The 72,089-nt window shown below is 38.0% G+C and overlaps 1 protein-coding gene across 7 annotated transcripts; it reads right to left on the bottom strand.

Annotated features, from left to right (window-relative positions):
• Positions 1-30,925: 30,925 nt before the first annotated feature.
• On the bottom strand, positions 30,926-65,105 carry LOC310889955 (uncharacterized protein). 7 transcript variants are annotated; one of them, XM_083818255.1, is made up of 7 exons: positions 64,620-64,629; positions 54,617-54,713; positions 54,209-54,288; positions 37,158-37,259; positions 32,323-32,384; positions 31,603-31,893; positions 30,926-31,101 (listed from the first exon to the last, which is right to left on the bottom strand). In XM_083818255.1, the coding sequence occupies exons 4-7, from the start codon at positions 37,217-37,219 to the stop codon at positions 31,082-31,084; spliced, it is 435 nt and encodes a 144-aa protein (XP_083674381.1). In that variant the 5' UTR covers positions 37,220-37,259; positions 54,209-54,288; positions 54,617-54,713; positions 64,620-64,629; the 3' UTR covers positions 30,926-31,081. The 7 variants fall into 7 exon arrangements, with proteins under 7 accessions (XP_083674381.1, XP_083674378.1, XP_083674379.1 ...); XM_083818252.1 differs by lacking the exon at positions 54,209-54,288 and having other exon boundaries at positions 64,620-65,105; XM_083818253.1 differs by lacking the exons at positions 54,209-54,288; positions 64,620-64,629 and adding an exon at positions 64,730-65,105.
• Between the last annotated feature and the right edge of the window lie 6,984 nt (positions 65,106-72,089).

Below are 72,089 nucleotides of genomic sequence, written 5' to 3'. Positions count from 1 at the left end.
TTGCTCCCAGACAGATTATTTTTTTCCAGGTTTCAGCCTGCAGCAGATTTTTGTGGCAGATTCCTGAAAACACAAATTTCTAAGAGAAATGCTGACACAACCTTCATTCCTATACAGTAGTGTGAACTCGCCACTGTAATAATTAAGCAATTAGGCATGACAGAGAACGTGAGTTTCCTGAGTTAATCACACCCCTGGGGTATTACAAGTCATGATCCAGAGATAAGTGTTTCTAATCCCCCAAGGGTGTGATTATCTTATGATAACCGCACCCCCTGGAGGAGATTTATAAGTCACATAAAAATCTTCACTGTAAAGTAAAAAGTGCTTGTGTTGCAAGAGTAGGAAAAAGTCTGGATATAGACAGTGCTTTGTGTCTTCCACAAATTAATGAAGAACTGCAATGTACAGTGCCAATTCATAGAGTTACCCATCAATCTAAAACATTTTACTGAGGAGTATATATGAATAAATTACTGTTGTCTTTCTCCAACCCCTACTACAGCAAATACTGATTTGAAACTTTTGAGACAATCCCAAAACTAAAAATGTAATCTCCATTTGAGACTTTTATACCTCCAGGTTATAACAAGAAAGGTCTTCCCAAATGTTATTTCCAATTCCATTGCAAAATACATGCATTGCACAAGATAGCAAATTAAGTACTATTTGTGACATTTCTGAAACTCATGCTCAGGAGCTCTACTGAACTGCAGAAAGAAATAAATTCATTTTCATGAGTCTAAAAGTAAATAATGTAGTTACTTCAAGTCGTACAATTGTTAGATCTTAAAATAGCCTCATCTAGTGTGAGACCAAAGGAAGTTGGTTGTTCTTTGGTTTGGATTTCAATGACACTAGAAGTCCAGAAATGTTGATAAATGGGGAAATTAAAAATTATTTGCAGTTTTTAGGCATAGATATAGTGTAATAGCTACTAGGTTACCTCCTGGTTACTTCTCCACACAAATGGATATAGAGAAACATTAATTATGATTTGGGGACTTGTAGTTTTGCGTTGTTTCAGTATAGCTTTGGTACCTCATGTACTTTCTGACAACCTCAGAGTTTGGAAACTGGAATGGAGGGTAACTGTCCTTCTCGAAAGCATATGAAATTTTCTAGTTACCATACAGCTCCATGGGAAAACACAGAAAGAAGAAACTAGGATTCCTCTTAAATTTATTTGAATTCCAGCTAAAAAATAATAATACATACATTGAGTTGACAAGCTCTTTAACAAAGAAGACCAGTTTGTACTCAGTATATAATGATATTCCTTGTTGGTTGATTAATAACAGGATTTTGTTGGTGATCATAATCAGGATTCATTTTCTTTGTTATGATATATATTTAAACTACTTTATTAGTTCATGTGTCTCACTATAACTTCCCGTGGATTGCCTTGTAAAGCTTTTACAGAACTGTTTATCAATATCACTGCTAAGCAGAAAAAGAACAATTTAACTCAGAGTGATCACAAAATGAAACTCTTGATCATATTTCATTATAATTATAGTGTTAGACTTAAAGAGGCAATGCAAGGTGATGAAGTTTGTGGTCACAGGCAACATTTTCTTAGCAAAATAACAGATTCAATGCAAAGGAAGAGATTTTTTATTTTTTATTTTTATTTTTTATGAGATATAATTAAACAGAAATACATGGTAAAGTTCTGAAATGATGAAAATAATTCTAATGGAAAGCTTTTAGGAAATCATATAAAATGTTTTGTTCATTTCCAGGAGTTTACAAGTTACACCGAGAAATTCTCTAATCATCTTGTCATCATCTAATCATCTATATACATAGTTATATCACACCCATAGATTTCCCTCACTTCTCATTGTACATGTTGCCATAGTCTCTTTCTGATTCCCAGTGGAAATGGCATTCTTTCAAAATTCTTTTCTTTGTTTTGTTAAAGGTTGCCAGCCCCCTTCACATCCAGGGTTTACCTAAGTATTGTTAGATCTCTAAAATAAAACTGTTAGGATACATCGTTTCCTATCCATGCACTCAAATGAAGCTTTCAGGTAGATCTTCTGCACTTCTTAACCCTACTAGTACACTTACCTTTTTCTTCTATCCTCCTCTTTGCAAAGTAGTTGTGATTCTGGAAGATTTTAGTAAGTCAAAAGTAGGAAAATTAAGTTGCTTGTTGCTTCTAGTGTCTTTTAAATCAAATTTTATTGATCAGATTTGTACCCAAACTGACTATATATATATTTATTTGGAAATTATAGTGAGAAAACAACTTTGGCTGAGGGAAAATGTAAGAGAAAGATGTGGAAGAAATGTTGGAAACAGTAGAGAAAAAAAAAATAAAGATTTTGTTAAACAGTATGTTTTATTTAAGCCTTGGAAGCAGAAGCAGAAAGAGACCAGTAGCTGAAAGATAAATTTTACAATGCAGAATCATCATTCATTTTAGAAGCATTTTTTGCTTAAATTTCTGTATAACATGTCAGTTATCTAAATCCAGAAGAAAATAACAATAAAGGAAGATGTGCCTAGAAATCTTTTTCATATCTGTAAAATAAGAGCAGCTCTCACCATGTTGAAGAGATGGAACAAACTATCATTATTTTGAAAGCTTGCCAAAATGACCTCTCTGTGTTTAAAAATACAGAGTTTATTCAGTTCACATCTCTTCTCAAAGAGGAAAATGTTATTAAAGTTCAAGATCAGATCAAAACCAACCTTGCGTTGAGTTCACCACTCCCCATATTTTAATTCACTTGTGATGGACTTCATAAATAGACTCCAGACAAGCTTTATACAACTTGCAGTTAAGAGAAGTCAAACTGTTGGAAGCCATTATGGAGTTTAATCTCCTTTGTGAAGGGTGGATGCAGTTTTTATATAAAGGATTTTTTATTTATTTTTTTTAACATTTAAATCACTTAAAATATTTTCATTATTCATTACATGATATATTCATTACACTGCTATTCATCATAATGGCTTTAACAATAGAGAATGTTTTTATTTAAATAAACAAATGCTTTTAGAGCTACAAAAGAACATTGATATAACCATTAAACTCAGTTTTTAATCTACAGGTAAAACAATTCAGCCTTTTTAGTCCCTTTCTGAAAAGACCACCACAAACGTAATTGTCTGCCAGGGAATTTCAAATATTTTCAGCGTTGATATTGTTGTTTATTGGCACTTGACTAAAAGCAGACTTATTCTGCAAACTAAAAATCATAAACTATCTGTGGGAGCACTGACCAATCTGGGTAGCTTCCTACCAAAATAAATGATATACATGGTATGGTTTAACCTTGCAGGCAGCTTATACCACATGCTCACTCATTCATTCTCCCCAGGTGGGGTGGAATAGTGAATTGGAAAGGTAAAAGTGAGAGGACTCATGAGTTGAACTCATGGGCTGAGTTCTTTCAGACAGTTTACCATGTAAATGAAAAGCTACAAGCACAAGTAAAGCAAAACAAGAAATTCATTCACTGCTTCCCATTGGCAGTCAGGTCTTCCAGGAAAGCACAGCTCACCATGTGTAATGGTTTATTGGGAAGACAAGCACCATGATTTCCGATATTATTCCTTTCCCCTGCCCCTTCTCCTTCCCTGCCTCTCTTCTTTCCTCCCTCCCCTCTTCCTTACCCCAGCTTTTATTGCTGAGCAAAGTGCCATATGGTATGGGACATCCCTCTGGCCAGTTTGGGCCAGCTGTCCTTGTTCTGTCCCCTTTCAGCTCCTGGTGCACCCCTAGCCTCCTCACTGGCAGGGCGGCATGAGAAGCTGAAAAGTCGTTGGCTCTGTGTAAGATCTGTTCTGCAACAGCTAAAACATTGGTGTGCTAAAATCCAAAACTCAGCACTGTGTCTCAAAAAAAAAAAAAAAAAAAACTCAAAAAACTCCATCCCAGACAAAACCATGATAACACATCAGCTTATTATAGCACATACAGTACAGTATACAGTACTGTACTGACTTTAAATTTATGCATGAAAATTTGTAATTCTGGAAAAATAGCCAAATAATCCAGTAATGGATATAGGTCATGCAATACTACACTACACTGCAGTAACACTGTGCTGTGGTCTTCCGTTCAGCGTGAAGAGATTTGCCTGTTCAGAAGATTTATTCCAGTGCTTGTTAGCTCCTCTCCAAAGCAAAGCACCCCACAGGTAAACTGTAGTCTATTCTGTGGCTATATCTACCTAGCACTGCACTACAAACTGTAAGTATAGCATTAACCTAATTGAAGGTGATTAAATGTTGCAGATACTAACACAAATATCATGACAGTTTTGGGCATCACTTTAAGCTGCCTAGTATTCTTTAATGAGAATAGCTATTCCTGGAGTATCCAAGTGGATTCTAAAAAATGCACAAAATCACCCCTGCATGTTGCTAGTCTCCCATTTATCAAAACCAGGAAGAAAACCCTGACGCTGCTGAAGCCTTCTGAACTTCCATAAACTAAAACTTCGTATCATATGAATGAGATATAACTGTATCTGAACAAATATGCGTGTTTAAAACAATGTTGGTTATTTCAGAATCAATAATAAACACAAAATAATATTTCATATAATGTTATGAGTTATATTATGTGCCGAATAACGTTTGTAATTATTTACAACACAATAATAGGCTTCCAGGTAAGTTTTGCTTTTACCTATCCTCAGTAATATCCTCAGTAATTCTTTTGAATTACTTTGTTCTATCCTCTTTTGAATTACTTTTTTTTATCCTCTTTATTTCGTTCTTGCTCTCTTTCCCATTCTTTCCCTCTCTACTCTGCGCTGGTGCAGCCCCACCTCAAGTACTGTGTTCAGTTCTTGGCACCACAGTACAAAAAGGACATGAAAATATTGGAGAGTGTCCAGAGAAGGGCGACGAAGATGGTGAGGGGCCTAGAGGGGAAGGCGTATGAGGAGCGGCTGAGGTCACTGGGCCTGTTCAGCCTGGAGAAGAGGAGGCTAAGGGGAGACCTCATCACAGTCTACAACTTCCTTGCAAGTGGGAGTGGAGAGGCAGGCTCTGACCTATTCTCCTTAATCACCAGTGATAGGACCTGTGGGAATGGCATCAAGCTGAGGCAGGGTAGGTTTAGACTGGACATCAGGAAGACGTTCTGCACTGAGAGGGTAGTTGCACACTGGAACAGGCTCCCCAGTGAAGTAGTCACTGAACCAAGCCTGTATGAATTTAAGAAGTGTTTGCACTGTGCACTTAGTCACATGGTCTAAAATTTTGGGTAGACCTGTGTGGTGCCAGGAGTTGGACTCGATGATCTTTATGGGTCCCTTCCAACTCGGGATATTCTATGATTCTATGACTCACATCACATCTTATCTACATAAGTATTTGGATTCCAAGCCATCATTTTGCTTTAAGCTGTGTCATATCAAAATTTTACATTAAATCATGTTGCCACGTACAGAAAAATCAATGCCTTTCCAGATCAGATTCCCATAAAACACCTCTACAACCAAATCTGTCAAAGATTAATATTCACTTTCAGATTTTTTTTTTCCCCAGTAACTAAAATGGTGAATGGGTAAGACATTAGAAAGACATTAGAAAGACAGTATGCATTTGGTATATCATACCAAGGTGTTTTAAACTGCCTTACCTGGAACTTTCTAATTTACTCGCATCAATTTACATCAAAGCTTTCTTGGGCTGACATGATTATTGATCCTAAGATTGGGACAGACTCTGAAATGGAAACTCAGAACCAGTAGATTCAATAATTATTAGCACAATGTCACAAACAAAGGAAAAAAAAAAAAAGTGTTTGTTAGTGTCCTGGTTTCAGCTAGGATAGAGTTAATTTTCCTCCTAGTAGCTGGTAGAGTGATGTGTTTTGGATTTAGGATGAGAATAATGTTGGTATCACACAGATGTTTTAATTGTTGCAGAGCAGTGCTTACACTAAGCCAAGGACTTTTCAGCTTCTCGCTCTGTCCTGCCAGTGGGCAGGCTGGGGGTGCAGCAGAAGCTGGGAGGGAACAGACCCAAGACATCTGACCCAAACTGGCCAAAGGGGTATTCCATACCATCTGACGTCATGCTAAACAATATATAGGGGTGGCTGGCCAGGATGGGGGGACTGGTTGCTCAGGGATAGGCTGGGTATCGGTCAGCAGGTGGTGGGCATTTGAATGGTTCATCAGTTGTTTATACACATTATTGGTGGTAGTACTATTATCATAATTGTTATTATTTTCCTTTCTTTTCTTTCCTAATAAACTGTCTTTATCTCAACCCACAGGCTTCATTTTCCTGATTCTCTCCCTCATCCCGGGGGGGGGGGGGGGGGGGGGGGGGGGGGAGGGCGAGCGAACGGCTGTGTGGTTCTGAACTGCTGGCCAGGTTAAACCTCAACAGTTAGCTTTCTGTCACTGTTATGTTGCTGTTGTACCGTACATAGGTATTAAGTGCAGACCTAAATATTCATTATAGTCCTCTAAACACATTGTACTGTCAAGCTCTAAGAAACGTAGCAGTTTCTTGTTCAACAATTATGGAAGAAGAGGAGGGGAACCTATGGCCTAAGAACTGTTCCAAAAAATGTTTCAAGAAGGATGTGTGGATGTGTGGCTCTGTTTCTTATTGTATGCCCTTGAAAGTCAGTACAGGCACCAGAATCCGTAGGTCTTCCTGCAGCCAGATGAGGTCCAAGTAAAACAACAAAGTCCCTTTCTTTTGAGGATATTGTCTCATTCAACCTACTCTAATTAAATGAAGTTAATGGATTTCACAAGCTATTTTGTCTACTTTCTCTTTTTGGTCTCTCTTCCTTTCCCTCAGTATAAGACAGAAAGTGGGTGTGTGATTAATAGCCTTAATTAGGATTAACCAACTTTTTCTCCACTCCTAACTGCATGAGCATTGCTAATGAGATGCAATCAGAAAAATAAAATTAACCAAGTACTTTGTTTAGAATACTTTCTTCTTCACTTCTGGTCAAAACTGAAGTCTACTTTAAATTCAAGATAAACACTGAGGAACCACAACATCTGTCTCCTAAGTTCAATAGAAAAGACTGGACTGTCCAAATGGAGCTATCAAGAAAACTAGGGAGATCAACATCCAAGTAAGAAAAACAGAAGATAGGTCAGGGAAATACCATGAATAACACGCAAAGGTCAGTGGGAGAACAGAGAAGTAAAGATATGCCTGGAACAAAGAGAAGAAAAATAAAAAAATAAAATAAAAAAAAAAAAAAAGTGAAAGGATAGCAAACTAAGAGAAGGAAATAGAAGGCATACAAGAGTAGTGAAAAAAAAAAAGAGGAAGGAAAACTGTTTTATTAAAATTGTGTTACACAAGGGAGCTGACACAATACTGGCACTAGGTTCAAAAAAGGTGAAACCATTGACAAGTTTAAAATAATGAGCTTCTCACTTAGCTTTTGCAATAATTTCTCTCTAGAAACCCCTCTCTGGCTGCCACAGCAAGCCTGCTCTTTTCTGTTTCTACTTCTGCTCAACATATCAGTCACAAGACCTTATAAGACATTGTGAAAACTCCTATATCCTTGTACAATGTAACACAGGTTAAGGCAGGGATGTGCTATTAGCCAATGTCAACCCCAAGAAATGTGTTTAGACTGGACTAAAACAAGGTGAGGATCCTAATGCACGGCAAAAAGAGGCTGAGATCTGTTACCCTGTGTGTAGACAAAAGAGCTATGTGGGACAATAGGGCCAGTGGAGGGCAAAGCTTGCTGAAAGCAATTTTGAGCAACTCTTTAAGAAAGCAGGTTATGTTTTAATAACTGATTGTTCCTAAATGGACTGTTGTCCATCCAAACAGAAACATCACTGTGAAGTGAACAGTCTTTCCTCCACATCCTGGTCTTCAAGGCAGTGGGTAAGAAAAAGAATAGGGTTATAATTATAGTCCAATGTTATCCTTTACTCCTAGGGCTCTGAGGATGTCCAGTGTCATCTGAGGAGGCTTCAGTAAGCAAGTAAAAATAGCAAAAAAAGAATGTCAGTAATCTCTCAGTGATTATGGGGTCCCAGATTAAAACATCATGGACTCAACTGTGGCAGCAATGACTTGATTGCATTTGAGGCCAAAGTTTCTAATAACAAGACACTCGCAAGATATTGCTTAAGGAAATTGTAGTGTTTCAAAAGAAACCCTAACATAGGGAATAGAACATGAGTACTTTCATGACAGTCCTAAGTATAATTGATTCAGTACTGACAGAGGGATGAATAAATTATTCTTCTCAGTCCCTTCAAGGAGCTAGAAGCCTCTGCCCAGTCCCAAAGCTATGACATCATTGGCATAAGCAAAACCTGGTGGTAAGAGGCCTGTGACTGGTGTGTTGCAATGGATGGTTGCAGGCTCTTCAGTAGGGACAGGCAGGCCAGGCGAGGTGGGAGGGTGGTGCTCTGTGTAACAAAGGCACTGGACTGTATGGAGCTTAAAGTTGGCAACAATGTGGTTGAGAGTCTCTGGGTAAGGATCGACGAACAAGGAAATAAAGGGCATAGCTGAGATAAGTCCAGGAGATTCCTGAAGCACCTTAAAGATAGCTTCTTGGTACAGGTACTAAGGGAGCTGACAGGGAAGGGTGTCCTCCTAGACCTGTTGCTTGTAAACAGGAAGGGTCTTGTGGGTGAAGTTGTGATAGGTGGTCACCTTGGCCATAGTGAACATGAGGTAGTGGAGTTTGAAATCTTTGGCAATAGGAGGAAAATTGCCACCAAAACTTCAACCCTGGATATGGAGAGAGCAAATATTGGACTGCTCAGGGAACTTGTTAACAAGGTCCCCTGGGAAACTGCTTTTAAATTCATTGGGGTCCATCATTGATGATCGGTTTATATGTAACACCTCCTAAGAGCCCAGGAATGGGAAATTCCAGAATGTCCAGTAGTCAAGCAGGAGGGGCAAATTCTGGCCTGGCTGTGCAAGGATCTTCTTCAAGAGCATAAAAGGAAATTGTATGTGCTGGAAGCAAGCTCGGGAGACATGGGAGGACTACAAGAATGCTACTCACCTTTTTCGGGAGAGAATTTGTGTGGACAAGGCTCAATTAGAGTTGAAGCTGGCCAGTGGTTTGGGGGGACCAAGCTGGAGTGTTGTGACTGAAGGAACGATAAACTCCCAGTCAACCCTGAACTTGTGGGGGACTTGCTGCTCCACCTGGATGCATATAAGTCCATGGGGCCTCATGACTTTCATCCCAGGGTACTCAGAGAGCTGGCTGATGTCATCATGAGACCTCTCTCAATTATTTTTCAATTGTTTGTGAACCTGGAGAGGTCCCAGTTGCCTGGAGGCTGGTAAATGTGGTCCCAATTTTCAAGAAAAACAAGAAAGAAGATTGTGGCAATTACAGGCCTGTCAGTCTCACTTCGGTGCCTGGAAAAATTATGGAAAAGATTATTCTGGGAGGTACTGAAAAACACCTAAAGGACAATACAGTCATTGGTCAGAGCCAACATGGGTTTACTAGGGGAAGGTCATGTCTGACAAACTTGATTTCCTTTTATGACAAGATCACCCAGGTAGTTGACCAGCCAGTTGATGTAATCTTTCTGGATTTCAGTAACACTTTCAACAATTCTCTCTCAGTATTATTCTGGATAAAATGACCATAGGACTGTTAAATGAAAGCATAATGAGATGGGTGAAATAAGATGGTGTCTGATGTCTGATGGATCAGGCCATGAGGGTTCTTGTAAATGGGATTAGATCAGACTGGCAAACTGTCACTAGTGGGGTTCCCCAGGGGTCCATTTTAGGACCAGCCTTCTTCAATATTTTCATAAACAATTTGGATGTAGGATTTGAAGATTTTTTGAGCAACTTTGTGGATGATTGGGTGGAGCTGCTGATGCTGACTCCATCGAGGCTACTCAGGCCTTGCAGAGAGATCTGGACAAATTGGAGAGCTGGGCAATCACCAATAAGATGAAGGTTAACAAGAGCAAGTGTTGGATTCTGCACCTGGAAAGGGGAAACCCTGGTTATACATACAGACTGGGAGATGAGATGCTGGAGATCATCCCTGCAGAAAGGGGTCAGGGGTATTGGTCAGCAGCAAGCTGAACAATAGCCAGCAGCGTGCCTCAGCAGCCAGGAGGGCTAACTGTATCCCAGGATGCATCAAGAATGTAATTGCTAGCCAGTTGAAGGATAGAATTGTCCTGCTCTACTCTGCACTGGTACAGCCTCACCTCAAGTGCTGTGTGCAGCTCTGGGCACCACAGTATAAAAAGGATGTGAAACTATTTGAGAGTGTCCAAAGGAGGGCTACAAAGATGGTGAAGTGTCTGTAGGGGAAAACGTATGAGAAGCAGCTGAAGTCACTTGGATGGTTCAGCCTGGAGAAGAGGAGATTGAGGGGAGACCTCATCTCAGTCTACAGCTTCCTCATGAGGGGGAGCAGAGGGATAGAGGCTGATCTCTGCTCTCTGGGGACAGTGACAGGACCTGAGGAAGAGCCTTGAATGGCAGTGACAGAGGAGATTCAGGCTGAATATCAGGAAAATGTTCTTTCCAGGAGGGTGGTCGGGCACTGGAACAGACTCCCAGGGGAAGTGGTCATGGCATCAAGCCTGATGGAGTTCATATAAGTTCTTTGGGGACCCAGGAGTCGGGTCCCTTCCAGCTCAGGATATTCTATGATTTTATGACTCATCCAGCCTTTCTGTGTAAGACAAAAGATATAATGTTTACCTGCCTATGTTCCTTCCTCCCCTCAGTATTGCTTCAGGCACAGTTTATCACGCTTATTCTTGCTTTTGTTTTAGCCATAGTGGGGGACTGAGTTCATATGTGTTTTTCAGAACGTGCTTACCACATGGTGTCCTAGGAATCTAAGAAATAGTCTCCTTTTGAAGTTGAGTAGCTTTTTAAACTACTTTATTAGTTTATTATGTACTAGATTTATGAATTTATCTTCTAACTATTTTCCTTTAAGAGAAAGCTTCAGCTCTTGTCATTCTGACTTGTTTTTCCCCACTCCATCCCTTTGGTCATTGGTGCATGCAGCTTTTAATAACCCGCAATACTAGGTGACAATCTCTGTTAGTGAGTATCCAATTTTCTCCATCCTTCCTTCCTTGATGAAGGATGTAGTAGATTTTCCTTGAATAAAAAAGTATTATTCTCTCTCTCTCTCTCTCCCTCTCTCTTTTTTTTTCCCCTCTCTTGTAAATACAATGTGACAACCCTGTTGAGCATGGAATCTCAGCATTTATTTTAATTCATCTAATTTTAATGTACTCATATCTTCTGTATGATTTTAAATCCTTGACCTTTGCTATTTTAAGGTAATAAGATCTCATGGCCTTGTTTCTCTCTTTCAAGACCTTCTGCATTTTTTGCCTTAGAGAGGCAAGGTGAAAAGGAGACAGGGATATTCAAAGTATGAGAGTTATACACCACTGCTCTAGTAGTCTGGTCTGATCTGTTTCTGCAGATGTCTCTCCTTTTCACTTTCTGAGAAAAAGAGATGATGAAATGAAAGAGATGAGGAAAATAAATTCAAGATGAAAGGCACCGTTGAATATGAGAACTCCCTGACTACAGCACCCCTCTCACCTCCATTATTTGGAGTATGCACTGAATAATGAAGACAGTCCATAAAGACAATGGACATAAAGACAATGGACACAAACACAAAAAGAGATTATCTATAAGTGAATTGTGTTACCAATACTGAACAGCACAGAAACATGTATCACAGAGTTTCAGCCATGATGGTATGGGCTGAGGATGAAACATAATCCTTCACCTTTGTTTATGTTGGTTTAACCTGGTATTGAAATTGTGTTTTAATATAGGTTTTTGTTGTTGTTGTTCCTTGTATATAGTAAAAAAAAAAAAAAAAAAAAAAAAAAAAAAAAAAAAAGGAATAAAAGTAAAGTTGAAAGACATGATAAACTAGGTCACTGAGCATGGTAATTCCTGTAAATAAAGAAGACATGACACATGTTCAGAGATTACTATTATAAGCATACAGGGAAAAGGCAATACAGAAATATCTAGCTGCATGTTTTTGTGTTTGGAGATCAAAAACATCTTTTCCTTTCTCTGATTGAAAGACTCTTTCGTATCAGCTAGAATGACTGGATAGCACTAAAACAACCCTCTGGAGCAGATAATCTTGAACTATGTACAACAGATAAAAAGATAGCAAAATAGAGTTCTTAAAAATACTGTCGTGTTTTTAAACTACGTGTAATTTTTGTGAGATTTTTACTCCCCTTTGCTTTTCACTAACACCATAGCAGTGAAGCCAAGAGCCACAACCTTGAGTGCATTAGATGAAGACCTTTCTCCTATTTACAAAATGAATCTTCTGTTCACTCTTTCCTGCAAGCTGTGCATTTCCACTTTACTTACCTTAGAATGCCTCTTTCATTCAACTGTCTATTTTGGTTGCACACACATAAACATTACTGTCATAGAATCATAAAACCATAGAATTTCCTGTGTTGGAAGGGACCCACAAAGATCATCGAGATTAACTCCTGGCAGGACCTCCCTGAAATCAAACCACATGTTTATTGCTCACATATATGTTAATGCTTGCATTAACAAATACTAAGCAATAACTGGGGGATTTTTAACTGCACCTTTTTTTTTTTTTCCTTGCAATATATGTTCACTAAACATTTCATTTCTCTCTTTGTTTATAATTCCCCGAGAGTATTTTTAACCCATTATCTGAGTGCATAGTGCTTTTTTGGTCACAAAATAATTCCTTCCTAAAATAATTAATGGAAAAGAAAAAAACTGTGACTGTCATAACATAGACACCACAGAAGAAAATAAGACCTCCCACTTCAGTCCTGTAAAAGTGTGAAATTACTGTATGTATGTCTATTGAAATTTTCTAAGAGGCTAGATGTTCAGTCTTTACATGCATTATCCTGGTCCCTTTTAAACAAAAACTGTTGTATATATATATTATATATATTATTTTATATATTGTATATATAACAAAAATATTGTATTAACTGTTTCCTAGTATACACATGTACACAGTTCTCAGTTCTCACTTGTGCTTACTAACACAGTGGACAATTTTAACAACTTTTTGATCCTTCATATCACACCTTACAGAAAAACAGGGATAGGTTCACCTCCGTTGCTACATTTACGCTCCACCACACCTCCTCAGATGCTTACAAAGGGGAGTAGGTGGAATTTACACCAGCTCTCAGTTGATATAAAATCCACCTACAGAATGGGAATATATCAGTAAGAATTTTGGCTGGCTTATGATGGTTATGCACAAAACAGTCAGCAAAGCAAGGAATCTAACTTATACTCTAGCACTGATTCATTTAAATGGCAAATGCACGGTTCTGCCAGGTAAAATCAAAATAAAATGAATAATCAGTAAGTTTCCAGATGGTGGTAGCTCACATGATTCCTGAAGAGTTTCATGCAGCATTACTTAGAAACTGCAGTTTCCTTTTGGATATTGTGAAATCGATAGCTGACATTTTATATATATATAGATATATATATATGGAGAGAGAGAGAGAGAGAGAGAGAAGTGTGGAAGAAGAAACGTACTGGGTCAAGAGCATGAATGGGGTTATGATGAGATTTTTTTGAAAGCAGAGTAGACTGAAAGACTGACAAAATGAAATCAAGTTTATGAAGGGGAAGAGATAGGATAAGTAGGATAAAAGGGAGGGAAAAAGTAAAGAAAGAAAGACAGAAATCATAAATGCAGAAATGTGTTGAAAGCTCATAGCAATGAGTTTTAGTTCATATGATTAGTAAATAAAAAAAGTAAATTAAAAAAATAAAAATAAATCCAAGAGCAGGCAACATGGCCAGAGTGTGGTAAGAAAGACAAAGAAAGATTATTTTACTCATTGTATTTTGGCAGTATAGCATGGAAAGCAATAGATGAGAAACCTGGAGAGAAGCCATAAAAGTGAAACGGCAGAAAAGGAAAGGACATGTTACCAAAACAGCATGCCATAACCAACAGATTGACTTCCTGACCCTCTGAGTAGGGTAGGCAGGGAAGTGACCCTGGTATTGTGTACCAAGGACATGAAAGAATCATTCAAGTGAATACTTCCTTTATGTGAAAATTCCTCAGCTACACTCAACCCTAATATTACTTCTGTTGATGAAACTGAATTTAGAGAGATTGGTTAATTAAAAGTACTATAAGAAGAAAATCTTTAAACAGAAGAATACCAAAGAATGTATGTGAAAGTCAGAGAAATGACATTCTAATTAACTTGCTGCATGTCTTATTTGAGTTTTCTATTGTTCATTTAAATGCCCAGTCTTTTCTATACCTAGGGAGTAGGTCAGGACAGTATTCCCTTCTTAAAACTTCAAACAGAGTGAGAAATATCAGGTGAATGAAAAATGCATAGAAGTTTGACAATGGAAACATCTGATCCTAGAAGAAACAGTCTGAGATGTTTGGATATGGAGCTGTTCTTCTAGTCACTTTCCTGAACCTCTGCACATTACAACTTTCTCAATTGAGTTATACCGATGAATAATGAAATGAATATAAATTGCTACATATTCTTACAGGCTTAGAAAAATGGCTTCTAAGAAACATAAATATGCCTAATGAAAGACTGAAACTACAAATGTATTTGGAGATAGTATGTTGATTTTGGTTTGGGAAAACTGCTTATGCAGATACCTTAAGAGTAATACTGACTGACATAAATTACCAGTCACAGAATTTCGTTGTTGAGAGCCTCATCTGTTCTCAACAACCTCTTGGTAAAACAGTTCTCCACCACGTTCTGGAAGGCAAGTGGTTCAGAAATATATTATATTGCAAAGGTTGGCAAGCATTTTTCAGACCTTCAAGGTTTTCACCACTTCAAGCTGCTGACTCTTATACGAGTTCTTTACTGCTCTCGTGTACATTACTACTTTGGGGCAATGTTCATTTCCTCAGGAAGGTAAAGAAAGGTACTCTACAGATTCCAGGACAGTCATACATTCTTCAGGAAGCATCAAAAAGGAATTGTGAGCCTGCAGCCATATGATATGTTTTCTGCCCTACTCAAGCTTAATTGCAATATTTTTACAGAATGTGAAGATTTCTCTCTCTCTCTTTCTTTCTCTCTCCCCCTCTCCTGGGGGGGGGGGGGGGGAGGGGAGGTAGTGTTGTTTACATTAAAAGCTATTTCATCTTGTAAGTTGTTAATGTAAAGTAATTAAAATAGTATTTTTTGCCTGAACTTATTTATTTATTTAGGAACATGCTGTGAGAATAATAAACAACTCTAAGCCAAAGTTCGAAAAGTTTTTTTTTTTTCATTTTCCTACAACGAAGTAAAATAAAGTGTTTTTGTTGTTGTTGTTGTTGTTGTTTTTTCCAATTGCATTGATTAGTATGGTTTACAACCATGTGTTTTGATTAGAATAACTTTAGAAGAAAATGGAAAAGTGAAAGGTGGATTGGTACTTACTGGGAAACAATTGTTAGATGAGACAGTAGAGTACAAGTGCACATTCCTTTCCATATACAAGCTGAAGAATCATACAATCATTTAGGTTGCAAAAGACCTCCAAGACAACCTTTAACTCACCTCTTGAAATGGAAGCCGAAAACCCCAACACAATTTTCAGCAGGGAGTCATTCTCAGTGAAACTTCTTGTCTTGCATACAAAATCAAAGCAATTAGACAGATAGCTTTTCACTTGTCAGAGCTTTAAAATGAATTTGGATCTATAATTTGGATCTATAATCTTTACTTCTGCTTATATCCTCTTAATTGTGCTGAAAACAATGTGCTGGAAACAAATGTGTCCATGAAGTAATCATATAGACTACCAGATACCTGTTAATTTGTGATTAAAAAGTAAATTTTGATTTTAAATTATATAAACACTGAAACACTGGGTTTTGTTATGTTTGGGAAAGACTGAGAAGCAGGACATGAATGAAGGTGTTAAGTTCAACTATATTAAGGAAAGATCTCATTTAGCAACCATAAAGAGTGCACAGCAAGAAGTGAAAAAAGGACATGCAGTGGGAGGTGTGTTTTAGAAAATACCATTTGAAAAGTACTGTAAAGAGCTCTAAGGCGATACAGGTCTGCCATTTAGACAGATTAGTTGATCCGTTTAACCGTTGTTTAGAGACTTAGAAAGACATTGTTCTGAATCTGTTTTGGCCAGTGTTTCCAATTAAAACCATATGATTCTTGCTAGGGGAGAAGTTAGGCAGGTTGCATGGTGTTATTATGGTGAAGTACTGCAAGTCTTCCATAACTGCTCTATGAAGATTTCTGTGTGGTACACATCATGCCCCATAAAAACAGGTTGCAAAATTCTGACACAAAACTGTTCTAGAAAACTATTGAAGAGCTTGTGAAGCATAAATAAACAGATCTAAAATCTTTTACAAAAAATAGACTTTTCCTTCTAGCACTATGTCAGTAGACAATGGTCACTGTCAGAACCCTGAGCATGTCCCTCCTGGAGGTTTGACAAACGAGGTGGAGCAGATGAGATGGTCTCACAACGATCAAGGGCTGTGTAGTGGTCTTACCTTTCTGGGCAGCTGAACTCCACCATAACTGCTCTTACTCCCCCCTCCTTAGAAGAAGAGGAGGAGAAGAAAGTATGTTGGAAACCAAACAAACAAACAAACAAACAAAAAAAACACACTTGTTGAGTAATTTAATTACAAGGAAAAGGAAGAGGAAAAAAGAACAAACAAACAATAACTACAACAACAACAATGATAAAAACAACAGCAGAAACGCAAAGGCCATGCGGAAACACAGAGAGAGAAAAGACATTACCCTCTACTTCTCATCAACGAGACATGTTCGGCCACATCCTGGGAAGTAGGGCCTCAGTGTGCATAGCAGTTGTTTGGGAGGACAGACATCTTTGTAACAAGAGCCCACCCTCTCCTTCTCCTTTCCCACCTTTTAATGCTGAGTGTGACACCACATGGTATAGAATGTCCCATGAAATGCTAGTATTGATAATCAGATGGTGTGATCTTAAAATGTGCCTTCTTTATGCAAAATATGTGTAGTTGCAATTGCCAGACATGTCTTTATTTCAAAGTTAATCAAAGTTCTGGCAATGCAGAGGTTCAGATAGCTTAGGTGGAACAAAGAAGTTGGCAAAGTTTACACAATACTTATCCTCCAAATTAGATCAAGATCTAGATTGAAACAATCGCTGTTCAGACCACTAAGCTATTCTGATACAGAGAAAGGCTATAAAGAGATGTCTTAGAATAACTAAGAGGAAAATTTCCTTGTTTGTGTATTTTTCCTTATTAAATTATATCCACTATAATAAGGATTGTTTTTTTTTTTTCTTTTTTAATCAGATTGAAAATGCAAGAATCTTAGGCATGTGCTTATACATGCCAACATACCAACATACTGCCAACTTTTTTCTCTATTCATGTAATACGAGTGATTGTGTTTTTATATTCTAAACTGTGCTTCTCATGCTTCATAACCACAAATGGTATCCATGATGTGAACACAGGATCAATAAAGAAAAACATAACATAATTATTTAATATTTAATCATAACTTCCCATACAACTCAAGACGAGGAAACTAGGTACAAAAAGATCTTTCAAGTTTGGATTTCTCTTCATGGAAAATCATTCCATGACCTTCTTCCACATGCTTTGTTCAGAGAAGTTGCAGTTAGTATGCACTTCTTTGCATATAGTTAGGCAAAGTGAAAAATAGAAAGAATCTGATTAAAAGAGAAAAGGAAGAAATGTATGCAATATAGTGACCTATTCTTTTTTCTCCCCTTTTTGCCACTGAATCGTGAGAATATCTCAAGATAACATTGAGATATATATTTTACTTATTAATATGTAGCTTGAAATCTTATTACTGTTTATTTTATTTTATTTTATTTAACTTTATTATTAGGTTTATAAACATCAGGATAAAATCTCAATCTATGTAAGAAATGACTGCCATGAGAAGAATCCCAGAGTCCTAGGAAAAATGAAACAGCACCTAAAGAGATGGCCCAAAGAGACTGCCAACCTGCAGGCGTGTGTACTTTGACCATGTCACAGCTCCACAAGCAGGACAAGATCACATATCTTTTCACAGATTCACAGATTTCTAGGTTGGAAGAGACCTCAAGATCATCGAGTCCAACCTCCGACCTAACACTAAGTACTCCACTAAACCATATCCCTAAGCTCTACATCTAAACGTCTTTTAAAGACCTCCAGGGATGGTGACTCAACCACCTCCCTGGGCAGCCCGTTCCAATGCTTAATAACCCTTTCGGTAAAGAAGTACTTCCTAACATCCAACCTAAAACTCCCCTGTCGCAACTTTAGCCCATTCCCCCTCGTCCTGTCACCAGGCACGTGGGAGAATAGACCAACCCCCACCTCTCTACAGCCTCCTTTCAGGTAACTGTAGAGAGCGATGAGGTCTCCCCTGAGCCTCCTCTTCTCCAGGCTGAACAAGCCCAGCTCCCTCAGCCGCTCCTCGTAAGACTTGTTCTCCAGACCCCTCACAAGCTTGGTCGCCCTTCTAAGGAAGGGCGACCTTTCCTTTTCAGAGGAAAGGAAAGTATGGCACATCAGATGGGTCAGAGACATGGTGTGTGTCATTGGGTCACAGACATGGCTAAGTAACGCAACGTGTTCTCAGGGTATAATGCACCAATAAGTCATTTTAAAAGCAGCATGGGAGTTTAATTAAATGAAGTAGGATCATGCTGGTGGAAGGGGATGGGGAGCGGAATGTAGCCCTCATAATCCGCGAGGAAATGGTTGGAGACCTGCTACAGCACTTAGATGTACGCAAGTCGATGGGGCAGGATGGGATCCACCCAGGGGTACTGAGAGAACTGGCCAGCAGGACTAGGGAAGTGATTGTCCCCCTGTACTCGGCTCTGGGGAGGCTGCACCTCAAGTACTGTGTTCAGCTTTGGGCCCCTCGCTGCAAGAAGGACATCGAGGTGCTCGAGCGAGTCCAGAGAAGGGCAACAAAGCTGGTGAGGGTTCTGGAGAACAAGTCTTATGATGAGTGGCTGAGGGAGCTGAGATTGTTCAGTCTGGAGAAGAGAAGGCTCAGGGGCCACCTTATCGCTCTCTACAGGTACATTAAAGGAGGCTGTAGCGAGGTGGGGGTTGGTCTATTCTCCCACGTGCCTGGTGACAGGATGAGGGGGAATGGGCTAAAGTTTTGCCAGGGGAGGTTTAGGCTGGATATTAGAAAGAACTTCTTTACTGAAAGGGTTGTTAGGCATTGGAATAGGCTGCCCAGGAAAGTGGTTGAGTCACCATCCCTGGAGGTCTTTACAAGATGTTTAGATGTAGAGCTTAGTGATATGGTTTAGTGAAGAACTTGTTAGTGTTAGGTCAGAGGTTGGACTAGGTGATCCTGGAGGTCTCTTCCAACCTAGATGATTCCGTGATTTTGTGATTTAGCTTTAAACTTTTTTTTTTTTTAACTATTTAAATTTTTGTCCTGAAATATGACTAATAACAGCAGAGAAATAAATAATAATAATATTTTCCTGCATTGCTCTTCTCCTTGAATATTGTCAATTGTCTCATATGTCCTACACCTATTATTTGAACTATAAACTCCTTTTACATTACATTACATTAAACTATTTTAAAATAGTTTACAAATATCTGAAAGGACTGTGTGAAAGAATAAACTTGTAAATATAAATATGAAGATGAACATTTAATTTAATAATCCAAGGAAAGACACTAGTATAAGGCTTTATATTTTCAGTTCTGTGACTATTAAAACAGAGCCCAGCTACCTACAGGTGATGTTCCCTAGACATCTCAGTTATCTAGCAGTCCAAATAGTTTTTCCATTATGTTTAACAACTTATACTTGTAGCTGCCATTTTTGTATTTTTTGTTCAGAGACACAAAGTATATTCTGCTTGCCTACATCCCTCTAAAATATAAATGAGATTTAACAGATTTTGAAGGAAATATTACATATCAGTGAAAGACTCACTAAAAGTTAAACACTTCAGACCAGAAAAGAGTTAGGACAGTAAGATAAGATAGTGAGAGTGAAATCAGAATTTTGATTTGGAAATAACGTCTTGTATATGAATAAAGAGAGTACATGGTTTCTTGAGAGAGAGAGAGGGGAAAAATATGCAGAAATTGATTCTGATGTTCCTGTTCCAATGGTAATATAAGATGATCCAGATCATGCAAAATTTCACCCACCTTCCTCTCTCCATAATTTATTAATCATATCACGAACAGTATGAAACTTACAGAAATGGGTAACAAGCAAAATGAGAGAAAGACAAAATATAGTGTAAAAATGATAACGTAAACTAAATTTCTTAGTGCAGCCATATTTTGTGCTGACGTCCTTCTATCAATTTGTATAAATTACTGGATTTTTTTTTTTAAATTACTGCTATTTTTTTTCCTTTTAACTCAGTCAGAGTTTGGCTACTTCCTTAAGCTTACAAGGGGAGCAGATTTTGAAACTAGATCTAGAAAGATTATATACCTCTCAAACATAATCTATATCCTATCCTATGCCTCTCTATCTCCACAAAATAAATAAATACATAAAAATAAAACAGAAATCAAAGTTTTGATTTCACACCAAAATTCACACCTAAACAACAATCTAAGGTGCTTGAAGACAAGCAGAATGCAACTTTTTTTTTTTTACTGTGAATTTTTTTATGTTATTTTTTATTTATTTATTTTTGTAAAATTTTATTGTAAAAACAGTAAAAAACTGAATGTTTATTACAGGTTACCTGATTTCACTCTAGTTCTAGAGTCTCCTAATTTGATGAGGATCCTGAAAATTTGACATCCTTTCCCAGAGTAAAAGGTGGAATGAAAAAGCTTAGACCCTTAGGTCTGAAAATACCTTGTTGTAAGCAGATTTCAAGCAGGACAATAACCTGACTAAGAGAATGATTTTTATAAAGTATCTGTAATACTCTATGTGCTATTCTGTAGTTTGGAAGAGATGCATTTTTTCTACTGCAAGGAGAAACTTCATTGCTGGTGTTGTTAATAGTACTTAAAGTTGAATTTCATTGGTATTTGGTGAAGATAAAGAGGCTTTTTGTTATCAAAATAAATAAATAAATAAATAAACGCTCTGAGAAAAATTACCATGCTATACGTGTTATTTTGTCATTGTTACAAAAAGTGATAGTTCTTTCTCATCTGCAAAACATTAACTTCTGGGTTAAAGAACATTTAAAACACACTGTTCCATTTATTTATTTATTTATTTATTTATTTATTTTTCTAATGGCTTACATTCTGTCATATGATGTAAGACTCCTCATTTTCCTAAAGTACTTCTACCACACCAGTAATATTTTGGAGCAAAGCTAGTACAATGAAACTCTCATTTATTTCTACAGCAGAAATAAAAAAATAAATAGATAGATAAATAAATAAATTGAATATAATGAATAGAAAACAAAAATGCAAAATCCAGAGAATGCAGGACACAAAGAAACTTGATGTTAAATTATTGAATAATGAATGTACCTCCTTGATTTGCAGGAAACATAAAAATGTGAGACTGACTCCACCAGACCAAGGGCTAACCTAGTCCAGTGGCCCTTCCTTTCTAAGAGCAGAAAGTCAGGGGAAATGTATATAGAAAGGGCAGGTAATATAAATGATTCTTCCAAATATACTCTTTCAGCTTCAATTAATTAATTTAAATACTTAGAATCATAGAATCATAGAATATCCTGAGTTGGAAGGGACAAATAAGGATCATCAAGTCCAACTCCTGGCACCGCACAGGTCTGCCCAAAATTTTAGACCATGTGACTAAGTGCACAGTCCAAACACTTCTTAATTTCAGACAGGCTTGGTGCAGTGACTACTTCACTGGGGAGCCTGTTCCAGTGTGCGACCACCCTGTCGGTGAAGAACCTCTTCCTGATGTCCAGCCTAAACTTCCCCTGCCTCAGCTTCACACCGTTCCCACAGGTCCTGTCACTGGTGATAACAGAGAATAGGTCACCTTCCTCTCCACTCCCTCTCGCGAGGAAGTTGTAGACTGCAATGAGGTCTCCTCTCAGCCTCCTCTTCTCCAGGCTGAACAGACCCAGTGACCTCAGCCGCTCCTCATACGTCTTCCCCTCTAGGACCTTCACCATCTTCGTCGCCCTCCTCTGGACACTCTCCAACAGTTTCATGTCCTTTTTGTACTGTGGTGCCCAGAACTGCACACAGTACTCGAGGTGAGGCCGCACCAGCGCAGAGTAGAGCGGGACAATCATTTCCCTCGACCGACTAGCGATGCTGTGCTTGATGCACCCCAGAATACGGTTGGCCCTCCTGGCTGCCAGGGCACACTGCTGGCTCATATTCAACTTGCTGTCAACAACAACCCCCAGATCCCTCTCTGCAGGGCTGCTCTCCAGCGTCTCATCGCCCAGTCTGTACGTATAGCCAGGGCTGCCCCGTCCCAGGTGCAGGACCCGGCACTTGCTTTTGTTAAACTTCATGTGGTTGGTGATCGCCCAGCTCTCCAATCTGTCCAGATCTCTCTGCAAGACCTTTCCACCCTCATTCGAGTCCACAACTCCTCCAAGTTTAGTGTCGTCGGCAAATTTGCTCAGAACACCTTCTAGTCCTACATCCAAATTGTTTATAAAAACATTGAAGAGGAGTGGCCCTAAAATGGAGCCTTGAGGGACCCCACTGGTGACCGCCCGCCAGCCTGACGCAGCCCCATTTACCATAACCCTTTGGGCCCTGCCCGTTAGCCAATTGCTCACCCATCGTATGATGTTTTTATTTAGCTGTATGCTGGACATTTTGTCCAGTAGGATCCTATGGGAAACAGTGTCAAAAGCCTTGCTGAAGTCCAAAAAGATCACATCAGCTGGTTTCCCTTGATTGAATAGATGGGTGATCTTATCATAAAAGGAAATCAAATTTGTTAGGCAGGACCTACCCCTCATGAACCCATGTTGGCTGGGACCAATGACTGCATTGTCCTCCAGGTGCGCTTCAATAACTTCAAGGATCATCCTCTCCATAATTTTATCAGGCACTGACGTGAGACTGACAGGCCTGTAATTGCTAGGGTCTTCTTTCTTACCCTTGAAAATTGGCACAACATTTGCCAGCTTCCAGTCCAATGGGAGCTCTCCAGATTCCCAAGATCGTTGAAAAATAATTGAGAGGTCCCACGATGACGTCTGCGAGCTCTTTAAGCACCCTGGGATGAATCCCACCCGGACCCATGGACTTGTATGGATCCAGGTGGAGCAGCAAGTCCCGCACACGTTCAGGGTTGGTTTGGAGTTTGTCATTTCCACCGTCATGGTCCTCCAGCTCAGGGTACCCTGGGTCCCGAAGTCCATCATCAGTGTTAAAGACAGAGGCGAAGAAGGCATTAAACGTCTCTCCTTTGCCTATGTCATTGTCTGTGAGGAGACCCTCCCTAACCTATGTTTTCTTTGGTTCTCCTTTTTCTGTTCACATACCTAAAAAAACCTTTTTTATTGTCTCCCACAGACATGGCCAGCTTCAACTCTAATTGGGCTTTGGCCACACGAATTTTCTCCCTACAAACACGAACAGCATCCCTGTATTCTTTCATCGCCGCCTGACCCTCCTTCCAGCAGCCATACACTTTCTTTTTTTGCCTTAGCTCCAGTAGAAGATCCCTGGTCAGCCAGGCTGGCCTTCTGCCCCGCTTGCCTGCCTTCTGATATTTTGGAATCGCCTGATCTTGAGTTTTTAGGAGGCAGTGCTTAAAGATGGACCAGCACTGATGGACACCAATGCCTTCAAAAGCAGTTTCCCAGGGGACCTTGCTGACTAATTCCCTGAGCAGCCTGAAGTCTGCTTTCCCCATACAACAACAGACCCTCTCTGTTCTCCAGCAACGGATCTAGGACGGCACCTTTCCTAGTTGGCTCACTTAGCACCTGCACCAAGAAGTTATCATCTAGGTGCTTTATGAACCTCCTGGACTTGCTCGTGTCAGCTGTGTGGTGATTCCAGTTGGTGTCTGGCAAGTTAAAATCCCCCATTAGGACAAGGGGAGTCGATCTGGAGGCATCTCTTAGTTCTGCAAAGAATAATTCGTCAGCGTTGTCGTCCTGGCCAGGTGGTCTGTAATAGACTCCCACAACGACATCCCCTTTATTTGTTCGTCCCTTAATCCTTACCCAGAGGCTATCAACTTTGCCATCGCCGACTTGAAGTTCCACACAGTCCAGCCCCTGCTTCACATACATCGCCACCCCACCACCTTGCCTACCCTGCCTGTCCCTCCTGAAGAGCCTGTAACCATCTATTGCAACACACCAGCCACAGGACTCATCCCACCAGGTTTCGCTTATGCCAATACTTCTGAACAAGGGAATGAATTCATATCTTTGTATTTAAGAACGATCACTATGGTGGTGAGATCCCTCATGATTTTATCCAATGTCTTTTTTACTTGTTTATAACTTTGGGCTTCGAAACACCCTATCTTGTGAAATCTGGAGTTTCATTATATGTATTATATACAATACAAGAAAGGCTTCATTTTGATTTTATTTATTTATTTTTAGTATATTACCCAATGATTTTTAAATATTTTTCTGATCACCTTTGTAACCTGCAGACCTTCATTCTGCACCTGATGTCATCTGAAGTTGAAAAGTTTCAGTCCTTATATACAGATTGTTTCATAACTCTGTTGCAACCTACAATAAGACTGTCGTGAACCCCAATAAAGAGTTCATAAAAACAGAGACACTCCTATATAACAGAATCCCATAGATAAAATAGTTTTTTTTTTCTTTTCAAACACATAATTAATCCTTGTCAGCTAATAAAACTATGTACATAGTTCATTAGCTGTTGAGTAACTGCTAATTAAATAGCAAATAAAATAAATATTTTAATAGATATAAAATAGATGTTGAGGACTAGTTTTACGTGATTTTTTGAATGCCTCTATTACTGTCTCTTGTATTTTACACCCCACCCCCACCTCCACCCCCACCTGTTTTTGAGTTTTTATTTATTTTTTTTCAACCTTGACTGTTTCAGTATTAGGAACTTGGGAAAATAATCTAAATTCTCACTTAGATTCAGAAAGTAGGTTCCAAAATTTTATTCTAATTTCTTGTGGAATTATACTTTTAAAAGCTCTTATGTTCATAAAATGTCTTTTTAGCGATCCGTTGAACTATTTTTTCCATAGATCTTTTGTTTAATATGAAAACTAAGGACTTAGAAGTTTTCTGGTGTCTCTGAAACAAAGATGCCAACAATATATAGAAACATTATTTGTGTTAATTTGGAAGTGTTTGAATGTGTTTGAGGTATCGTGAGACAATCTACTTCTGAGAGTTATGCAGCTCAATTACCAAAAGACCTTCGAGCAATTAAAACTAAAAAGTGGATATCTACATTACTTCTTAATGACTAAAATCCCACAAAATAATATGTTCATATAGCCATCTGGCTACGAATAACAATTCCAAAATGCCAAATGAAAAATGGAGAATTAGCTTCTTTTTGATATATATTTTTGCTACGATGGTACCCATGAACAAACTGCATAAATATTCAGTTATTATTATTTTTTTCTCTTTAACATATAGAACACAAAGAAAGAACTTCGGACTTCTACACCGCCTCAGTTTCCTGTGAATGTGAATATGACAATGTCGTTTTCAGAGTGTCAACTATTCCACAGGGAACACTGATGATACAATGTATCATGTGGGTTTGTGTAACATTGTTCTTTTTGTGGTTAAATTTAGCAATATCACCTACATTCTATTCTCTTTTTGGGAGCTAGAAAATGAGTGCAGTGAGATCCATTTCAGTGTGATTCAAAGAAAATTACTTCCTAATCAACACATACAGACATAGAAAGTTAAAAAATGAAAGTTCTACTTAAATCTTACTAAACATTTTATTCAGATATGATCCGTCTTGCCCAGAGTTAACCCTTCTTCTGGAAGAGAGAGAAAATCTGGCACTACTGGAGTTGATAATTCCCCCCTTCAACTCTAGATTTTTGACTGTCCTGTAACATTTCTGATTCTGGAATTAACTTCTTGCTAACAAGAAAAAACTTGCTTGTCTGTGGTAAGGAATGAGAATTTCTTGATAATGTTCTTCTTCTTCTTACATATATTATTGGTATTCCACCTGGAGATACACCAGTTATTTTATTAACTTTTTTCTGCTGCTTCTCACTAGAGCATATTTTGTGTTCAATCTCTAGTCAGGATAAAGTGATATCAAGCAGACAGATGGGAACACACACAGTTAAAGAAATCTCATGTAAAGCACTCTCTTGTGCTCTCCGTCTAGATCCTTCTACATCTAATATAGGTAAAAGTTAACAAAAACTCTGGGGAAAACAAAAGACACCAACAGCCTCTAAAAGGCATGTGGTTTATTTGACTTATTTTATTTATTACAAAATGTTCCTTGAAGATTTCATCCAGCGAAAAGCTATGACTGTGACTATACTGTGAGTTTAGAACAGGTGAAGAAACATTAGCTGCTTCCTAATATTTCATTTTCCTTATTTTCAGATTCCAAGGCAGAAAATAGACATATTATTTGGTTTGCAGGGGATACAGAGCAATACCAAGCAAGTATTTTTCACTGTATATCTTACAAATAATTTGAACCTTAATGGGCATAGAAAACTTGCTGGCAGCAGCCTTTGAAAGAGGAAGCCTGTAGTGTAAGTCATGTTGTGACAGAACATGAATGAACACTTACTTTCATATTCTGCCTAAAAATATAAGAGAACTTGATTCTTACTGTTGAAAACACCTGGTTCCTGATAGCAGGTCAGTTCAGAGATACAGCTTGGTTGCTCATTTTCTTCTGAACACTCGTAGACAAAATGTGCCGTTTACTTGGTCTTCTCTATAAAAGCGAATTTAGGATCCACAGGATCATGTCTAAATGAATACCAAACAAAAATAATTTTCCTTTATCTCTTTGCTTTATTTGGTTTATTCATTTGTTTGTTTGGGTTGGTTTTGTTTGTTTTGATTTATTGGTTAGTTTTGGTGCAAATTATGTCTTCACAAAGTATATATATATTTATATATATTTGGCATGCTTGCAATTATTTGGAGATGAAGAAGAATGAGATAAGTTTGTGCTTTCAGGTGTAATGATGAATATTGTCACTAACATACAGTATTCACCTGGGATGAACCCTAAATTAATCCTCCTTCTGTAATGGCAAAATATACATCTCCGCTATCATTTATAATAGATCCAATTATTTCTTGCCTTTTCAGGGGTAGTAGTAGTAGAAAAAATGTAGGCATAACATATATTTTATATTTGTGGCTAAGTTGGAAAGGGAAGTAAGATGAAGGCAAAGAATTGAATCTTCCACCATGCAGTGAAGGACTATGCAATATGGATATGTTACCGATATCTTTAAAATGGTGATAAGATTGATAAAAATGTAGAATCAGTTATGGTTGAAAATGAACCGTTTTGTCCTATAATTTGATAATGTCTTTTTATTAATAATATTATTATTTTATTTATATAGATTTAGTTGGTAGGAAAATGAAAGAATTTTTCTCTATATCACAGATACAAAAGGAACATAAGAATAGAGAAAACAATGAAATGGAGGACAACAATAACAGTCATGAGTAATCTAAAATATTTGTTTTCACCTTTCCTTTCAATTTTTCTGTTTTAAAAGCTGAAATTTTGCTAGGATTGGGATACAAGTCTTGGGAGAATCATGCTGGAGCAGGAATAAAGCCATCTGAGTGTGGTAGTTCAAAGTTACCTTTTTGTCAGTGAATAAGAAAAGTTCTGCATACCTGTTTGCCACATGCCTTTATTCCTAATGTATTTTTGATTTTCCAGCAGCTCATCAGCAGATTTTCTGTTTCCAGTGAACTTCTTTCCTAAGTGGCTTAGCATATTGTAGTGGATCTGTGTATCATTAATTTTGTGGCTTCTCCCGCATTGTAGTCAGTATTCCTTAATCAGACCGCAAAACTACAGTTATAAAAATTGAAATATTGTATAGCAGTTATAAAATCAGATTCAACTTTAGCTTCAGTTCCTTCCTAAGCTATTCTATCATTCTGATTTAAATTACTAAGTTTCTTCTTATGATTGTAAGGTTGGCTACTCCTGGCTGTGCTAACTGAAACCTGTTAAGCACAGCAACTGCTTCAGTTAGTCACAGTGAAAAACTGTAATTAATGTCATCCTTTTAACAAGATCCAATAGCTTACAGACACAGAATGAAATGTTGTTTCAACATGCTCTGTTCATCTTCCACATTTCCACAGTTTTGAGTCCATTGAAGCTCTGAACCACACCATTCTTCTGCCTGCCTTTGGCATGATGTTGAGTAATCACTCTGCTATCATGTTTCTGTCAGTTGTCCAATTTAGACAGTTCTTGTGCTTCAAAGACTTCAAACCACCTCATTCTTACTTTGTCATCTGCAAGAAGTTGATTTTCATGGAGATGCAGTTCCATCAACCCTCAACAACAGTGACTTCAAGGAAAGAATTAGAATCTATTAGACTTCTTTTGGGGACTGTCTTTAACAGGGTGACTATGAAGCACCTCTCATTCAAGCCTGAACAGAAAGGCCTGATCAGGTTCAAAACCAAAAAGTAATATTTGCTTAACTTCACTCTGAAATACACTTCAGGAACCCATTTAAACTTCTGAGAGAGAACTCTGAAGAGCCTTTACCATTAGATGCCTTGAGTTACAGATTAAATTTAACTGGTAGACATTTCATTTTCTAATACTTGTTAACAGCCATATTATTATTCAGTGGTCAAAAACAATTTTTTTTTCTTTTACCAAAATGTCATTGTGACACTTATTTTATTAAGAACTATTAAAGCTCACCCAATAAGTAGTAAAACAAAGATCTTTTTTGGGTTGTTTTTGTTATTACTATGTCTATCTAAGGTTTCATTTCTTTCAGTGGTATAACCTTCCTGTAGTAGGTCAATGTTGTGATTCCTCTTCAAGAAAGAAAGAAAGAAAAAAAAATGTCCCTATATTGTAGTAATATTTCATAGTTCCTTTACATAAATGTCATGGATATCTACTGCAATTCCGTGTAATAAACATTCCCATCACACAGCAACACAATACCTCTCTTGTGTGTAAATCACAGATATTGCACCACACCGTCTGGAGGTATGCGAGTTTTGAAAGCCTCTCCACTGACTGCATCCAAAGGCTAAGAATAAATTATCTGCCTCTGAGAGATAAGCTGATCAGTTAACTATGTCACTTTGTAGATCTGTGATCAGTATCTGAGTTAATTATTTAACGAAGTCTGCCAGTGACAAGTTTGTCAGCAAAAAGAATGTTTTAATGAGAATTTTACTGGTCATGAAGGGTGCCATATTGACAGTGAAAGTGACTGAATTCAACTAATTATCCACAGCCCAGGTACAGCACAGATAGAAGAGGTACAAGCTTTTTCTCCATGGTACCTACCAAGGTTCATTATAATGCCCATAGGTGGGGACTGTCTATAGAACTGGTCCAGTTTGTCAGCTCTTGATTACCAAAAGTGAGTAACATGTAGGAAGAATCATAAGTAACTAATAGTGAAGAAGACCGCTGGCTACAGAGGCAGAAAACTAGAAGGTAGCAACTTTCTAGGCAGCAGCAGAGTTGTTCCAAATAATCTTTCTCCCATTATGGTTAAAGTGCAATTTCAGAAGTGGACTTTGTAACTCATACTACACAAAACTGATTATGATTAGTGAGAGAAGCAGACTTGTTAGTTATCTCTGGGTTTCAAAGTATCAGGGACTCAAGCATAAGTCAAAGGCACTGCAAAAGAATACTTACAGTACACTGGTTTGAAGTCATCCACTCACCAGAATAAAAAAATGGAAGTGTCTTGATCAAGTATTAACAAGTGGGAGAAAAATAAACATTGAATACAGTAAGAGTTCCTCAAGAGTAATCTACAGAATAGAAAAAATAATGTCCAGCAAGGAAGAAGAGTTGGTAGAGACTGGTGTTTTAATTGACCAGCATTCCATCCCTGCTTCTACAAACACCATAGCTCAGAAAATAATATTTGACTAAAACTGTTTGCGTGAGAATAACAATAGTTTCTAAAGCCATGAGAGAAAGAGGACTGAGAGCTGATCTAGGTTGAAAAATGAAAAACCAAAAGCAAAAAGGAAGAGAAAATTTGTAATAACAAGATATGCAATACTAGTGAGTAATTTTAAGATTTGGGTGTTTTGAAATGGAAATATATATTTATTTATTTACTTAAAAGTCAAATAGATGGCATAGAGAGCTCTGTCAGCACAGATAAGTAGTGGCAGATCATTTAAAGTGACATTAAATAGGTCTTTCTTTGGATAATTCAGTAGAAGGTTTAAAAGCCATCAAAGGTATCAATGTCCAGGTAATTATGCAAATGAGATCTGAGAAAACAGATTTATACTTTTTCTTGTAAGTGAGAAAGTGGAAGCAATGGCAAAAGCAAACAGTCACAAACAAACATATAAAATCTACTTGTGGGGTAAACAAGATAGCATCACTTTATATGGACAAAAATATGAACTGTGTTGATATTTTAGCATCAAATGCAGGCACTGTATTTAGCAGGAAAAAAAAAAATAACAGGAGACAACAGTGCTATGATCATCTGGAGGAAAAAAATACTAAGAACTTTACTGTTCCTTTTAGCTAGCAACTTCTGAATTCTATTTGTTGTCCCCAGAATGTCTGAATATAAACACAATCTAGTTTTCATGAGAGCCAAAATCTGTTCATCTTGATAGTATGCAACAGGGCATTTTAACACTTCAGATCAGAGGAAACCCTATTTATGGCATACACTGAAGAAAGGCAAGCCATTTATTTATTATTTTATTCATTTCTCAAACAATGTGAAATGAATACAAACAAATCATTTAAAATACAAAAGAGATTTTAGCTGCTTCTTCACATTTGGAAGGAAACTTTCAGGAATACGAAATACTTCATACAGATTGAAGAAAAGAACATTCAAAAGCTGTTTTTTTGTTTGTTTGTTTGTTTTTCAGGGCGAGATTTTTATAACTTTAATTCATCAGGCTTTCTTTCTCAGGTTCTCCTTCATCTGTTAGTTCTTAGCCCTGTGAAGCAGAGTACAAACTGAGTATACATTTGTGGACCAAATATATTTTATCAGTGTTATGTGGAATAACCACCCCTTGTCCTTTATGAGAAGTTGCTATTAGAGTTATTATTTCATTGCTTGACTGGTACTTGATAGAGACAAAGACGTACAGTCATAGAAGAATAGGCATGGAGATAGAGGTTTCTAATCAATCTCCAACTATACTTACACCATTCCTGACAGCTTTTCTTCTATCCCCTACTACAGAGCACCTTTAATGTGCTCGTTCACTGCAACTTTGTTTCAAAAGTAGCATTTCATAAAGCCCTATAGACTAGTACAAGAAGTCTGTCAGCACCACCCAGCCGCTCACTCACTCTCCCCAGGTAGGATGAGGGAAAGAAACAGAAAGGTAAAACTCTGAGACCTCATGAGTTGAGATGAAGGCAGATTGCCAGGGAAAGCAAAAAACACATGCAGGTAAAGCAAAACAAGGAATTCATTCACTGCTTCCCACCTGCAGGCAAGTGTTCAGCCACCTCCAGGAAAGCAGGGCTCATCACACATAGTGATTTCTTGGAAAGATAAACACCATCACTCTGAATGTAGCCCACTTCCTTCTTCTTTACTCCAGTTTTATTGCTGAGCATGATGCCGTATGGTATGGGATATCCCTTTGGTCCATCTGGGCCAGCTGTTCTTGTTCTATCCCCTCCCAGCTTCTTGTGTACCTCCAGCTTCCTCACTGGTAGGGCAGCACAAGAAGCTGAAAAGTCCTTGGTTCTGTGTAAACTCTGCTCTGCAACAGCTAAAAACATAGATGTATTAGCACCACTATTTTCATCAAATATTCAAAACACAGTATTGTGCGAGGCCCTACAGAGAAAACTAACTCTAGCCCACCCAAAACCAAAACACACACTGATCTAAGAAAAAGTACCACTAGGGTACAGAAACAATAACCAGTGAGAGCCCTCTTGATAGCGTCATAACATGGAATACAGTCATGCTAGAGCTATTTTGCACACCCTGTAAGCAAACTACTGTAATCTCATGATCATTGTTGTTGCAACTGAGAACAGGAATTTGTAGTAAGAAAGATGCGTGCAAGAATTCATGCAGCTTTTCTGATCTGTATGTCATATCTGAACCAGTGGTAAAGATTGCAGTGGTAAAGATTGGACCAGTGGTAAAGATTGCAAACAAACAACAAAAAACAATGACAAAAACCAAGCACCTAACCCTCTGTTTCCTGGCCATGCATTTTTCCACGGGCTTTTTTTTCTTTCTTTCTCTACCCTGGAAGAGAGACAAAAAATTGAGTAACAATGAAATACATCATCAGAAAAATGTTTTTTCATGCTAGGAAAATGGGTTTCTATTCTTTTAGTGACAATAGAAACATAAAATATTATAATGCTCAAAAGCAAGTATGGACTTTTAACTGTTCTCAGCATTTTTGTTCAAGTCCAAATAGAGATCAAATACACTGGTTGTGTTTCAGGACCTCCAGAAAAATCAGCATGCAATTCTGGAATAAAAAGAAGCAGAAAGAAGTCCCATATTTGTTACCTTTCCCTCTAAATATGTTATTGAATTTGACAAAAACATCAACAGCAACAGAAATAATTTATTATACCATAATTCTTCCTCTTATTGAATCACAGTGCTTAATACAAACATTATTGAAAAAACCAGAATATCCATTAGCTGTGCTTACCACTACCCTCACAGAGTTTTCAGAGCATTCCTCAAACCTGATGTTTTGATCTAAAATTCTCAGCATGTTTGGCAGAATGTTCACAACACAACTGTTTTTAGAATAAGTGTCTCTCTCTATTCCAGTTAATTGAAAACAATTCTCAATCACCCTCCTGTGTTCAAAGTATCTGGATTAAGATATAGTGGTGGTAAAGTATCAGGGTTTTAAAGACATATAAACAACATAGTTGTTTGAACAGTTGACAAATAAATTCAAGCTCCCCAGGATACTCTTGTTTAGGATTTTCCCAATTAGGCATTTTATTTGATCTCTGGGTCTGGGTGAGCCACAATTCTCAAGAATTGAAGAAGAGATTAATGGACCAGATACAATGGCTAATTCATCCCCAGGGTTTTGTTCATTACTTGTCTTTGCTAATTTAATTGCATTATATCCAAAGTCAAATAAATCAAAATGAGAATTAGGCTTAGTACGACTAGTCTTGGAAGAGAGTTGATGTCTTGCCAGATTGTAACAGATCTTTTTTATTTTTTTTTTTAGTATTCTAAATACAAACTTTACAGTAGAGATTTTATTTTTTTCTTAAGGAATGCTGCCAAGAAAGATTTGCAAGAAAATTGTTTATAAGAAAACAATAAGAAACTTGCCATTTTGTATGTCAAACAGATATATTCCATCTAGAAAAAGAAAAGTAGGATCTAGGGGCTAAAAGATCATATATTCAAAAAATGTCTGGGGAGCTGTGACACCAGGAAAATATTTGAGAACAAGCCAATGCAATGTAGGGCACAGATATAGGCAAAAACAGTTGGTTATGTGCCTTTTTTTTTCTTTTTTTTTTTTCCTTTCCTTTAATGACAGCACTTGAATCTGAAATTAAGCACAGCAGGTAGGAAGATACTGCAGGGATTTTAAAAGGTACCACACATCTGTATGCTAACAGGGTTTGGTTTTCATCCATAGAGATGTGGACCCCACAGTGTTTATGGTCACAAATGGGAATTGTACATTTCTTGCAAATACACTGTGTCCTGTTGACCCACTATTTAGAACAGATAACTTCTATCTGTTAATAATATTTTTCTTTTTCTTTTTTTTTTGTTTGTTTTTAAGTGCTTCTTTTATCAAAGAGTATATTTTAGATAATTTATCTTCCAAGATATGGTATTTTTAATTTCTGTGTCTGCGTCTGTCCAGACAGATATGATTTATTTACTTTGGAACAGCTCTTCAGCTGTAGAAATCATCTCTCATAACTCTACCAGGATCAGACGATTTCAATAAAAAAATAAATAAATGTATTGTAATAAGGCAACATTTCTCTACTGACAAGATAAAAAACTGAGCCTTGGCCTGGGTGCCTACCCAGCCACCCTCTCTCTCTCCCTTCTCAGCAGTACAGGAGGAGAAAACAAGATGAAAAATTTATAGGTCAAGATAAGAATAAGAAGATCATGTGCTGTAGTATGGAGTCCTCTATGTGTTGCAGAAGAATCTCTGATCTAGTATCTGGAGCACCTCATCCCCCTCCTCCTTCACTGACCTTGGTGTCTGTGTGTAGGGATGTTTCTCATTTTCTCAAACTTTTCTCACAGCAAGCAATTTTTACCCTTTCTTAACTGTGCCGTCACAGGGAAAACACCAGCATTGTGGATGGGTTCAGACTTATTCAGCACTAGGTCCATTTTCGAGCCAGCTGGAACAGGCTCTGACCGACATGGGGGCAGCCTCCGATCTCTTTTCACAAAAGCCAAAGAGAAAGGTGTGCTATAACTGACTACAAATGAAACGTCCAAAGTGTCCATCCCACAGTAGTCTTCCTGGAATTCTACACGACCTGATGAGACCAGAAAAGCTATGACCATTTTTGGAAGGAAACTGAAAGGCTCAGTTAGTGGGGAGAGCAACTACTGTCCTCTAGCCATCCTGAGCAAACACCTGCAGAGAGATGGCTTTCAGGTTTTCATTTTGGTGGGTAATTTGAAGAGGATTCTGTATGGTAATAATAGCCAGGATGGCTCCACTGCAAACAGTTTGGCTGTACCTCCTTTCCAAAAGAGGCTGTTTATATATTATTTTTAATTGTACATCTGATACATTTTCTGATGTATTTAGTTTGCTCTGTAACTTAGAGAGAGTGTCCTTGGATCATTGTGAATTGTCTCGGGTATAATTTTCTTGCCCTCTGAAGTGAAAATAGCTTGACACATAATAGTCATGCAGTCTCCTTTTGGAATGTAGAAAGATACAAAAAAAAACAACTGAGAACCAATTGAAAGCATAAACACTGAAACTTTTCTCGAATATTTTGTCACCAAGCACTGAGCATATACAAATGTACTATATATAATGTGATAAAAGTCTACTGGCATTTCTGCAGGAAAAGTCTGTATAGTGGCTAAGCTTTGATGAAATATACCAGTCATTTCAAAATCAAGCCAACAATATCTTCTATAGAACTCCACATCATCATTTACACTAATCTTCTTCTTTATATACTTTTAAGGTAAAGACAAAGTTAGCTGTTAACTGTTGCTCTCTAGAATTTTAAGGTTTTTTCTATTTAATATAAACTATTTGAATTGAAAGCAATAAAATATTTCTGTATTTATTTGCACATTTCTGGATCAGATTCAAATATTCAAAACTATAAATTTTAAATACTTGATTTTATCATAGTTGTCTTTAGCAAAACAGGTTTTTACTATTTGAAAACATTTTTGAGGAATGTTGTTGAGTGTAACTTTTACTGAGGGTTGAAAAAGCAATGTTTTCAGTATGATTATTGTCAAGTAAAACAGCAATAATCTCCTTGATAAAAGCCTTAACTTCTTAGGTGATTTCTCAATCAAGCAACAAGATAACATCAGAAGTATTTTTTCTCTCCTTTTTTGTTTGTTTGTTTGTTTGTTTTTTATTTATTTATTTACTTATTTAAAAGCCACATTTTACCACCCCTTATCCATTACAAAATGTCATGGTTATATTTTGGAAAGCTTCCAAAACATATTCAAACATTTCTGTAACTCCTAAAATTAAATAAATAAATAAATAAATCTGTTCCAAAGACATCAAATATAGGACATCAAAACTTTGTATGAGAGGAGCATTTACACATCCAGTTCTCATCATCAAGTTTAAAGTAATTCCCATGAACTGTCCCAAAGAGATAATTTCAAAAACAAAAAATCAAAGAGAGAGAAAAGAAGAAATAATCACAGAATCACAGAATTGTAGGGGTTGGAAGGGACCTCAGGAGATCATCGGGTCCAACCCCCCTGCCAAAGCAGGTTCCCTAAAGCAGGTTGCCCGGGTAGGCATCCAGACGGGCCTTGAATATCTCCAGAGAAGGAGACTCCACAACCTCCCTGGGCAGCCTGTTCTAATGCTCCGTCACCCTCACTGTGAAGAAGAAACACTAATGAAACAGTCCCAAATACACTACAAGCCATCTCTTCCATCAGGGGCTATAAACAAGCTACAGGTTCACGTCCAGTGTTCTGTTGTTTTCAGACACCAGATAGAACAGAGTAGATGGCCATGATTGTTTCTTGCCATGATCATTTATTCCTGGAAATCTTTCTGGTCTCAGAGGATGTGGTTCACTTGGGGCTGTAAATCCCATTGGGAATTATAAATCACTATCATTTAGGTGTCCATTGCATTTGGAAAGGAACAAATGACAGAATACATTTTTCCTCCAATCTTGTTGAAGTGTTTGAAGAGACAGGAGTTAACTGCTGAAGACAGTGGGCCTTTGTAGTGCTCTTCCCATTTGATGAGGTTTCTTCTGTCTTCGCTTTCCAAATGGCCAATAGATATGTACCTAAGGCTTTGCCAGTAGTATTAAGTGGATTTTTCTTCCGCTAATTTAGGGATGGTCATATAAAAGGCTGGTCAACCTTGAAAGTTGACAGCTGGCCACTGTTTCAGATAATCCTCCACAGCTATCTCCCACCTATTTTGCCACTTCCACCTCCTTTTCTAAGTTATTCTGTCAGACTGCTGCTCATGAGAAAGGGCAAGTCCTAAACCCGACTTTACTCCCCAGCCCCTTCTTGTACACTCTAACAAGCTGTTACGTTGGCTTCAATGCTGTAAGTAAATCCTGCAACACCCCAACACTTTCTTCCTTGTGAGTTCCGATGTCTCGGTTAGATCAAAGAAAGTTGAGAACACACATGTTTCACAGCCTCATTTTGTGAACATAAACAGCATTAGTGATTTAAAAAAGAAGAAGAATTAAAAAAAAAAAAAAGAAGAATTAAAAAAAAAAGTGCTTTGCTGAAACAGAGAGCACAATTAAGGCCATTGGCTCTTTATCACAGGTATGACAAGTCAGTGCTTACCATATTGAATGATATTGTAAACCTGTATTCCAGAAAGCTTTTAAACTTCTCAGTAGATCCATCTCCCATAATGTGCAGCTTTGCAGGTCTCCAGTGATGTTACTGGAATAGCAGATCAAAACCAGCATCTTAGATATACAACCCAGAGTCCATCTCAAGAGGTTTTATGGAAGATGAAATAAAAACTTAATAGTCCTATAAACAAATAAGTAATATTTGGAGAAAAACTTTTAAGAGTGCAGAATAAGAAACTTATTCCTGTATTTTGTATGGATAGCAATGTGATCCCACATATAGAGTGGATTCAAATATATTTATAAAAATACTTTACAAGCCACATAATTAATATGATAATCACATATTTCAGAGCTGTTTATGACGATGTTTCCTTATTGTTTTCTTTTGCAGAGTTAAGGGGGAAGAAAATGAAACTGTACTTCAACACAAAAAGACATAGGGTTCAACATAATATATCACAAGTTAGACTTGTGTTGTAGCACAATTTATAATGTCTTCTGAAGTCCTGAGATGCTATATTTAAACCATAGTGCTCCTTACCGGCTTCTGTCAGCACAGCTTAAGTTTTTGTTTACAGCTTTGACTCCTCATACCACTGCACTGTAGCTCACATATTTCTCTGTGTGTTTAACTAGATGGAAGGAACTACTCCAACAAAGATAAGTGTCAGAGTTATTGGAAGGAAATCTGGCATTTACACCAGAACTTTGGAAATACTCAGGAGTTGGGGGATGCAACTGTACTTTACATACAGTTTTCCAGAAAGAACAGCATACTCAGGATGAATTCATGACATGGATGATGTCCGCAATACATTTCCAGATTTCACTGTGGCCTGTCTCCTCACCTCCGAAAACTTGGCTGTGGGTCTTGAAGTAAGAACACAAGCAGAGCAGAGCTTTGAAAATCTAGTCTTCTACTGTTTTACATTCTTTTTTCAAAGTCATGAGAGAGACAGTAAAAGCTTCAATGCCACAAATCATATAAGTATCCGATTTATCTTAAGCACCGGTTTTAAATAATCCACTTCTTATCTTGTTTGTCAACAGTGTGTTTGATGCCAAAAAAGATTTACATGAAGTGTAAACATTATCAGATACCTACTGTTCCTCTGTAGTACCTCAGGGGGGATTCAAAACTGGCCAGCTTAGATCTCTGTACTTCAAAGAATTTCCCCTGAAACCTTGTTTACAGCGTAAGCGGAAAAACAAGGTCCCATTCCCCTTTTGTACTACCATTAACCACATTAAAGCACAACACTCCACTAAATAATTCCTCCACAGCATACACACAGACTTCACCACCATCTAAAATGGGTCAATTGCTTTCATTTTAGCATGCTAATTTACCACTACAGAAGCCTGATACTGGGAGAGACAAGAATGTTTTACAATAATTTCTGCCCCATCCCCTACTGCTCACCTGTTTTTTCACAGCTTCCCAGAGCTTTATCCTAAGATACAGTGACCCCTATATTGCATTTAAAATTACATTAAAATAGAAATTTGAAAACCTTCCTCTCTTGTCCTTATGCCTTGAATATATGAGAGATTTATAGCTGTTGATATGATATTTTATTGACCAAGTATTTCTTCTGAGTTGTGCTTTCTTTGTTTAATTGTACTGAAGCCTATGACTGAATTAAAAATAAGTGGTAGAAAATTATAAAAGAAAAAAAAAGAGAGAAAACTTCCTAGTTAGAATAATGACTTTTTTATATTATAGACAAAATCCAAAAAATTTTACATGGGCACACTGGAGCAAATAGAATAGTCTGAGAGTTATCCTACAATGTATCTTCTTCTGTGTGAGGACTTCTTTTCTCATTTAGTCTGAATCAAACGATCACATGATCTTTATAAAATATCATCCACAAGTAATTACATTGCAGTCACATGTAAAAACAAGTCAACCTAATGTGCTCCAAAAGTTTTAAAGATAAAATGAGATGTGTGTCTATAGATACATATATGAGGAGTTGTATTGGGTGTGCAAACTCTCTAAAATCCAGTTAAAATTGTAGCAGTTTTTCTGCAGGTTGACTTTGACTGGCTGCAGAACCCCACCCATTCTCTCTCTCTCTCACTCCTCCTTAAGGAAAGGAGGAGAAAAAAAAGATGGACAGCATCATAGAATCAAGGAATCATAGACTATATGAGCTGTAAGGGACCCACAATGATCATCAAGTCCAACTCCTTGGTCCACAAAAGACCACCTAAAATCAGATCATGTGTCAGAACTTTCTTCAAATGCTTCTTGAACTCTGGCAGACTTGATGCCATGACCACTTCCATAGGGAGCCTGTTCCAGCACCCAACCACCCTCTCAATAAAGAACCTTTTCTTGATATCTAGCCTGAACCTCCCCTGTCACAGCTTCAATCTGTTCTTTCAGGTCCTATTGCTGGTCACCAGAGAGAAGAGATCCAAGCCTGCCCCTCTGCTCCCCCTCGTGAGGAAGCTGTAGACTGCAGTGAGGTCTCCCCTCAGTCTCCTCTTCCCCAGGCTGAACAATCCAAGTGACATGAGCCATCCCTCATATGTCTTCCCCCTCTAGACCCTTTACCATCTTTGTAGCCCTCCTTTGGACACTCTCTAACAGTTTTGTCTTTCTTCTACTGTGGCGACCAAAACTGCACACGGTACTCAAGGTGAGGCTGCACCAGCAGAGAGTAGAGCAGGAGAATCACTTCCCTTTACTGGCTAGCAATGCTTTACTTGATACATCCCAAGGACATGGGTGGCCCTCATGGCTGCCAAGGCACACTGCTGGCTATTGTTCAGCTTACTATCAATCAAAACCCCCCAGGTGCCTTTCTGTGGGGCTGATCTCCAGCCTTTCATACCCCAGTGCAGTTCCCATGTGCAGAATCCAGCAGATCATGATATGAGACTTGGTAGGTGAGCATTTTAATAAGAAAATCAAAAGGCATACATGGCAGCAAAGCAAAAAGGGGAAATTTATTCACTACCTACCATTGGCAGGCAGATATCCAGCCACTTCCTGGAAATCATAGAATCATTCATTAAGGTTGGAAAAGACCTTCAATATCATTTGGTCCAACCAGCCCCTTACCACTAGTATTATACGCTAAACCATGTTTTTCCTTAAATACCCCCAGGGATGGTGACTCCACCACTTCCCTGGGAAACCCATTCCAATTCCTGACTACTCTTTCTGAGAAGAAATGTCTCTTAATTTCTAATTTAAACCTCACCTGGCGCAACTTCAGGCCATTCCCTCTAGTCCTATCACTAGTTTTCTGTGAGAAGAGGCTGACCCCCAGCTCCTCACACCTTCCTTTCAGATAGTTCTAGTTCTAGTTCTAGCAATAACGTCTCCCCTGTGCCTCCTCTTCTCCGGACTAAACAACCCCAGTTCCCTCAGCCGCTCTTCACAGGACTTGTGCTCCAGGCCCTTCATCAGCTTCATAGCCCTTCTCTGGACATACTCCAGGGCCTCGATGTCTTTGTAGTGAGGGGCCCAAAACTGAACACAGTACTCGAGGTGTGGCCTCACCAGAGCAAAGTACAGGGGGACGATCACCGCCCTGGTCCTGCTGGCTACACTATTCTGATACAAGCCAGGATGCCATTGGCCTTCTTGGCCACTTGGGCACACTGCCGGCTCATGTTCAGGTGAGCATCAACCAACACCCCCAGATCCTTTTCCTCTGCACAGCTTTCCAGCCACTCTGCCCCAAGCCTGTAGCGCTGCATGGGGTTGTTTTGGCCATGTTCCGATACCTGAAGATGTTGAGTTTGTGTTGAGCTTTAGCCTTCCTGATTTTTTCTCTGCATATGCTGGCATCTTCTTTGTACTCTCCCCGAGTTGCCTGTCTCTTTTTCCACCAGACATAAACTCTCTTTTTCTCACAGAGACTAAGCAAAATTTCCCTGTCCTGCCATGCCAGTCTTCTTCCCCGCCGGCTCATCTTACAGCACACAGGGACAGCCTGCTCCTGAGCCTTTAAGACTTCCTTCTTAAGGATCACCCAGCCTTTCTAGACCCCTCTGCCCTTCAGGACTGGCTCCCTGCCAGTGTCCTGAAGAGTTCAAAGTCTGCCCTCTGGATGTCCAAGGTAGCTGTTTTACTGATCCCCCCACTGACTTCACCAAGAATAGAGAACTCTACCATTTTGAGGTCACTATGCCCAAAGCAACTACCAAACACCACGTCTCTCACCAGTCCTTCCCTTTTCGTGAACAGCAGGTCTAGTGGGGCACCCCCTCTGGTAGGCTCACTAATCAGCTGAGTCGGAACCTCCTAGACTGCTTCCTCAGGGCTTTATTGTATTTCCAGCATGTGTCCGGGAAGTTAAAGTCCCCCATGAGAACAAGCACTGGTGACTGTGCGACTTCTGTCAGCTGCTTGTAGAACACCTCATCTGTGTCTTCATCTTGGTTTGGTGGTCTACAATCAGGGAAGCAGAGACTCAGTATGCATCAGCAATACCCAAAACATTGGTGTATTATCAACACTGTTCTAACCTCAAATGCAAATCACAGAGACACATTCCATCTCAGCCAGACCCAGTAAACTGTTGAACAGTATCATATATTAAGTTTCCTATTAACAATGATTTGGAGACTGATCCTCCTCATCTACTTATAACAATCCAGAATTATTCAACTGACATAAATGAGGTTATACCTCACTGTATGCTACTAAGGTAAGTTACGAGACCATAAAGTAACTCACACAGACAGTTTTATAGAAGCCTGATACTACCTAGCAAACATCTGTAAACACAGGAGACAAGCTTAAAAAGTCTGTTTTTTGTTTAGTTTTATTCACAACATTATAAAGCAGAAACTCAGGTCAAAAAGGAGATCTCAACAGCATTCACAAATTTCCCTCGCTGTTTCCATTCTTGCACAGCTATTTTTCCAGATGTAAATGTAAATGTAATTTTAATAGCCCCTTTGTTTTCATAGTGTTCAAAGTCTTTGTAAAATGTATTTAACTTTAAAGGAACCATAAACTTTGAAGAACTCAATAAATTAAATTATTTATTTATATAAATTGATCCAACTTTACAAGTAATTTCAAATGAGGTACAAAGAAAAATATCTGTTGAATTTGTTTGGTTTTCTCATATTGTTACAAGCTCAAAATATAATGACCCTCTCTTAAAGAACATATATGAAAAACTCTGTTTTTAAAGATGAAATCTGGGCAAATCTCTATTTTTTTTTTTCAGTTTGAACTGCGGTATTATTTAAAAGTTAGTTTCTACTCTTGTAGATTAAAAGGGAACTAAAATGTGAATCAATTTTATTTTTATTTTTTTGTGTGGCTTGGTTTGGTTTATTTTGTTTGTTTTGTTTCAAGCAACATTAAACATAGCGTAGGTATATGACATCATTCGTGTATGGCAGTTAACAAAACTTGAATGTTTCCCTCTGTCTTTTCTGTGGATTTTTAAAAATACAAGTTCTTATGCAGGTCACCGTAAATAGATAGATAGATAGATAGATAGATAGATAGATAGATAGATAGATAATCTAATAAATTTCATGACACTCTTCTACAGGAAATGACTGAAGGATATCTCCTTGTGTCCCTGTGTCAATTTCTTGGTTTATGCATTCATATAGATCTAATCTAATCTAATCTAAACTAATCTAATCTACTACTTGTAGTCAGTAAATTTATCTGTTCAATTCTTCTAGGAGATTCTAATTTTAAAATGACATTTTAAACCATCACAAAGAGAAAATATCTTTCAAGTATATTATATTTCATCATCTCTGAACTGCAAGCCTTTACATTTAAAATAATGGTGTTTTTTTTCCAGACATCTTCTGGTAATAATATCCAAATTTTTAGACAAAACCATGGAAGTTCTACTGCAGCAATTTCTTAAACACTTAATTCTCCACCTTAATTCTTGTCAGTTGTGTTCTTTTGTTTTTGTTTTTGTTGTTGTTGCTGCTGTTTTTGTTTTGCTTTTTTTTCTGATGGGGGTGGTTTTTTGTTTGGTGGGTTGGTTGGTTGTGTGTGTGTTTAATAGAACTTTGATTTCCATTCAAGATGCGTGTTTCATAATCTGCAGTTACATACTAATCAAACTATAAATATGAATAATAGTTTATTATATCTGTGGTTTAAGTCACAAGGTTTCACTCAGATTAATTAATGTGAAGACAGCATGCTGTTCTTGTCAGAGAAGAAGAAAATCCTTTCTGGAGAACAGAGAATTATTTAGTCTTGGTGATTTGGGGGTCATGCCATGTTTCACTCTTGGTGATTTGGGGGTAAAGCCATGTTTTACATTTGGTGATATTAATTGAATGTCACATGCCACAGCTTGGGATCTGTTGTCCCACAGCATCCAAATTAATGATAGTGAAAGACATATTGCACTTGGGATATTTGCACTTACAAATTTGTAATTGAAGTTCACACGGATGAGGTAAGGAAACAAGGGTTAACATCTTGACCTCATCCATTTATCTGTGCTCTCAAATCAGAGATGGTCTTTTCACCCACTTCACAGCTACAAGCCGCCACTAATATTTGATGAAGCAATGACACTTTACCAATTTCAGTATCACCTGGTAACTGCCTCCTGTTGACAATAGTACTGTGTTTTAATGAACAAATAAATAGCTTATCTACCATTCTTGGAAAGAAACCCCAGCTACTGAGGCAGAGCACTAGCTCTCCCAGTGTTACTTGGACTAATTGACTCCTTGGATGAAGTTAAATCACACTATCCCCATTGGGATGTATGTTTGCCAGTAATCAATAGCTCAACAAGATCCACATGGCAGGTAATTAAGTGGAAAGTAATTAATACCCATCAAATGTTTTATTAACTGCCATTCCTTCACTCAAAAGTCCCAGTGTACTGTAAATAAGGCTGTGAGGAAAGAACTAAATGTAATTTGTGTTTTCTGACACGAAACTGTGTGTTATTTCTAAATTCTTCACTGGCCTATATGCCATTTCAATATAGCATCTCATACACAAAGATTTTTTGTTCTTCTACCCCAGGACAGTTTCTCAGATAGCACAGTTCTGCAGATTTGACTGTAGCCTTAAAAATATACAAAAAAAAAAAAAAAAAAAAGGTGTTTCAGTGCAAAAATAAAGGAATTAGATTTGTTGTCATGAACACTGGCAGTATTCCTCTTATCAGCAATGTTTTACAACAATACAAGTGAGGCAAAACTTGCAAGGAAATATAAGTCCATAAATAAAAATAGTTAAGCTTTTTTGAGAATAAAGTTACAATCAGTTATTCCTAAACATATCAGCTGACCAAAGAAACAAAATATTCTTTACGCCAGTAAACTTTACTATATGGTATTTCTTTTCTGAGACTTGAACACACTACTATGGTAGTTTAACCTGGCAGAAAGCTCAGTACTACTCAGCTGCTCACTCACTGTCCCCAGGTGGGATGGGGAAGACAATCAGAAAGATGAAAGTGTGAGAGCTCATGGGTTGAGGTGAGGACAGTTCACGAGGATATGCAAAAGCCTCACACACAAGCTAAGCCTGACAAGGACTCCATTCAGTACTTTCCATCAGTAGGCAGGTGTTCAGCCACTTTCAAGAAAACAGGGCTCATAACACTTAATGCTTTCTTGGGAAGACATACAATCAATTCAAACATCTCCCTTCCTCCTTCTTTACATCAACTTTTATTGCTGAGCATGATGCCATATGGTATGGGATATTCCTTTGGTCAGCCTAGGCCAGCTGTCCTGGTTCTGTCCCCTCCCAGCTTCTTGTGCTACCCCAGCCTCCTTGCTGGTGGGGCAGCACAAGAAACTGAAAAGTCCTTGGTTCTGTGTAAGCTCTGGTCTGAAACAACTAAATTAAAACATCTGTGTGATACCAACATTATTCTCATCCTAAATCCAAAACACAACATTGTATGAACATCTACAAATAAAATTAACTTCGAGAAGATGGTTCTCGAACTTATTGAGGCTCACCTGGGGGACAAAGCAGTCATTGGTCCCAGCCAGCATGGGTTTGTGAAGGGCAGGTCCTGCCTAACTAACCTGATTTCCTTTTATGATAAGATCACCCGTATGATGGACCAAGGGAAACCAGCTGATGTGATTTTTTTGGACTTCAGCAAGGCTTTTGACACGGTTTCCCATAGGATCCTACTGGACAAAATGTCCACCATACAGCTAAATAAAAACATCATACGATGGGTGAGCAATTGGCTAACGGGCAGGGCCCAAAGGGTTATGGTAAATGGGGCTGCGTCAGGCTGGCGGGCGGTCACCAGTGGGGTCCCTCAAGGCTCCATTTTAGGGCCGGTACTTTTCAATATTTTTATAAACGATCTGGATGTAGGAATAGAAGGTATTTTGAGCAAGTTTGCTGATGACACCAAACTTGGAGGAGTAGTGGACTCGAATGAGGGTGGAAAGGCCTTGCAGAGAGATCTGGACAGATTGGAGAGCTGGGCGATCACCAACCGCATGAAGTTCAATAAGAGCAAGTGCCGGGTCCTGCACCTGGGATGGGGAAACCCTGGCTGCACATACAGACTGGGCGATGAGACACTAGAGAGCAGCCTAGAAGAGAGGGATCTGGGGGTCGTGGTAGACAGCAAGTTGAATATGAGCCAGCAGTGTGCCCTGGCGGCCAGGAGGGCCAACCATGTCCTGGGGTGCATCAAGCACGGCATCGCTAGTAGGTCAAGGGAGGTGATTGTCCCGCTCTACTCTGCGCTGGTGCGGCCTCACCTCGAGTACTGTGTGCAGTTCTGGGCACCACAGTATAAAAAGGACATGAAACTGTTGGAGAGTGTACAGAGGAGGGCTACGAAGATGGTGAAAGGCCTGGAGGGGAAGACGTACGAGGAACGGCTGAGGTCACTGGGTCTGTTCAGCCTGGAGAAGAGGAGGCTGAGGGGAGACCTCATCACAGTCTACAACTTCCTCGTAAGGGGGTGTCGAGAGGCAGGAGACCTTTTCTCCATTAACACCAGTGACAGGACCCGCGGGAACGGGGTTAAGCTGAGGCAGGGGAAATTTAGGCTCGACATCAGGAGGGGGTTCTTCACAGAGAGGGTGGTTGCACACTGGAACAGGCTCCCCAGGGAAGTGGTCACTGCACCGAGCCTGTCTGAATTTAAGAAGAGATTGGACTGTGCACTTAGTCACATGGTCTGAACTTTTGGGTAGACCTGTGCGGTATCAAGAGTTGGACTTGATGATCCTTAAGGGTCCCTTCCAACTCAGGATATTCTATGATCTTCAGAGGTCCCTTCCAACCTCGGCCATTCTGTGATTCTGTGATTATGTTTTAGAAAAGTTTCTAAGTGAATTCTCACATTGTGCAACAGTTTGCAAAACTGGAATTAGCCCATGGAAGGGAAAGTTTTCTTTCATCATGAGGCACCTCCCTTTATTCGCCTTTATCAGCTTTTCTGGGTTCTTCAAACAGCTGCAGAAGCTAGAGCCACCAGCCATTCTATATGTTGTTCTGTCCTGGTTTTGGCTAGGATAGAGTTAATTTTCCTCCTAGTAGCTGGTAGAGTGATGTGTTTTGGATTTAGGATGAGAATAATGTTGGTATCACACAGATGTTTTAATTGTTGCAGAGCAGTGCTTACACCAAGCCAAGGACTTTTCAGCTTCTCGCTCTGTCCTGCCAGTGGGCAGGCTGGGGGTGCAGCAGGAGCTGGGAGGGGACAGACCCAGGGCAGCTGACCCAAACTGGCCAAAGGGGTATTCCATACCTTCTGACGTCATGCTAAACAATATATAGGGGTGGCTGGCCGGGATGGGGGGACCAGCTTCTCAGGGATAGGCTGGGCATCGGTCAATGGGTGGTGAGCAATTGCATTATGCATCGTTTGTACACATTATTATTAGTAGTACTATTATAATTTTTATTATTATTTTCCTTTCTTTTCCATCCTAATAAACTGTGTCTGTCTCAACCCACAAGCTTTCTTTTAAACTTTTTTTCCCCCTCGATTCTCTCCCCCATCCCATGGGGGAAGAGGAGGAGGGTGAGGAACAGCTGTGTGGTGATTAGCTTCCAGACAGGTTAAACCACTACATGTTCTTCTGATCTTTTTCAGAACATTTATCTGAATGTTATTCTTGGTGCAGAAAATGGCCTGTCACAAATTATCAGTAAGTGGTCTCATCTACTGGTATACTTGATATTTGGCATTTCTGGTGACTTAACAAGATCAATTCTTCTGTGTTTTTTTTTTAGTAGTGAATCCCCTACCAAATACATCTTCTAAGATTCACTCCTGAAATCATGCTGCCTATTCAGTTCAGAATGCAGCCCTGACTCAAGAGTTGTGATGGAAGCATGTTTCCTCCCTCAAAATACTTCCCAAAGTGTAAATGCTTGGAAACATATATAAGAAAACACATTGTTGAGCATGCTGGTGGATATTGCCATTGCTTTTTATCAAGGCACAAAGGACAAGAATTCCTCCTGGACAGTGCTTCCTATTTCTTATGAAAGTTAATAAGGTCAGGAAGTTATATCTTCCTTGGCCTTGGTCAGGTGTGCTGCTGAAGTTTATTCTTCTGCATATAAGTATTTTTCCACATTTTCCTCTGCCTTTCCTAAAATTTCTTTTCACCTTTCCCATCACCTTAAGATACTAAGAGATGTCTCTTTTTCTCCTCCTGCTTTGGGAAAATAGATACTTTTTATCAGTTACATTAGGACATGGCAGATTTCTCTCCAGACAAACCAGCTTTCTGTGGTGGGAGGCAGCTTCCAGACTGGGTAGACCTTAGTGTCTGGAGAGAAAGTTACCTCTGTATAATAATACTTTACCTGTAGCCTGGCCTGCTGACCCCTCAGTAATGCAGTAAAAAAGGGTAAAAATATCAAATGAAGGCAAGGAACAGCTTGTGGCTTTAGTGATAAATAGATTTATCTACTCTACAAGTAGAATCCTTAAATGAAAACAGAAAGACTCCCAAGTTGCCTGATGATTTATTACAGATTGAATGATCTGCTTGTCCCAAAACCACTATTTTGGCACTAGTTTATTCTGGATAAACTCATTATTTGCCAAAAGGAAGCTTACACAAACTTTTTCTGTGTTCTCATGATTGATATGAAGAAGACAGGCACCAAATTAGCAGACAGTTTTTGATATGCTTGCTGTTGTGATACCTCCTAAGATTATTTTCCAGATGTTCTAACATATCTAAATAAAGTTGCATTTTGTGTTACTGTGCAAGCAAAACTTCCCATCAGAATCTGTGGGACTAAGAATAGAGGCCAAGTGAGAGGAATAGTGGTTTCTAATATAACAAGATTTCAAAACTATGAAAAATAATCATGGCAGAAAATAATAGTAGAAATTCACCTTATTTTTTCTACTATAAAATGTAATACATAAGATAGGTGAAACACGCTATGTATAGTTATATATCTGTACCTATTTTAATCCTGTCTTGATGTGTATTATATTCCTGTGTCATGAATGTCCTAGTACAGTCAAATATACACAGCAGGATTAGGGGGATTTATAGATTATTTCACTACTCTGAACATTTCAGTTTTCTTATAATCTCTGGATCTTGCTATAACTAGTACAATGCATTCAGCTGGACAAAAAATCTGCTCTGATACATACACACAGAGTTCCCATTTATTTCTGTGCTGCTGACTTCAATGCTCCCGTTGAATGTATGTATTGGAGGGCAAAAGATAGCTATTTATAGTGTAACCTTCCTAGACAAAATGAGCAGGCTGTGTGTCCTTTATCCTCTTATCTACAGTATCCCTAGCACTTTCTGAAATGTCTTTTATAATTTAATCTAATTCATTACAAATGAGCTACATCAGCAGATATTCTTTAACGAATAAGTGCAACAAAAGAAAAATGGAAAATAATCTACCAGTTGGTTAGTTTTGAAATACATTGAAAATGACAAGCTTTTCCTTTCTTGTTTCTAAGTAAAGTATCTGCAAGTAGTGTTAATTTCTAAAAATAATAATTTATTATCTACCAGAGATCTCATGGAATTTCTCTTTTAGTTCAGAAAACTTATAAGTGTTTGACAAAAAGCTCAGTTTTCTCAATTTTTTAAAACAGAGAAATGGGAAAAAAAAAAAAAAAAAGGCAACTTTATTCTTGTATATTCTTTTATTTTTAGAGAGCAATGTAGTCATGCAGTCTGCTGCCTTATAATGTCTTTCCATTGTATTTGGATATTTGAAAAATTACAGAAAATCTAGAATATTAATTTACTTTTAAAAATGAAAAAAAAAAAAAAGAGAGAGAGAGAAAGGAACGATTCATCTTTTTTTCTGAAGAAAAAAGAAGAAAGAAGACAACAATACTTTTAAAACCTTGAGAGATTCATGCAATATGGTCTGAGTTTCAACATGAAAAATAAAATCCTTCCTTTACTAGTGTGTGAAACTGTTTTGTTCCCCACATTGTTTTCTAGCCAAGAGGATCCTATGCCTTACATTTCAAAATTAGAAAGGATTCACCAGCAAAATTGCTGGTATCTTTTTAGCTGTCTTGGTTTTTCAGACGAAGCATGAGTTTGAACTAGGCTCAGATGCTCTCTTTTCACACTTGAGGAAATTGGAACAAACAAGTTCAGCTTCAGTGCAGGAGTGCAGGGGTGCAGAAAAAAGTAAATATAGATAACCTCAAAACAAGACCAAAATCCAGCTTAGCTTAACTGAATTTTTCAGCCTGACACAGATTTCTTTTCTTAGCCAAATAATACCTTCCCTATCTTCCCTGTAACTGTTCTACTGATAATGTTTTAGTCTGCAATTCTGTCACCTTATGGAAATAAAAAAGGTTCTGGTTAAGGATTTAGACATAAACTTTGAAAATACTATTTTGAATAGTTCTGAGAAATGGCACCATCAAAAACAACATAAAACACCTTTATCTGATTTCAAGGTCAAATATTTTGCTGGATTGGGTAACTTGACAAATGAAACTCTGGACTGTAGTGCTAGGACTCTCCTTAGCAGAGCCGTGCTTAAACAAAAGAGTAGAGCCATGTTTATACAGCCCTGCAGAGACTACATATTTGGGTGTGCTTTGTGTATCTGCACAGTAAATGAAGGATTATTGCCAAGTGGAATTGCCAAGAAAATCATAATCATGCCTTTAATATGACAGACAGTCAGTGGGTAGATGTAAGGAAGGTACACAGGAAACCGAAGAAATGTAAAATACACTAAAACAAAACAAAACACAAAAACAAAGCAAAATACAAGTACAGGAGTAGCACTACTCAGAAACACGAACAATGTGAAATAGGATTCTTTCTAATAGGCTGCAGTCATGGTCAATGTGTTCATTTCAAATATGTCTGAGTCCTGCATAAATCCTGTAGTGCATGTAAGACATCAATTATTTAAGGTCTGACCCATCTACCAAATTCTTACCAAGGTCAAAATCACTTCTATGCAGACAGCCTAATACCTTGTGTTCTCAGAACTATGTTGACAATAACAGCTATTCTCGTCACTTAAAACGGCAGTTGTGCTGCCACTGCTGAAGCACAGACTCTTCAAAATACCCTTATAATCTTTTGTATTGCAGCAAAAATATCTTCATTTAACTTGCCTTAGGATTCCAAACAAGTATGTTTACATGACAAATGTATATTTTCCAACAAATTAAACAGAAATTTATGTAAAAAGAATTTTAAATCCAGAAACGTTCATTTGAAAACTTAATAAATAAATAAAAATAAAAATGGTATAAATAAGATAAATGATATACATATAACACATTACAGAAAATGTTATGTTATGTTATGTTTTATGTTATGTTATGTTATGTTTTATGTTATGTTATGTTATGTTATCTTATGTTATGTATCACACCTTCACTGAATTAAAAAAAAAAAAAAAAGACATAAAAATATTTCTGGCCAGTGACAAGGTTAACATCTTTGTGTTACTAAAGTTTAACATACTAAAGTAAATATTCTTTGGTAGAAGCCTGGCACTTCAAATAATTTAAATGAAAATTATTAGTTGAAAAATGTGTACTTGAAGTCTCTCTCCTTTTTGGCTTTAAACATAAAAGAAAGTGTTCTGTATAAATGACCTGTACTTTCACAGTGAACATGTTTTGTTTTGATTGTTTGTGTTTCCACAGCTATATTTCCAAGTAAGAAAAATCCAGCCTGAAGCAACCCACTCACAAGAAAGTTATTCAAGTTTTAAATTGTTTCATTTAATATAAAAGCCCTGTGAGGGGGTCATCTGTTGACAAATAAGTAAATCAAATGGGTTGGATCTGCATTCAAATTTGCTTTTAGCGGTATGAAACAAGCAACTTAACAAATGAATAGGAAATTCAGTCTCAGGTAGTGTGGAAGTAAAAGTGAATACACAGGTTTCAGGTAAACGTTACTATGCATGTGAAACTGGATAGTAGGAATTCATACCATCTTAAGCAAGATTAAACAGTCCTCTATATGTTGTACTTTTTCACACTTTAAGAGAGAAAAAAAAAACATTTTCTCTCTGCAGTGAAAACAGAAAATATTGAAATATTCAGTGGATTTACAAATAAAATAAAACATGTAAATATCCTTTTTGAAAAAAAAAAAAAAAAGGAGAAAGAAAAAAAAGACAACAAAATAAGCAAGGTCAGTTTAGTAGTAAATATCAGGTTTAGTTTCAAACACATTGAAAACGAAGGGGGTTCGGCTAAAAGAGAGGTATCACCTCTTCAAACATTAAAACAGAATGTGTCTCAGAGTGCAGATGTAGCATCATTACCAACATCTCAGTGTGTAAAACTGCTACTTTGTGTCTGCATTTGTCCTTTCAGTCAACAATAATCGCTAATAGAATCAAAGTCTCACCAGTGAAACGTAATCCCCAACTGACAGATATCTGGTATTTTTAAACATCGTCCTTTACAAAGTCTTAGCCAAAAATGACAATTGTAAGTGTCCTGGCTTCAGTTAGGACAGAGTTAATTTTCCTCCTAGTAGCAGGTAGGGTGCTATGTTTTGGATTAGGTTGAGAAAAGAGCTGATAACATGCTGATGTTTTAATTGTTGCAGAGCAGTGCTTACACCAAGCCAAGGACTTCTCAGCTTCTCGCTCTGTCCTGCCAGCGAGCAGACTAGGGGTGCAGCAGGAGCTGGGAGGGGACAGACCCAGGACAGCTGACCCAAACTGGCCAAAGGGGTATTCCATACCATCTGGCGTCATGCTAAACAATATATAGGGGTGGCTAGCCGGGGTGGGGGGGCCGGCTGCTCAGGGATAGGCCGGGCATCGGTCAGCGGGTGGTGAGCAATTGCATTGTGCATCAGTTGTTTCGTACACATTATTATTAGTAATACTATTATTATTATTATTATTATTTTCCTGTCTTAATAAACTGTCTTTATCTCAACTCACAGGCTTCACTTTCCCATTTCTCTCCCCCATCCCAGAGAGGGAGGGGCGAGGGTGAGGGAACGGCTGTGTGGTGTTTAGTTGCCGGCCAGGTTAAATCACAACAGTAAGCTAACAAGATATACATTTAAAAGATGACAAATGATTGGGTTTAAAATCTGCAGGATAACTGAAACCATTGTTTCAAGTGGTAGCAAAAGTAGAGCATACAAGTCAACGAAAAGGATTCTTCCTAAATATTTTGCAACTGGGAGATCATGTTGGGAGAGCTATATCAAGTTTGGGACTCCCCAGTTTAAGAATGGTACAGACATACTGGAATGAGAATAGCAGAAGCCACTAAGATGCAAAGAGGGAATGAGTTTATTCAACATCAGGAAAATGTAGTCTGAGATGATAACCTACTGCTGTCTGTAGATACTTAAGAGGGCAAAAGGAGAATAAAGAAAGAAGCTTTGTTAAAAAATTCTGGCTGGATCCCAGGAAAATCTTTTTCATTATGAGCATGGACAAATAGTGGAAGAGATTGCTCAGAGAGGGTGTGAAATCACCTTCCCTGGTGATATTCAAAACTCAGCTGGACATAGCCATAAGCAAAATAAACTAACAGGATTTGTCTTGAGCAGGGGTTGGACCAGGTCACTCAAGTTCATGACCACTCTGAATTATTCCACGATTCTAAGTGTTTTAATTCCCTTCTAGTAGAAAGACAGCATCCATTGTTCCGTTAGAATAACCGCTAATTGTCAGGTCTTTTTATTGATTTGGGGATGGCTTAATGACTATGGGGGATGAAAAGCATCATGGAACAGAATGCTAGACAGATGTCATTGTATTTTTTTTTCCCAGAATTTTAGAGATTACTTGTAAAATTAGTTTTACAGATACTATACATTTTCTTGTATACAGTCTGTTTTCTGATATGTATGTGAGTAATATAAAACTGTTAGAAGATTTTTTTATTCATTTATTTATTTTCCAGTGGAAAGTCTTGTTTTTATGTTTGTGGAAAAAGGACAAAAGTAAACACTTTAACTACTTAGCTCTATTATACTGGCTATCTGGAGACCCCCACTATGAAATGGAATTCATGCTTACCTATAGTTCTTGTAACTTTCCTGTGTAGGAATTCCATTTCTAGTGCTCCTGAAGGGATTCCCACTATTGAATACATGCATAGACTAGGAAGTAACTTAGCCTCATACACAAGATCTGGTTACAGCTTTTTTTTTTTTTTTTCCTTTCCTTTAAGAATAATACTTCCCAAGGAGATCTTATGCCTTATCCCTAAATTCTTACAAAACTAAAATATTTTAAATTTAAATTAACACAAATAATTTTTGATTTAATGAGAAAAAAATCTGTGCTGTTTCTAATTGTTTCTAATTGTTTCTAATTCATAAAAGACAGAAAAGCCACAGACTCAAAGGAATTCAGCAGGGCTTGTTATATTTACAAAGAGTGAATCCTTGGGAGGACCAAAGGACCTTCCCTAAGGACATCTGGACATCCAAAACTCCAGTTACTCCTGCCCCATTTGCAGATGAGGGGATAGAAGTTCTGTCCAATTAAGAACCTGAGCCAGCTCAGCAGCATGAGGATGAAGCAGTGAGTAACAGTTGTGTCATATTTTCTGCTGCAGGAACAGAGGACTCTGCTGATCCTACCTCCAGCCTGGGAAAGTTTTACTGCTTGTCAGGGGCTTGTGTCCAGGACAGATCTTGCAGGCCAAAACCTGGTTACACAGCTGGAGACAACAAGAAGGGATTGACTTTTAAAACTGTAGTACCCTTGTTGAGAACCATGGACTGATAGAAATAGACAGGGACTCTCTCTCAAAAAAAAAAAAAAATATAATAATTCCAACACAATCATCTTTGCCAGTAGGCTGGACAACCTGCCAAGGAAAGCTTTAAACTAGGAACAATGGTTTAGGGAGATGACACATAGTCAAAAGGTGGACTAGGCTGGCAAGCAAAGTGTACAGGTTGACAGGAACAAGAAAGGCTTGTAACAAATCAGGTCTGCAGGGGGGGGGGTCATCTCAGGTACATGCACAAAAAAAAAGGAATTACCAAGAGGGTAGCATGATGGAGGAGCTCTCATACTTTTTCTCGGAAATCAGTGCAGCCAGGCAGATCTCTGAAATTCATGCACAAAAATACATGTCTCCTGGGAAAAAAAAAAAAAAAAAAAACAAGAGGAGTCAGAGACATGAGTATAGTTGCAGGGGCATGATCTCAAACAGATCTCACAGTGATCTGGTTCACACAACAGTAGTGTTTTAAAGACTAGATGTAGGCTTTTTAGAAAGGACAGGCTGGGATTAAAAGGAGGGGGTCCCATCACATTAGGGAGCATCTAAACATGCTGTACCTACACATTTCCATGGGCCCTGATGGGATGCACCCATAGGTGCTAAGGGCGATGGCCCAAGGACATTATTTGTCATTTTTGAAAGGATGTGGAGATCAGGGGAGATTAGTAAGGTCTGGAAGAAAGCAAATGTCACCGCTATCTTCTAAAAGGTGACAGAAGATCTGGGAAACTACAAGACAGTCAGCTTCACCTTGATCCTTGGGAAGATGATGAAAATAATAATGCTGCTAGCTGTTTCCATGCTGAGGACAAGAAGGTAAATGGAAAGAGTCAGCAAGGACTATGAAAGAAAATAATTCCTGTGCAGCCTGATAACCTTCTACGATGTGATCTTAATAGACAAAGGGATAAGGCTGATAAGGCCACATCTGTCTTCTGTTCTAAGTTCTGGGCTACCCAGTACAAGACCAATATAGAGATACCATTGTGAATCCATGTATTAGACTTATGTGGCAAAGTTTTGTAAAGAAGAGGGTTGAAGGGGTGGCTGAAGGGGTGGCCTCTGTGAGCAGAGCCCAGGAGTGGCCCCATGTTTGATAAGAGACAGATCCAGCTGGCTCCAAAAGGCTGGAGCTTTTCTTCCTTCCTTCCTTCCTTCCTTCCTTCCTTCCTTCCTTCCTTCCTTCCTTCCTTCCTTCCTTCCTTCCTTCCTTCCTTTCTTTCTCTCTCTCTCTCTCTCTTTCTTTCTTTCTTTCTTTCTTTCTTTCTTTCTTTCTTTCTTTCTTTCTTTCTTTCTTTCTTTTAAATATTGTACAACAGCAGCTGGAAGAGGGAACTGAGAACATGAGAGAGAAACTTCCCTGCAGACACCAAGATCAGTGCATGAGGAGGGCAGGAGGTGCCCCAGGTGCCAGAGCAAAAGTTCCCCTGCGGCCTGTGGAGAGGCCCCTGGTGGAGCAGGCTGTCCCCCTGCAGCCCATGGGTCCCACATGGAGCAGATCTCCACACTGCAGCCCATGGAGGAGCCCCCGGTGGAGCAGGTGGAGGTGGCCTGGAGGAGGCTGCGGCCCACGGAGAGCCCCGCCAGGAGCAGGCCCTGGGCCAGAGCTTCAGCCTGTGGAGAGGAGCCCATGCAGGAGCAAGGGGTCTGGGGGGGGGCTGCCACCTGTGGGGGACCCGTGCTGGAGCTGTTTGCTCCTGGGGGATGGACCCCGTGGTACGGAGCCATGTGGGAGCAGTTCTTGAAGAGCTGCTGCCTGTGGGCAGCCCCCGCAGGCTCAGTTCGGGAAGGATGGCATCCCGTGGGAGGGACCCCACGTGGAGCAGGGGCAGGGAGTGACCATGAAGAAGCAGCAGAGATCAAATGTTGTACACTGACTCCAACACAAATTCCCCATCCACCTGCGCTGCTTGAAGAGAGAAGATAGAAGAGGGTGGATGGGGGGAAGGTGTTTTTAGTTTGCTTTTAGAATCTCACTGTTTTAGTCTGCTAGGCAATAAATTAGGCAATAAATTGTATTAATCTCCCTATTCTATGTCTGTTTTGCCCACAATGGTAATTGGTGTGTTTTCTCCCTCTCTTTATCTCAACCTTTCAGCTCTTCTTTCTTGTATTTTTCCCCCTCTTCCTTTGAGAAAGGGCAGTGAGAGAGCTGTGTGGTGGAGTTTAGTTGCCCATCGTTGTGAAACCACTGCAGTCCAGCCAAAGGTCATGAGGATGATGAACAGAATTAAGCAACTGTCAAATGAGAAGAAGCTGAGAGAACTAGTATTTTTCATCCTGGAGAAAAGAATGCTCAAGGTGTTCTTGTTGATGAAGATAGATATTTGCTGGAGGGAGAGGTTGGGTGGAAAAGGCAGAGACAGACTCTTACCAATGCTGTCCAGTGACAAGGCAAAAACCACCTGGACGCATTTTGAAATACAGGAGATTCAACTTGAACATAAGAAAAAAAATATATAGATATGTATTTCCTTATATATATATATACATATATTTATAATATATATCCTTATATATGTATATTAATATATTAATATATTGATATTAATATATTTATATATATATAAACTCCTTACTCAAAGAATGATTGAACAATGGAACATATTGCCTAGTGAGGATGTGAAGTCTTAATCCCTGGAGATATTCACACCATAACTGGATATAACCCTGAGCAACCTGCTCTAACGGATCCTGCTTTAAACACGTAGGTTGGACTGGATATCAGCTAAGATTTGATATTCAGACAGGCAGAGTCTTTCTCAAGTTTATTCAGATAAGCAAGCCTCAATGCACTTTGCTCTGTTTTTCTAATGCAAAATGTAATCTAGTTAGTCATAGTGATTGAAGTACTAGAAACAAAGGGCCTTAAGTAAAATTCTCACTGACTTAATTGATCAAACAGTGTAAAAGATTAAAGGCCGGTTGAAAATCCATGACAATAAGCAGATCTGTAATTATGGATAATAAATCTTGAGGTATTTACATATACATATATATAGTATACGGTGTATATATATATATAGTATACTTAGTAATAAATGGCTTATGAAAGACTACTGTCCTAATAGATTTTTGTAAACTGAGCACTGAACAGGTTAGAAGATAGCAAGCACAAATGCTTCAGAGCCTCTAATCCTTCTTGTCCTTCTAAGCCTCCCATCACTAGTAAGACTGCCTGCCCAGCATGTGGTATTAACCACCATTCGATGGAGTTAAATGATTTTGCTTTTTAATTGCCTGCACTCTCACCAAAATATGTTTTTGACAAATCTGTGCATCTGTCTGGGTCATAAACATGTCTGAACCTTTCATGTCTGCCTGCCCTGCTGTAGTATGGCAGTGGCTGGCACATATGTTCTTGTGTTTGCAAGATACCACTATCCTCACTGGATTTTAGAGTATCAGCTATCATGAGTCAAACAAGTCAAATACTATAGATAATTGTAGTTCTGAAGGACTTTGATCATTAAGTTCTTCAAATCTCTTTAAGTATCTATATGCAAACCTCTTAAGTGGGTCACTGGAAACAAGGTCAACCATAAACATTTCTGGGGTTTGTTATCATCTTGCAGAATGAACAGTTTTGCCTACTCACAATACCAGCCCTAAAAGCAGGAAAAAAACAGTAACTGTTTTATTAGTCTTTTGTCACCAAATGGGAAAGTGAATGGGAATTGTGCTCTATGGCTGTTGCTGGAATTGATTACTGAAATATCATATATGTGATCACTATCCCCAACTCCTTCAGCAGAGAAAAGGTAGAGCCTACTCTTAGGTACTGGTATAACTGTATGTAGTGATCTGTCATCCAAAACTTCTATGTTTACAAATTTACTCTGAGAGTTTTTGCTTGTTTGTTTTTGTTTGTTTGTTTGTGTATTTGTTTTTTATTCAACATTCAACGCCCCTGAATAACCATAAAAAATAACATGCCTAGACAGGCAGAGGTATGTTTGTGGTTAAGAAAAAAAAAAAAAAAGATTTATTTTTTTTTCTGTAGGCAATTGCAGTTCAAAAGATAATGTAAGAATGTTTCAGACTGGAAAATAAACTAGATTACTCTCTACTTTGTTTAACATACATGACTTTATAAAGTCGTTCTCAAAATTATAAAGGTGGAATTGTTGTAATCCAACATGTGTGGAAAATAAACAAGTTCCTGATATCCTTAAGTTTTGTGGCTCAGAGGTAGAAATGCATCAGTATTTTTAAAAGAGGGCTTCCACAGGCAGGATTAAGCTATTATAAACCATTAGAAGATTTAAGCAGATGCTGCTTAAAAATTGACTTACTTGAGTCAGGTGACCTCTGAGAAAAAAGCCTTTAGTCTTATATTCTTACAGGTTTGTTCCAACGGGATGCTACTGCATATAAAGTGACAATCATTTGCTAGTGGATCATCATGGAAAACTCTATATACAGAAACCCTTACACAGTCTAAGAGTTATAATAAACTACTTTTTTGTTTGTTTGTTTTAGGTAGGTATGGTAAGAAAACTGATTCCAAATTTTTCTAAATCAGGCACTCCCGACATTTGATTTATTGGTGAGGACAGCATTATGGTTTTGGTCTTCTCAGTACTTCTGAGTTCAACAGTCAGAGCAGCAGGAGGAAGCACAGTGGTGTCAAATTCTATTTCAGATTTTCTTGATGTTTTAGAAGTCTGTGTGGGGTTTTACATGTTGGTTATGGCCAATATTCTCTTTCTGTGATTTCTTCTTAGGCTCCTGAGTCATCTTCTAGCCTAGTCACCGAGCTTTGGTGTAGACATAAAATCAAAAGTTCTTTTTCCTTCTGTTCTTGTCCTTGACTTCTTTCAAATCAGATCAAAATGTATAATAAAAAAATAAAAAAATAAAAAAAAAAAAGAACTTCCTCTTTCTTTTAGATACTTTTTGAAAGAAAAGGGCATTATAAAAGATTATTTGGGGCTATTCCCGTTATGACAGTCTCTTACAGTAAGTAATTGTTTTAAAGTGCAAAAGCATAATATGGTGTTTATTTGGGCTCTGTGCTAGCAACATGTTTTTCTTTTTGTTTTTCCAATTTCTTCTAGGCTTGAACAGAAATATATTTTGTTTGGGGTTTGGCTATCAGTTTTGGTTATGTGTTGGTTGTGTTGCTGTTGTGCAAGGAAAGCTACAGCACGAAGAGTACAGGTGGTTACCAGTTGTCACAGAGGGAGGATAGAGAGGGAGACAGAGGGGAAGAACAAGGAGTCATAGAATCATAGAATATCCCAAGTTTAAAGAGACCCATAAGGATCATCAAGTCCACCTCGTGGCTACACACAGGTCTACACAAAAATTCAGACGATATGGCTGAGAGCATAGTCCTAACACTTCTTAAATTCTGACAGATTTGGTGCCTTGACTATGAACCTGGGGAGCCTGCTCCAGTGTGTGACAACCCTCTCAATGAAGAACCTCTTCCTGATATCCAGGCTGAACCCCTCCTGTCACAGCTTGATTCCATTCTCTCGGGTTCTATCACTGGTCACTAAAGAGAATAGATCAGTGCCTGTCCCTCCACTCCCCCTCGCGAGGAAGTTGTAGACTGCAATGAGGTCTCCCCTCAGCTTCCTCTTCTCCAGGCTGAACAGGCCAAGTGACTTCAGCCACTTCTCATACGTCATCCCATCTAGGCCCTTCACCATCTTTGTAGCCCTTCTCTAAACACTCTCCAATAGTTTCATGTCCTTTTTGTACTGTGGTGCCCATAACTGCATGTAGTACTCAAGATGAGGCCACACCAGCGCAGAGTAGAGCAGGACAATCACTTCCCTCGACCGACTAACAATGCTGTGCTTGATGCATCCCAGGATACAATTGGCCCTCCTGGCAGCCAGGGCACACTGATGGCTATTGTTCAGCTTGCTACAAATCGAAACCCCCAGATCCCTCTCTGCAGGGCTGCTCTCCAGCTTCTCCTCCCCCAGTCTGTACGTATAACCAGGGTTGCCCCTTCCAAGGTGCAGGACCCGACACTTGCTTTTGTTAAACTTTATATGGTTGGTGATTGCCCAGCTCTCCAATTTGTCCAGATCTCTCTGCAAGGTCTTTCCACCCTTGACAGGGTCAACAGCTCCTCGCAGTTTAATATCATCAGCAAATTTGGTCAAAACACCTTCTAGTCCTACATCCAAATCATTTATGAAAACATTGACAAGAACTGGCCCTAAAACAGAGCCTTGGGGGACCTCACTAGTGACTGGCCACCAGCCTGATGCAACCCCATTTATCATAATCCTTTGAACCCTACCCATCAGCCAATTGTTCATCCATTGTATTATGTGGGTTTTTTTCTATCTGTATGCTGGACGTTTTGTCCAGTAGGATCCTATAAGAAACTATATCGAATGCTTTACTGAAATCCAGAAAAATTACATCAACTGACTTCCCTTGGTCGACTAGATGGGTGATCTAATTGTCCATTTGGGGTTTAAGATTACTTTTATGTTAAAATGGAGGGTACAGATTGATTCTTAAAATAACAGGAGCATTATGTAAGGCAGAAAGATAAATGCAAATGGTGACAAAGAACATGGCTAGAACGAACAGTCTCTGACTCTTTATCACAGTATTAATAGTTGAAGAAGGACCACTGTAGAAAAATTAAGGCAGACCTCTCAGAATCTCCATGGAGGGCTGCCTCCAAACAGAAGCCTGGATAATATTAGGAAGTTGGAGGAGAACCAGGATTGGTAGAAGATAGAATGTAGATAAGAGTGATGCAGTTCATTCTTTCAAAATAAATAAATAAATAAATATATATATATATAAATATATAAATAAATAAAATGAAAGCAAAGCGACCAAGCTACAATTACAACATTTTTCTTTCAAAACAATTCACTTCCTTCATATAAAGTTTTTTTTTAATGTATTCACAACTGTCCTCCTTTCTGTGCATAATACTCAGAGTGAGTATTAATATAACCTTGAAATATTAAAATAATAACTAGAATAAGTTGATAGTGTTGAGATATTCTTGCTCTTAATGTTATTTTGATAGTTCTGTTAATTGATTTTATTGTCAATGCAGAGGTTACATCACTATTGTTGTTGTTGTTGTTAGTGTCGAAGAGAAGAGAAGAGAAGAGAAGAGAAGAGAAGAGAAGAGAAGAGAAGAGAAGAGAAGAGAAGAGAAGAGAAGAGAAGAGAAGAGAAGAGAAGAGAAGAGAAGAGAAGAGAAGAGAAGAGAAGAGAAGAGAAGAGAAGAGAAGAGAAGAGAAGAGAAGAGAAGAGAAGAGAAGAGAAGAGAAGAGAAGAGAAGAGAAGAGAAGAGAAGAGAAGAGAAGAGAAGAGAAGAGAAGAGAAGAGAAGAGAAGAGAAGAGAAGAGAAGAGAAGAGAAGAGAAGAGAAGAGAAGAGAAGAGAAGAGAAGAGAAGAGAAGAGAAGAGAAGAGAAGAGAAGAGAAGAGAAGAGAAGAGAAGAGAAGAGAAGAGAAGAGAAGAGAAGAGAAGAGAAGAGAAGAGAAGAGAAGAGAAGAGAAGAGAAGAGAAGAGAAGAGAAGAGAAGAGAAGAGAAGAGAAGAGAAGAGAAGAGAAGAGAAGAGAAGAGAAGAGTAGTTGGAAGGGACCTTCAAAGACCATCAAGTCCAACTGCCTGACTATGTCAAGGCTAACCAAAAGTTAAAATACCTTAATGATTTCCCTGGCTGCAAACACCTCCTGAACACTGACAGACATAGGGCATCAACAAACTCTCTAGGAAGCCTGTTCCAGTGTCTGAATGCCTTCATGGTAAAGAAACTTTTCCTAATGGCTAGTCTGATCCTCTCCAGGTGCAGCATTGTGCTGTCAAGCATTCTGAATATGCACCTTTTCAAATAATTGTTGTTGAAGAGAATCTATTGAGGAAACATTAACAATCAGTCTTAAAGATGGGATATGAACATTGCCTTGCCAATTACTGTATGATAAGGAATCTATTAATCGTCAAAATCCTTTATAACAGAATTTGAAAATATTTCTGTTCAACAATTTCCACATTAATAGTTCACCAAACAATTTTATTTTTTAGGATAACCTAATTTTAGGTATTTGTTAAAATATTTCTTAGATCCTTTTTTTTTTTTAACCTTTGATTTCTGTCTTTTTGAGATTTTCTCTCCTATTTCCATATTTTTCTCACTGAAAATGACATAAGAAAGCATGAGACTTTATAATTTTCCTTCACCAATTCTACATTCTGAGCAAGGGATGAAACAAACAAACAAACAAGCAAACAACAACAAAAAACTACCTAAGCTAGGAATACTATAAAAGGAACCTGATACTGCTGGTTTCTGGGTGTGGGTTTTCTTGCCTCTTCCCTATCTCCCTAATCTACTAATTCTCTGAAGAAAAAGAAATGAGAAGGCACACAGAAAAATATTCAAAAAATCTTGAGGAATTGTGAACAGAATTTGAAAATATGCCTGTTCCATTTTAAGCTCCACTCTACTAAAGCTAGGATCAGTCTCAAAGTGTTATACTGAAACCAAGCTTTCCCATTTTCAGACAGATTTTCTTTTATAATAGCTGCACATATTTTATTGATTAGGGTCATGCTGTGTCCAACAGCATACAAACTCTCCATGACGACAGATTGTTTAAAAGAAATCAGAAGCAATTAGAATGGAAGTGGTCAACAAATTTTCTTTTGGGTTCTAACAAGCTCCATTAAAATATATGACTGTTGAATACCTAAGAGCATTCTTACATGACATCTTACATCTCACTGTTATATTTGAAGGATTAGTTGGGGTTATAAAACTTTTCTGGGATTCATAACTAACATTTTTTCAATATTTTACTTTTTTAAATTATTTTTTTCTGACTTACATCTACCAGACATATCTCTTATGGTTGAAGATATTTAATTTCACTTTATTACTCTTCACTGTGGTATGTATTTTAACGTCTTCCAAGACAAACTGTTTGAGTCTTTTGACTGATGATTGAAGTTCAAAAACACACTTGAAAATCACATCTGTAGATATTCAAAGGCCTGAAAAGTTACATTCAGGGCTGGCTGAGAATTCATATGAGATGAAAGCCAGATTTCTTTTAAATTCTATTTATTTTAAAAAAAAAAAAAAAAGAGAGAGAGTTTAATACAGTAAGTTGCATTTCAGTAGCAGCATAAGCTTTCAGACTGGTTGCACTATCATACTCACTGAACACAAACTTTAAGAAATGCTGGTGGAATTAGAAATGTACCTCATATTCTAGAGATAAGTGAAGGTAAAGGAGAACTTTCTCAGTTGTAACAGGGAAGGAAACAACAGAAATTAGCAATAGGGAGAAACTGTACAATTGGAGAGAAGACAAAAAACAGGTTTTTAGATTTTTTTATGGTATTTTATTTTAACTATAAAATCATTTACAAAATCAGCTGAAAAAGAGCATCCGGAGAGCAGCCACACAAGCAGCAACAATTTTAAAATGCTTCTTTTGTAATGATGCGTTATCTACCGGTCAAGAGTGATTCTTGCATAAGCTTCATTGAATGTGATTTACCTAACATAGGAGACTCTGCTCTTAGGTTGTAAAGGGCATTGCCCCTCCTTGGGTCAATCCCAGACCCAGCACAATGACCCTCAGAATGAAATGGTACAAAGACAATAATTACTGTAATAAACAGTGAAAGAAACAGATATGCAGAAATGAGGGGGAAAGTATTGTAAGAAATTGCTTCCACCTAGTATTTAGGAAGGCTATAGATTGCATTAGCTGCAATTCTTAACAAGTATTTTTGTAAACCTATGAATTCTTGGACAATACAGATTTTGACAATTCCCATAATATAAAATGGCTCAAACTACCATTACAATCAACAGTCATTACAATCAACTGCATGAAATGGTAGGAAGATGCTGAAATGTATTTTCTGCCAAGTTGTCATTCACTGGGGCTGACCTCAGCCTATCCTTTTTTTTTTTTTCCTTTGCTGATTAGACAGTCCCTTACTGCAGCCAGGACTCTGATTTGATACAAAAGAATAGCACAGTAATTCTTTGCTGCAGAGAATTTTTGTTGTCTTGTCACTTCTAACATTTTGCCAATACCAAGAATGCAGATTAAAGATGTTGAGGGTGTTTTAATAGATTTATTTGTGGCTGCTGACTGACTGCCTCTGTCTTTACTTATTTTCTATCACTCTAGTTACAAACTGGGAAAAAAAAAAAAAAAAAAAAAAGGCAGTCTTTCCTGTAAAAAGATGCTAACAAGGACTTTCTACACAGAAAAATTTAACACACACACACTTACACGAGTTGTCTCTCACACCCACAAGTTGTCACATTGCAATCTTCTGCTCTTCTGGTTTGCAAAGAATTCTGTTGCTGAATCTGAAATAAATGTAGTAACTATGGGCTTACCTGTTACTGGCTACTGTATTATACCATTAATATCTTCTGCAAACTCTAGGATTTCATTTGCTTATGAGCGTTCTCACTTTTATCGTTGTGAAGGTAACAGGCTGGATGTAACTAACTACAGCAGAGTACAGTGTTCTCTTAAGGGTGCAAAAGGGTAATAACCAATGAAATAACGTCCCATCACATAATAGAGTGTGGAGTCCAGTGGTTTTTTAGTAACAGAAGACTTATGCAAATGCAATTTCCTTGACAAGCTCAGAGGAAGTGGGAACAGAATTGAGCATTTTAGCTTTAAAAAAAGTTTTCTGCCCTACCTCTGTAGACATCACAGTGCAGATTTCTCTGGTACTTAGCAGTTTCAAATTAATTGCCTTTATGAAACCCCACTGCATTAGAAAAAAGAGCTGCCTTGAAAGAGCAGGTAGAATTTGAGATGGTGGGGAAGGTCCGAGGTCACTTTTTTGTTGTTTGCGGTGGTGGTTTTTTTTCTCCCTTTTTTCTTCCAGTGGACGATCTTTCATGATACATTGTTTTAACTTGCAGGAGCATGTGTTTATATGTTTCACACAATATCTCAAAACATTTTACAAATAGTTATATTGACTTTCTCACACCAGTGGAAAATTAGAAATATATATATATATATATGTGTCTGTCTTATAAGTGTTTTGAAACACCATATCAACTGTCTTTTGTGGTTTTGTTTTTTGTTTTGTTTTGTTTTGTTTTGTTTTTTCCTTGTGGGGCACTTTTACATATACAGAAAAGCAGACATATAATGCAGCACAACTTTCTCTGAAGGGCAGTACGTATTATCTATGGTCTTTTCTGGCATCCATTTGTCTTAAGTCTGCCCTCAAGAACATGCCCTCAAGAACAAGTTGTAGAAAGACACAGATCCATTCTGGTGGTTCTTGTATCCATTAGGTCATTTTATTTTATTTTATTTATTTTATTTTATTTTATTTTATATTTTATTTTATTTTATTTTATTTTTTATCTTATCTTATCTTATTTCATTTTATTTTACTTATTTTATTTTATTTTATTTTAATTTTCCTCAAAAGAGAAAACAAATATCCTCAGATGCATTTCATAAGTAATGATATTCAGTATCCTCATCTTGTTCATTTGTTGCCTCAGCTAAAAGACCATAGAGTTAAGGTTCTTATCTAGAGGGACAGAATTAAATGAAAATGAATTAGGAATATTTTCTCTATTCATTAACACCTGCTGAATGAGTTATGGGAATAGTCATATTTCTTGAGCAGCAAAATATACAGCTCCATTTAAAAAATGATAAGACAGCTGTTGTCTCTGGAGTGTATGTGTGCAACAGAAATTAGCTCTTTAAATCTGACGATTTCTAGAAGTTGCTTCCCTGGAAGAAGCATGTAAATGCAAAGTTTGGGCACGATAACTGTGCAAAGAGGATTTGAGGAGAATTTCTCATGGGTCCAGAAACAAAAAGTAAATACATAGCCCTTGCCTGGAAAATAGCTTCAAATGTCTTCAGCACATACTCCTAACTTGTCATCAGAACTACCACTTGGTTTGAAAAGGTATGAAGTGAAAGAGGAAGGTGAAACACACACCAACAGCCATTCTGGTCTCTTCTCAGCAATTGCATTTTCCTGTGGCATTGGCCTTAGCAGCTCCATTCTTTAGCAGGGCTAAAGAGCATGCATTGTCAACCTTTTATATTTTCTGGATTTGAGTGTGTTCTCATGTTTACATGAAAATTTCCAATAAAATGAAAGCAATATATACAATTCTTACATCACAAGGCAAGAAATGTTCTAAATTGTTTCATCATTAAAATAGTGAGATGTTTTAAAGTACGTTTATGAAGGCTGATGAAGGCCAATGCTCTGGGCTGGCAAGACATGTCCACTGGGGAAGTAAGGCTGACCAAACATGCTCTTTCAGATGTATCTTTGTGAATGTTTCCTTCCTGTGTTAAACAATGATGACCAGACATTTCAAGGATGCAATTTGTACTGCTTAGTCACTGGAATAAATACAGCATGTACATACATCCTAAGATGTATTATCAAAACATCTTGATACAGTGCTGTTGTGTTCACGTCTCAGTTTATTGGAATTGTTTATTTCAATGTAGGAAATCAGCAAACTGTGCAGGGAAAACTTGATAATACTCATTAAACTGAACACTATACTTTCAGTTCTGACAAGACAGTATTACTTGGAAAAAAATAGTATTGGGAAAAAAAAAACTACAAACAAACAAGCAAAAAGCAAACAAATAATATATATATATATATATAAGGAAAACCATTCATTTGAATTTTACTTAAAACTTTTCAGCCTTTTTGCTATTGGGATCTATATAGAGTAACTGTGTACAAGCAAATGAGTCCATGAAGAACATTGACAACCTTGTGCTCTTACTAATGATTTTTGTCTGGTGAGGCATTTAAAAATTTCCAGGGTCTAAAAGTCATTTCACATACCTGTACCTTATTAGGTCTAACCAAAGCAGATGCATGTGGCAACAGCGTACTTGAGACTATAACAAGGATTGCTCCTGTCCCTTTTATTGAAAGTGTTAGTCTGGGCTTGTAATTTAGGACTGCTTTTTGAACCCTAGACTGATCTCACATTTCTATACGGTGTTCCTGACTGAAAACATATATATTGATCTGTATCTGACAAGCTTTTCATCAGGGGTCAGGCTCACCACAGTGGGTCAGGCACATGTAACTTTTAGAACAAATCACTTTTGTACTCTCTACCATATCCTCAAAAGGCTATTGAAAGCTGTGATGCTGGATGCAGCTGCCCTTCTATTAAGCTGTGGCTGCTGTAGAGAGCATGTCACACTACCTGCATCCTGCTTGTTTCCACCAGCAGTCCACCACAGTATTGACTGTGAGTGCTATATATATATACACATCTAGGAATTCTAGTGTATCTTGCAAATACCATGAAGGAAAGAGGTTACCTACTTTCTGGTAAAAGGACCAGAAAAATAGCAATGGGAAGAGAATACCTTCAGCCATATTTCTTGATGTTTAGTGCCTTGTTTACGTACACAGAGTAGATGTTCCTTGTTTTAAAGTGCCTAACATACAGTGTAAAGAGCTCTTGGTGTCAGGATGGTGGTGGATGGCAGGCAGGAACAGGAAATTCCTGTTTTGAACTTGATCAATTCATTCTAACTGTAGACAGCAGGCTAAAAAGGGTGTAGGCATGTTTAATCAGAGTGAGAACAGTTTAAACAAATACAGCATGCTAGTAAAGTATTTGCATTTCTTTTCCAAGTGTGCACATTTGTGTGGCAGCAAGAAACTCAGTTTCAGAATCACCTTTATACTTTCTGACAATACATTTTAGATTTTATAATGCGGGTACTTCAAGCAATAAATAAATAAATAAATATTATTCCATCTAATTGAATGAAATAGAGATTGAAATGTGGTTGGTTAAAATAAAAGTTCATTTAGCATGAAATGTATATGACTGTGTTTTCTTGTTTGCCTTCTTCCTCTTCCTCCACCCCCCCCCCCCTTTTTCTTTTTTAATATCTAATATATCAAATTACTTAGTTCTTGTTGGAACTTTTAAACTGTAATGGTTGTTCTGACTGAGTTTGCAAGTATCTGATGAAAATGTGCAAATTAGCTACCTCAGAATTTGAATCTTCCTTTTGATTATAGAAGAATGGTACATACACAGAGTGCTTGTTTTCATGTAAGATAAATACGCAAAGTAAAATTATTTTCTTGTATGTCTGTGACAGGCAGCCCAGAGTTCATGGCTCAAGAAAAGCAGACATCTGTTAAAAAGAAGCATAAACTATATGCAGTATGGGAAGCAGTAGAAAAACGTTACTTTTCCCACCCTGGTTCATAACTATTGCTTGACAGATATTTCTGAGGTAGTATTTATCCACTCTTTCTTTAGCCTGTATATGAGATTCTCAGTGAAGCTCTTGTCTTGCAGGACCTAGACTTTGCAATGACAGCAACTATCCAACTATCTCGTGTATGATTTACATTGTGAAAATCATATGACTAATTAACTTTGTTATACAGGTGACTAATGGCCCTCCAGGCTGGTTAATATAACCAATAAAATGAGGCAAGTGAAAAAAAAAAAAATCCCTAAAACAGGTAGAACTAACGAGAATTTAAAAATAACTTTCTATGTACAGGTAAGTTATAATTTCTTAATAATTATATTATTAATAATAAGAAGTAAATAATTGATATAATACTTAATAAATAATAATATAATTAGGATTTAATAATTTAGTTTTCCATATTATCTTTCTGTAATTTCATGTTTTGCATGTGTAGTACAATGAATATCATAAAACAGTACCAAAAATGACAGGAAACTGTGAATATGTTCAGTGAAAATATGTCTGATTTGAACAAGCCTTTGATTCTCAGTAAGTCACTGGTGCCGACAAAGTTATTTCTCATATAGTTCCAGTATTTAGTCTCCACTTCATACAATTACCGATTAGATATAACAAGCTAGATTTTCACTTCCAGGACAGCAGCTTTGTTAGCTTAACTGTTTCCTTAAAGAAAGTGCATAAGAAAGTGAATTATTGGCTGAAAAAAATCTACAGAAAAAAGCTCTTTTCATTGTGTGGAAAGAAAGGAAAAAGAAAAGGAAAAGGAAAAGAAAGAAAAAGAAAAAGAAAAAGAAAAGAAAAAGAAAAAGAAAAAGAAAAAGAAAAAGAAAAAGAAAAAGAAAAAGAAAAAGAAAAAGAAAAAGAAAAAGAAAAAGAAAAAGAAAAAGAAAAAGAAAAAGAAAAAGAAAAAGAAAAAGAAAAAGAAAAAGAAAAAGAAAAAGAAAAGGAAAAAGAAAAGGAAAAGGAAAAGGAAAAGAAAAGGAAAAGGAAAAGGAAAAGGAAAAGGAAAAGGAAAAGGAAAAGGAAAAGGAAAAGGAAAAGGAAAAGGAAAAGGAAAAGGAAAAGGAAAAGGAAAAGGAAAAGGAAAAGGAAAAGGAAAAGGAAAGGAAAAGGAAAAGGAAAAGGAAAAGGAAAAGGAAAAGGAAAAGGAAAAGGAAAAGGAAAAGGAAAAGGAAAAGGAAAAGGAAAAGGAAAAGGAAAAGGAAAAGGAAAAGGAAAAGAAAAAGAAAAAGAAAAAGAAAAAGAAAAAGAAAAAGAAAAAGAAAAAGAAAAAAAGAAAAAGAAAAAGAAAAAGAAAAAGAAAAAGAAAAAGAAAAAGAAAAAGAAAAAGAAAAAGAAAAAGAAAAAGAAAAAGAAAAAGAAAAAGAAAAAGAAAAAGAAAAAGAAAAAGAAAAAGAAAAAGAAAAAGAAAAAGAAAAAGAAAAAGAAAAAGAAAAAGAAAAAGAAAAAGAAAAAGAAAAAGAAAAGAAAAAGAAAAAGAAACGGAAACAGAAAAAGAAACAGAAAAGGAAACAGAAAAGGAAAAAGAAAAGGAAAAAGAAAAGGAAAAAGAAAAGGAAAAAGAAAAGGAAAAAGAAAGAAAAGGAGAAGGAGAAGGAGAAGGAGAAGGAGAAGGAGAAGGAGAAGGAGAAGGAGAAGGAGAAGGAGAAGGGAGAAGGGAGAAGGGAGAAGGGAGAAGGGAGAAGGGAGAAGGGAGAAGAAGGGGGAAGGGGGAAGGGGGAAGGGGGAAGGGAAGGGAAGGGAAGGGAAGGGAAGGGAAGGGAAGGGAAGGGAAGGGAAGGAAGGGAAGGGAAGGGAAGGGAAGGGAAGGGAAGGGAAGGGAAGGGAAGGGAAGGGAAGGGAAGGGAAGGGAAGGGAAGGGAAGGGAAGGGAAGGGAAGGGAAGGGAAGGGAAGGGAAGGGAAGGGAAGGGAAGGGAAGGGAAGGGAAGGGAAGGGAAGGGAAGGGAAGGGAAGGGAAGGGAAGGGAAGGGAAGGGAAGGGAAGGGAAGGGAAGGGAAGGGAAGGGAAGGGAAGGGAAGGGAAGGGAAGGGAAGGGAAGGGGAGGGGAGGGGAGGGGAGGGGAGGGGAGGGGAGGGGAGGGGAGGGGAGGGGAGGGGAGGAAAAATAAAACAAGACATATTTGTGTCATAAGTTCATCCCAGGATCCAGACAGCTCTAATAGATATATGTTTGACAAATTTCATGTGTTTGAAAGACAATTTTCACCCTGGCACAGAATCAAACTCAGTTGTGCAGAATTTTGCAGTTAGAAATATTTGGGTTTTCTCTATTTTGTATGCATAATTTAAGGCTTAGGGGTGTATAACATTCTGCCTCAAAAAAAAAAAAATTTGGTTCACATGTCTCAACACCAGCTGAAAGGTTCAGCCTGAATATAAAGCTCACAATTTATTTACCTGTAAGAAAAAGGAGAAACTTTGAAATTAAGATGCAGAACGACTTTTCATGATACAGTTCATCTTCTTATGTCATCTCCTGTGATTTTTTAAGTGACTGCATCTGGCAAGGGAGGAGAGGTAAACAGGTGTAGAACAGCAGAATGAAATAGAAAAAGCAAGTTGTGGTGATGTAAAAATTAGTACCCAAGGACAATGTTTTCCTTAGAGATTAATGATCACCTGGTTGATGCTAGTCAATAATGACAGATAATTCCTGTTTGTCTATCTTTCATCTGTCTGCTTCTTTTGTAAGTGTGTATACACTGTGCCCTCATGCATGTAGTTCATTATAAAACATGGAATCAGGCAGGAGCAATATCCTATTTATGGCGATCACTGAAGAAATAGATATGAAAAGAAGAATATGACCTAATAGTGGAAAGAGCTGGCTGATTATGTGTTGCTATAGTGTTTGCATTTCCAAAGGAAAGAAATGTTAAGCAAATGCAGAAGGGGAAACAAAACTTTGCTGTATAACTGCCAGCTTTGCAGTATGATAGCAGAAAAACAAGTCTATGTGGTAAAACAAGGTGAGGAGTAAGAGAATGAAAATCATATAAAGGAAGTAAGAAAGAAGGAGGGCAAGGCAGAAAATGTAGAGTTGCTAATGAAAGTCCTAGAGAAAGAACTTCAGAGAGAGAGGGTGAACAGGCAAAGATGAAAAGTGCCAGTTACTGTCAAAGAAGTAAGAAGATCAGCAAGAAAACTGCAGCATGAAACAAAACAAATGACTGGTCTTTCAGCTGAGTGAGAGAGTGAAGCCAGAGCTGCAAGTCAGCTGAAGAGATGAGACTGAAGATTTATGAGAGTCATCAGCGTGAAAGGTGAAGCCCTCAGAGAGAAAGATAGAAGACTCCAATGATAAAGAGAGATCCAGAAGCCAATGTCTGAATGGAAGGCTAACATAAGGAGGGCAAACACACATACAGCAGTAAGATGTCAATGAAGTACAGTCAAATGCAGAAATGTCTTTCACAAAATGAAAAAGACTGAAAAAAGGGGAGAAGGAATAGAAATGAAAGGGGAATGGAC

This window comes from Anser anser, assembly GCF_964211835.1.
Source record: "Anser anser genome assembly, chromosome: Z".
NCBI classification, from domain to species: domain Eukaryota; kingdom Metazoa; phylum Chordata; class Aves; order Anseriformes; family Anatidae; genus Anser; species Anser anser.
This window is presented reverse-complemented; position numbering and strand designations above follow the sequence as displayed.

Bases quoted from the DNA above. Each gene is read 5' to 3' on its own strand.
- LOC310889955 (XM_083818249.1), bottom strand. From the start codon at position 37,285: ATGCTGGTTTTGATCTGCTATTCCAGTAACATCACTGGAGACCTGCAA. The intron at 32,385-37,157 runs GTAAGCACTGAC...TCTCTCTTCCAG, and splicing joins TTACAATATCATTCAATATG to GGTAGAGAAAGAAAGAAAAA. The intron at 31,894-32,322 runs GTGCTTGGTTTT...CTATGTTTTTAG, and splicing joins GCCAGGAAACAGAGGGTTAG to CTGTTGCAGAGCAGAGTTTA.